Below are 69,944 nucleotides of genomic sequence, written 5' to 3'. Positions count from 1 at the left end.
TGATTGATTATTGGAAAAATTTATTCAAAATATTATCCTCCTTTTTCCAAAATGTCCGGTTGAATGTCAGTAGATACATGAAGATGGTTAAATTCCAGGATTCAAATAATTGATGAGCCACTGGAGAAATCATATGTATTTTTTGATAAGCATTCTTTCAAAATAAGAATTTGAAAGCATTCAAATTCATAGGAGCATTCATAGGAGCATACATTGTTTTCAATGAAAACGTATTCATAATTGTGCTAACTGATTTTATGACATTTCCACCCAAGAATCAATATTTATAATGGATTATGTTCACTTGAGCATGTACGTATGTAAAAATGTTCAACTCTGAGAATTGTCTGATCCGTACTTTTACAACAGTCATTTCGTGCTTACCCGTTGTTCACTTGTAAAATTGTGTTTTATTCTTTTCTCAAAATATAGTCCACGGTAAATGTATTATTCATAACTATTTCGAACTAGAACATATAAAACAGACTCTATGGCTCAAGTCTCATTAAAAAAAGAAACTGTTATGGAACGAAGTAGCTGTCACCTAGTTCCGAATTACAATGTAACAAGAAATTGTACTTTGAGAACGAATGTAATACGCATGTTCGCCATATTGACCATTCGTGGTATTCTGGCATGTAAAAATATATGTTGTTGTTGTTTTTTTAAATTTCGCGCATAGCTATACGAAGGCTATCAGCGCTAGCCGTTCCTAATTTAGCAGCGTAAGACTAGAAGGAAGGCAGTAAGTCATCACCACTCACCGCCAACTCTTCGGCTATTCTTTTACCAACGAATAGTGGGATTGACCGTAACATTATAACGTTCCCACGGCTGAAAGGGCGAGCATGTTTGCGTGGCGGGGATTTGAACCCACGATCTTCGAATTACGAGTCGAGCGCCTTAACCACCTGTCCATGCTGGGCCCTGGTGTGTATAACCATCAACTAAATATACTTAGCTGGCGTGTATAACTATCAACTAATATACTCACGTTTTTCCACACGACCGACATAGATAATTTTAAATTCTAATCGTGCTGCATTTGACGGAACTAGTTTCAAGTCCGTCTCTATTATAAATACCGTTTCTGAAAAATATACTAAGAATTTTAATTTCAAATATAAAACAACAGTGTAACTTTAAAATCCTTAAAATGAAGTTGAATTGTTCTATTTAATTAAATTGAACTTTCATGTTTATTTTAATGTTGTAAAATCATTCTACTTCTTTCCCTTGGTTTGTTCTTTCAAATTATCTGTTGAAAACAATTAAAATTCCAATCCTTACCACCTTTCAAGCTTGTATACTTGTATTTAATGTAACTTGCTCTAAGCCTACATTTATAAACGATGCTACGTGTTAACACAGAAATCAACTTACTTGTACATGGTAATTTAAAATGCGCGATAACTAATACAGATCCAAAAACATTACCAACAAAACCACATTGATAGATTCAATCCTCGTGCTAGAAGTAACTCTCTATCTTTTAGACAATGTATTTATAATATACTCTTTAATGTAGTAGAAAACTTGACGTCAAATCGTTTAAATTTCCAAGGCTTATATTATTGAAACTTTCGATTCTAGCTTCATCATTGAGATTCTGCAGCTCTCCCCTATCTATGAAAAACATCAAATATAGATTAACAGTTGTCATGTTAACTCTCTACCCAGTGTTTATTTAAGATTCTTGTATTTTATTTGTTTCAAGAAGTACAGTGAGTACCTCGGTTCTCGAATGACTCCATTCTCGAACAATTCGGTTTTCGGACATATTGTTTGAGGAAAAATGTCTTGGTTGTCGAACATAAACTCGGTTTCCGAACCAAGCTGTCGTAGCCCGAACCCCCGCAATAACCCGACTGATGACCCGAACGACCCTTCGACCATTTTCAGCCCACGCCAAGCTTGCCCAAAACATTTTACCCGCACCTGTCGCTCAGTCCACATCCCCGCTAAAATCTGCTGTGAACGTTCTCGTTTTTCTTTTGTTTTTCTAAATATTCTGATTAAATAAGCCTCCATGGAGTCAAAGAAAGATAATGAAAGCAGCAAACAGAAAAGTTGTTAGAGCCACAATAGAGATGAAAAAAGATATGAGAGTGATGTTCGCGTGTCTGTCCTTGCTACACAGTTTGATATGGCGAAGTCTATAGTCTGCACCATACTGAAAAATAAAGAGGTCATCAAAGGATCTGATGTTGCAAAAGGAGTGACAGTGCTTACGAAACAAAGATCACAAACAATGGAATAGGTAGAAAAACTGTTGTTAATTTGGGTAAACGAAAAATAGTTAGCTGGTGATAGCATTTCTGAGACCATCATTTGTGAGAAAGCAAAGCAGTTGCTGATCTCCTGAAAAACACCCCTGGAACGAGTGCTGATACAAGTGATGCCTTTAAGGCTAGTAGGGGATGGTTTGAAAAATTTAGGAAGAGAAGTGGCATACATAGTGTGGTGAGACATAGGGAGGGTGCCAGTTCTAACAAAGACGCTGCTGATAAATTTGTTAGGGAATTTAAGGACTATGTAGAAGCTGAGGGTTTTATTTCCCAACAAGTGCTCAACTGTGATAAGACAGGCCTCTTTTGGAAGAAAATGCCAAAGAGGACCTACATCACCAAGGAGGAGAAGTCACTGCTAGGACACCTGCCAATGAAGGACAGGCTAACTCTATTGTTATGTAGTAATGCAAGTAAGGACTTAAAACTTAAGCTTTTGCTTGTGTACCAATTGAGAACCCGAGGGTGTTTAAGAAAAATAATGTTCTGAAAAGTAAACTAAATGTCGTGTGGAGGGCTAATAATAAAGCATGGTAACCAGGCAATTTTTTATGAAGTGGGTCCATGAAGTGTTTGCTCCCAAGTATAACGAATTACCTCACGGAAAAACAGTTGTCACTTAAGGTTTTCTCTGTGATAGACAATGCACCTGCTTACCCACCAAGCTTGGAGGACGGGTTGGTGGAGGGGTACAGTTTCATTGCGGTGAAGCTCTTGCCCCCTAACACGACTCCTCTCATTCAGCCCATGGACCAGTAGGCCATATCGAACTTTAAGAAACAAAACCCCAAAGCACTGTTTCAAAGGTGCTTTGAAATGACCTCTGACACAGAGTTAACCCTCAGAGAGTTCTGGAAAAATCACTTTAATATCCTCCATTGCTTGAGGATCATAGACAAAGCCTGGAGGGAAGTGTCTTTGAGGACCATGAACTCAGCCTGGAAGAAATTGTGGCCAGACTCAGATAGAGACTTTGAAGGCTTTAAGGCTGAGCCTATTGTCGAGGATATTGTCTCACTAAGCAAGTGTATGGGCTTTAATGTGAGTAGTGATGATGTGGAGGAGTTGGTGGAAGACCACAATACTGAGCTCACCACGGAAGAACTCCAAGACCTTCAGAAGGAGCAGCAACAGAAGGCATCTGAGGAAGTGTCTTCAGATGAGAAGGAGGGAAGGAAGGATGTTCCTAGTTCACTAATCAAGGAAATGTGTGGAAAATGGGGAGAGTTACAAAGTTTTGTGGAAAATTTCACCTGACAAAGCTGTAGCAAACTGCAGCATAAACCTTTTCAATGACAATGCCATGTCTTACTTCAGAAATATTTTAAAATGCAGGCAGAAACAAACCTCATTAGACAAGTTTTAGTGAGAAATAGATCCAGTGAATCTCAAGCAGGTTGTAGCGGTGCAAAGAGACAGAAAAGAGAAAGAACCCCAGAAGGAGAGCTATCTGACGTTTTTTATGCAAGGTGACTCCCCTTCCAAACAATAATAATACCCTCCTACCTCCACGTTCCTCACCACCTTTCACTTACGCCATCAGCCTCCTCAGCACAAAGTGCAGTTAAATTTTCATTTATTGTTTTTTATTGTGTTTATAGTTTTTGTGGTTGACATGCAAGTATTATTATGCACGTATAAATAAGCAATATTTTTACTTTAAATGCTTCATAATGCGTAATATTTGGAGGTCTGTAACGGATTAATTTAATATACAGTATTTCTTATGGGGAAAATTTATTCGGTTTTCGAACAGCCTTCTGGAACGGATAAAGTTCGAGAATCGAGGTACCACTGTAATTGAATTTAAAGATGAAATGCTATTCATTACAAAATAATCACTGTATAATGACACACTATAAATAGTGAAACGTTCATAGTGAACACGTATTCGTCCGTTTATAAATCTGGCCTGTTATTAAGGGCAACTTTAAAAAATAAATGTTTAACATTTCTCTTTACAAACCTGGTTTCTTAGTAGAGACAACTCTGATAAATGTTTAACATTTCTCTTTACAAACCTGGCTTTTTAGTAGAGACAACTCTGATAAATGTTTAACATTTCTCTTTATAAACCTGGCTTCTTAGTAGAGACAACTCTGATAAATGTTTAACATTTCTCTTTACAAACCTGGCTTCTTAGTAGAGACAACTCTGATAAATGTTTAACATTTCTCTTTACAAACCTGGCTTCTTAGTAGAGACAACTCTGATAAATGTTTAACATTTCTCTTTATAAACCTGGCTTCTTAGTAGAGACAACTCTGATGAATGTTTAACATTTCTCTTTACAAACCTGGCTTCTTAGTAGAGACAACTCTGATAAATGTTTAACATTTCTTTATAAACCTGGCTTCTTAGTAGAGACAACTCTGATGATGTTTAACATATTCTCTTTATAAACCTGGCTTCTTAGTAGAGACAACTCTGATAAATGTTTAACATTTCTTTATAAATCTGGCTTCTTAGTAGAGACAACTCTGATGAATGTTTAACATTTCTCTTTATAAACCTGGCTTCTCAGTAGAGACAACTCTGATAAATGTTTAACATTTCTCTTTATAAACCTGGCTTCTTAGTAGAGACAACTCTGTTAAATGTTTAACATATTCCCTTTATAAACCTGGCTTCTTAGTAGAGACAACTCTAATGAATGTTTAACATATTCCCTTTACAAACCTGGCTTCTTAGTAAAGAAAACCCTGATAAATGTTTGACATTTCTCTTTATAAACCTGGCTTCTTAGTAGAGACAACTCTGATGAATGTTTAACATATTTTTTTTTATAAACCTGGCTTCTTAGTAGAGACAACTCTAATAAATGTTTAACATATTCCAGCTACTCCAAGAAAGTTTTAACGTATACTTTTTATTCTGGTAAAGTTTGTTTATGAATTTCGCGCAAAGCTACTCGAGGGCTATCTGCGCTAGCCGTCTCTAATTTTGCAGTGTAAGACTAGAGAGAAAACAGCTAGTCATCACTACCCAATGCCAACTCTCGGGATACTCTTTTACCAACGAATAGTGGGATTGACCGCACATATAACGCCCCCATGGCTGAAAGGGCGAGCATATTTTGTGCGACCGGGATTTGAACCCGCGATCCTGGGATTACGAGTCGAACGCCTTAACACACTTGGCCATGCCGGGCCTTATTCTGGTTAAGTGTTAGCATATTCTATCTACCATTGCAGTTGTTGTTAATGTAATTTTACCAATGGTAAAATTTTAGCTTTGGTAGGCACAACTACCATCAATGTGTCTGAGCAAACATTTTATCTTTTATTATATCCAACTAACAAACTGATGCGTTTTAATCAATATAACTTAAACTGGTATATTAAATTATCTCCTTTGTTTACTGGATTAGGCCTGGCATGGCCTAGCGCGTTAAGACGTGCGCTTCGTAATCTGAGGGTCGCGGGTTGGCGCCCGAGTCGCGCCAAACATGCTCGCCCTCTCAGCCGTGGGAGCGTTATAATGTGACGGTCAATCCCACTTTTCGTTGGTAAAAGAGTAGCCCAAGAGTTGGCGGTGGGTGGTGATGACTAGCTGCCTTTCCTCTAGTCTTACACTGCTAAATTAGGGACGGCTAGCACAGATAGCCCTCGAGTAGCTTTGTGCGAAATTCCAAAAAAAAAAAAAAACATTTACTGGATTATTGTTTAATTATAATCTATGTAGGTGGATCTTTTTTTTTTTTTAATCTCAAGTTAATGAGAAACATGTAACATGTTTTATGTGCCTCTCGACATTTTTGACAGAAGTCTTATACGCATCGTGTCCACCAGAAAGTAGACTGATTAGCTGAAATGCCTCTTCATGTATACCTTATTGTGTTCTGTACTCAGTTTTTCTCTGATAATGTTTATTCTGTATCCAATCTCAGCGAAATTTCATTAGATTTTTTAAATTAATCTATGATAAATAGACATGTATAGATTATTGCCAATTTTGTTTTGTTTAGATACAAACATTACATCTTATAGTGAAAATGTTTTTCATACAAGTAAGAAATGATATTAGGACATAGCTTTAAGTGTGGCAATTGTATGTTGTATTCTTACGAGGTAAACCTTGCTCATAGGAACAGACGAGAAGGCACAAACGTATTTTTCTTATTTTAAGGCTAAGCGAGACAACGTGATTTTACATTTTTCATTGCATGTAACGGTTCGAGGGACATTTAACATTCCAAGCTGCATCTAACGAAATGTGTAACATGATTTGACACTTTTTGCGTGTATCTACCGGAAGATGTAACATGATTTTATATATCCTATATGTATGTAACGTGATTTTACATTTTTAGCTTGTGTCTAACGAAATGTGTAACATTATTTTACAGTTTTCGTGTGTATCTAACGGATGATGTAACATGAGTTCATATTTTCAGCTTGTATCTAATGAAATGTATAACATGATTCTACAATTTCAGCTTGTATCTAACAGATGTAACATGATTTTACATTTTCAGCTTGTATCTAACAGATGTAACATGATTTTACATTTTCAGCTTGTATCTAACGGAAGACGTAACGTGATTTCACAGTTCCCACATGTATCAAACAGATGTGATAATACCTGCGTAGCTGCTCCATGTTCATTAGAAGATATATTCACAAACTCTCTCCTGATAAAATACAGATCAGTTTAACAAAATGTTCCACAAATGTTAAACAAGTCATAGCTTAAAGTTTACAGAACAGTTAAACTAAAATAAATAATTACGAATTATATCATCAGAATATTTGACACAATTAAAATAATTTAGTGAAAGTGGCTTTCTGTTTAGACAGATAGAAAAGAGATCAAAGCATAATGTTAGTTTGAGAATACAGATCTTCACTTATGAACATTTTGTATCAGGTTTTGTTATGAGAATTAATTAATGTAGCTTAAGTTCTGATGCACTAACACGAAAAGAGGTGGATTTCATTTTGATTATTCAATCACACAAGCTATAATTAAAATAAAATAAACCCCATATGGAATATAATGTTCTCCGCTGGTACGGCAGTAAGTCTACGGATTTGTAATGCTAAAATCAGCGGTTCGATTTCCTTCGGTAGACTACACCTTAATGTTATAAACATGTAACAACAAAATCCTACCAAATAATACAACCTTTTGTAAAGAATGCAGGAACAATATTTTATCATACAATACAACGTTTTATCAAAAATACGTCTACATTATTTTATTAAAAAATACATGTTGATTACTTGAACAACATGCACGACAATAATAAGTCCAAATAAACAAGTTTCGAGGTACAGTATTTTGCTTGTTCAAACCTATCTATAACTTATCACAGTAACATCAATATGTACAACATTTTCATGTTTCTTTGTTTGCTTTGAATTTCGCGCAAAGCTACACGAGGGTTATCTGTGCTAGCCGTCCCTAATTTAGCAATGAATAGCGGTGTTGGCCGAAACGTTTTTCGCCCCTTGCTGAAAGGGTGAGCAGGTTTGGTGTGAGGGAACTCAAACCTCCGACTCTCAGATTATGAGTCGAGAGCTCTAATCACTTGATCATACCAGGCCGGGAACTTTGTTAAGTTCATTAAAGCATATTCTTTAATTTTAGGGCCAAATGAGTTGTTTATCAATAAGAAAATGAAATAGTTACGTTACGATATAGAACTTCCACACGTGTAGATCATGAAAACTTAGGAAAAAAAAAGTTATTTTTCTCTCACAATCATGCTCTTTACTAGTCCCTTTTTTGGTTGTTATAAAGTACAAAATCATACAGTGAGCTATTTGTGCTCTGCCTACCTGCCGCAGGTGTCGTAACCCAAGATTTACTGATATAAACCTACAGACTTGTCAAAGCACCATCGGAAAGGCTTTTTAAACATAGATAACTGGTTGGCCAAGTCAGTGAATGGGCATTGTCTGCATATGGAGATTAGGTTCGTTACATTAAATTGATTTTAATAAGCAAATCAGCAAGTCAGTTGATAAACCAACCGACATAGAGCTGAGGTGGAATGTAATGTAATCTGTGAGTTTGATATTATGTAAGTAGTATGACATTCACTTTGTGAAATACATGTAACAGTTGATAAACCAACCGACATAGAGCTGAGGTGGAGTGTAATGTAATCTGTGAGTTTGATATTATGTAAGTAGTATGACATTCACTTTGTGAAATACATGTAACAGTTGATAAACCAACCGACATAGAGCTGAGGTGGAATGTAATGTAATCTGTGAGTTTGATATTATGTAAGTAGTACTTCATTCACTTTGTGAAATATATGCAACAGTTGATAAACCAACCGACGTAGAGCTGAGGTGGAATGTAATGTAATCTGTGAGTTTGCTATTATGTAAGTAGTACTTCATTCACTTTGTGAAATATATGTAACAGTTGATAAATCAACCGACATAGAGCTGAGGTGGAATGTAATGTAATCTGTGACAGAATGTAATCAGAACGGTACAGAATACCACGCATGGGCTAAATGTCTTCGTCAAGCCCCTAAGATTCAGACAAATTACAAAAAATCCAGGCAGTAGTACTTGTTACCAATATTGGACAATTCTTCGCCAAGCAGCAGGATTGACTATCACAGTTATAACTTGCCACACACACGGCAGCATATCATGACACTTGGTGTAAATGAGTGTTAAAAGTTGTGTTATTTGATCGTAATCCGAATATAATGATGCAAAGTTCGTTATAGTTATCACTTGAGAATTATAGTAGTGGATGTGGTTTAAGTTCCTTCCAAATATACTAACATAAGGCACAGATGCCCTAATAAGCTTTCCTGTTTGTATCCGAGATAATTAGTTTGAAAACTAGTTATAGGCTGTTACACGATAGGTTTGTAAAGTCTTTCATACGAAGTTAATCGAATTTTCAAGAAATCGGTCTGATGTACTTAAAAACGTATTTAATAGCTCCCCATTGATCAGTGACCAGCATGTGATTGATTTAGTCACTTTTGTTGCCTCGTGACAGTTATTTATGAATATCCACTTAGAGAAACGGTATTTGATAAAATATCAACGTTCCTGCTACATGAGCACTTTCTATTACACTTGTTTGAAAGATAGAAAAATCATGACTTTTAACTATTGTCTTGCATACTAATAACGGTTTCTGCATTTGTAAGTCAAAGCAAGCATATAAAACTTAACAGTCATCTTTGCATATGTAAATAAAATACACATTTCAAAAATATGTTTACGTTGTTACATCTCTGGAGAATGATTCTGCTCCAGGCACATCTTGAAAAATAGTAATAAGATACCATAACATAATATTAACACTTCTAAATACAAAGATCCAATTATTTAGATACGTGTAGTCAAATTAATCGGTACTTATGATCTAGTTGTTAGAATGAATACAAGAATGATTACAGAACATGAGATGCTATATATTTAATTATAGAAACCTTAGTTAACAACTGGTTATTTTTCAGGACCATATGAAAGTAAAACATCTAACTCATGAAAGAAAATGGAGAAGATTTGGATATGGACAATTTTAACGTTATTTCTACAGAGTGAAATAATAGAAGGTAAAAACAACTTATTATACTTAAGTTTCTATTAAATGTCTTACTGAAACTTTAGACGCTCTAGCAACCTTCTTGTATTATAACCTTATTCATTCTAAGAGTATACAGTGCTGGCCAAAATCTTGAGACCAATGAACATAAAGAAAAAAATATGGATTTTGCGTTGTTAGACTCAACCACTTATTTGAGTAGAGCATCGAAAGATGAAAATAAGAAAAGGGAAATAAAAATAATTTTTTTTATCATTTAATAGGGAAAATGTGAACACTATGAAATTAGCCTAAATACTAGTTGGTCAAAAGTTTAAGACCATACCAAAAACAAGTCCTAAACAGGGTAGAAAATGCCCGACAAGAGGTCTCAGTAATGAGTTGCACGGCCGTTACTGCGAATAACTGCAAACATTCGCTTTTGCATGGTCGACATAAGCGTTCACAGAAGGCTGGCTGGAACGTTATTCCAAGTGGTGAAGATGGCTTCACGAAGATCATGCACTGTTTGGAACTGACGTTCATTTGTATAACTTCCCTTGCCATCCGCCCCCAAACAATTTAAATGGGGTTCAGTTCGGGCGAACACGCTGGATGGTCCAAAAGAATCACGTTATTTGCCATGAAAAGTCCTTTGTCCTACGGGCATTGTGGATTGCAGCATTGTCCTACTGAAAAATCCAGTCATTTCCACACAAGCGAGCGTCTTCAATAAAGGATGCTCTCTCCAACATGCCAATGTAGCCAGCTGCTGTTTGACGCCCCTGTATAACCTGAAGCGCCATTGTTCCATGGAAGGAGAAAGCACCCCAGATCATGATGGAACCTCCTCCACTGTGTCGTGTAGAAAATATTTCCGATGGGATATCTTTAGCGTGCCAGTAACGTTGGAAGCCATTTGGTTCATCCTGGTTATTTTTTTTTTCTCATCAGAGAACAAAACATTGATTTACGTTTCTACGTTCCATGTTTGGTGCTTCTCAGCAAAGTTTAACCGAGCTGTTTCGTGGTGTGGAAGGAGGTGTGGCTTTTGAAGAGGTTTACGATTTTTAAAGCGTTTTTCTCGTAGATGCCATCTTATTGTTCTTGAGCTGCATTCTGCATCCGTAAGGGCCTTAATCTGGTTCGACTATCGGCTGGTGTCTTGCCGGACAACCCATCGAATCCTCCTGCTCAACGCCGGCAAAATTTTCTTGGGCCGACCACTTGAAATTCTCGTTCCGTATCCCTTAGGGTCTTTTAAGAAATTTGCAACAGCAGTTTTACATCGCCCAATTTCACCAGAGATGACACGTTGAGAGAGACCTTGCTTTTGCAGCTCGACAATTCTGCCAAGTTCAAACTCTTTCAACTTTTTAGCCTTTGCCATGTTTTTACTCAATGTAACACAGGAGATGTCAGTAGGAGATGTTGACAACGCAATGCTTGAACACAAATGACTAAATTTCGTTACGTGTTTACCGATTAACGCTTCGCTTCAGTATGGTCTTAAACTTTTGACCAGCTAATATTTGAGCTAATTTCATAGTGTTCACATGTTCTCTAGTAAATACTAAAAAGTTTTTTATTTTTATTCTCCCTTTTCTTATTTTCATCTTTCGAAGCAACACAAACAACACAAAATGCATATTTTTTCTTTATGTTCATTAGCCTTAAGATTTTGGCCAAATATATTAAACATTTATATGTTTAAATTTATATAGATCACAATCTTAACGATGGTAGTTATTAAGTTAACACCGATATAGGACTTGTGCAGGTTTGTTTCACGTTGTAAGTTTATTTACTTGTGTGTGTTGATAGTTATTGACTATGATTTATTTTTTGAAGTACCTTATATAATATTACAGCATTTATTATAGCAGAGCCATTTCTTACAGTTATAGAAATTCATTAAACTGCTGTACTTGTATAACTTCTGGTATAAATATATTTAAACTGGAATATTTACATAAAGTCTGGGTGTTAGTGGGTGTCATAAATCTCTATCTTGATCAATTTACACGACTTTTTTTGCTGGACATAATCTTCACTTATTTTATTACTTCTTTAAACTGTTATTGATAGGAAGAGTCTCCAAGCTCAGCGAACCGAACCGTATTTAAATGATTTTATAAATAGCTTCAGTATAAATTAGGCTTGCTTTGAGTTTTAATTACATTAGGGTTAACGACATGCACATAAATAACGTTTCAAGATTCTGAGTGTAATGTTGATTCTTGTAGTATAGCTCAAAAATATAAAGGGTTGTAATTACTGTTCACTTTTCCTATTTTATTTTCGCTTTTTTACGGAGCATTTCTCATTAATCACACTCTATGAGAAACTAAAATCACACTTAAAAAACAACAACATTGTTGTAATCTCTTATTTTTCTAGGAAATGCTCCAAATATTGAAGTGTCACACAACATGCGTGTGTTGAAGCTTCCCAGAGAGACAAAAGTGGGTAAGGCTTCCATAATTTAATGTGATAATATTTTATTTATCTTTACATTTTGCATATTTCATATAACAATGAACAATTGTTGACTGGTTGTAAAAACTACAAAGTATCTGTCGCTCCAAATTATTAGTCAACCCTTGAACGGCGGCCTTCATTAATTGATGCTGCTACCTACAACATTCCCATTGTTTAAGGGTTAATAATTGTTTGTTCTATCTCTCTTTCCTCTTCTGTTTTCAGTTTTTCTAGACTCTGATTACACAGGGCACGATGGTTTTATTGTCTGGAAATGTTTACACGTTCTACAGTAATTCTCGTACCCTGAAATCGAAAAATGATATTTATTTTCTCCATCACGTAGAGGTTATTCTCAAAATGTAGTACATCTACTTTTACACAAGTGAGTAATTTTCATTAAATCGGGTCACATTTTGTTGTGCTTAAAATGTGAACAATCACTGACTGTAGATTTCTTTAGATCAATCGCGACGTGAGAGTCTCACAGACCGTTCTAGAACCCAAACATAACCATAAAAAAGTGTTCATTGTGATAAACTAAATAATAATTTGATCTAGTTAAGAGGGTTTTTCTTTCCAATTTGTAAAGGAAATTCTTGAGTGATAGAAAAAAATATATTTTCGAAATCTATGTAGTTGAATTATGGAAAATCCGTTATTAAAAACGAAACATTTATGAAGTTTCAAAAAAAACTGCTTAATTTTTAAAAGATAACAACATCAACATTTGGTCACATCAATAAAAGTATAAGTACGTACCTCTCTAACTTCAGCACAAATAAGTAAAATTATTATAGTCTGATGTTTTGAAATTCTTATTACTTAAAATATCTTGTGTGTATTTCTGTCCCTTTTGTAATTATAATAACTTTATTATAATGCTACTGACATACGCGAAACAAGAAAATTAAAGATTATTTCTTTTGTCAAGAAGTATGAAAGGTATAATTATTAAAGAACATATCTGAGGTAGTAACTTTCAAAAAGCATTGAGCATGTCAAGACATACTCAGAGGAACATAGATAAAGTAAAACAAAGTGTGTGGAAGTGCAAATAGGATTTGCACACAAAGCCCCAAAATGTACTAGTTCGCCGTCTGGAAAAGGTAATGGGTATGGTAGTTAACCCTAATAACCTTTAAAGATGTTAAAAGTAGCATGATAGTAGAAATTTTTTGTAGCCAAAAATTACCCTTAACTTCTACTTTTGTCGAATTGTTTGTTTTAATTTTGTTTTAGTTTTTAAAATGATTAAAAGTAGCGGTTTCTTAATATACAAAAACAGAACAGAGAGATGGTGAGATTTCACAGTTTTAGGCCTAAGAACTATGAAAGGAGACCAAAGTATATAAATACACAGACACATACAAAAAAAAGTTCGTTCCTTTTGCCAAGAAAAGTATAATTTTTTATTTATCTTACTCAAGGTTTAGTAGTCTGATGTTAGGAAACTTGTTATTTGTTTTACTTAAGGTTTTATAGTCTAATGTTAGGAAATTTTTGTTATTTATCTTAAGGTTTAGTAGTCTGATGTTAGGAAATTCTTGTTATTTATCTTACTCAAGGTTTAGTAGTCTGACGTTACAAATTCTTATTTGTCTCTTTCAAGTTTTGTAGTCTGATGTGAAGAAATTCGTGTATTTGTCATAGGAAGTATTATATACCGTTTGAAAGGCCATGACTTTGACATTCCTGACGTGTTGACCTTTGGTGTTCGTGGGTCAGGAGCTGATGAACTTTTGGAGGTTAGATCCGCTAGCTTTACCGAAGCGAACGTCATTCTACGTAAAAGACCCACGGTAACTTGAAACTTCTTTTATTGAAGTTATAGCTTCTAGTTGCTTATAACAGAAATATGAAAATCCCAGTAGTTTAAAAGCTCAAAGTCTCCAACGCTACAGCGAGGCACTTAATATAAACTATACTTTGTTGCCCATATCATACTTGGTGCCAAATCAACATTATGAATGATATTACGTGTTCGTGTTGCTATTTCTCCGGCTTTTAGACTTACGAGAAAAACCGGTCAGTTACGAAAATTACCGAGTCAACGATCTTGCTCAAGCCCAGTGAATAGTTTTAATGTGGCTACAGTCCAATCATGTACACTAATCAGTAATGACGAGAAAACCCACTTCGAGAATATATATTAAAACGGAAGTTTGGGTTGAGAAAATTTTTTATGTAGAGGAGCGAACAACGTTTCGACCTTCTTCGGTCATCGTCAATCGTTGTTTGCTCCTCTACATAAAAATTTTCTCAACCCAAACCAGCCGTTTTTACATATATATTTCAATCATGTACACTGCCATGGCAACAATCTTGTAGCGATCTATAATTAACACGACGCTACGATCAGGGTTCAACAACAAAAACACAATTAATGAACAAGTGCCTGGCTAGGACGTTATATCAATATTAATAAACTGTTTATCATAAATGTTAATAAATCAATAATAATAATAAAATCAGGGAAAAATAACCAGAAAGAATAAATCTCATTAAAAAACGAAAAAACCCAACAACAAACAAACAAACAAACAGTAAAGATATTGTTCTAATAACTCCTTTAAATAATAACTATTTCCTAAGTCTCTCTCAGAAGCTTTTGAGGAATATTTATTTACAGAGTAGGTCTACAACAAACAAAATCTGTGTATTTTTTTACAACAAAGCTACATCGGGCTGTCTGCTGTGTCCACTGATCAGATTCGAACCCTTGAATATAGCTTTGTAAATCCGTAGACTTATAACTGTCTCACCTGGAGACAAGAAAATCTGTTCCGGACTTAGAACAAACTTTTGGGTTCAGTGGTGGATTTGTTGTGTGTGGGTAGGGGCTACTAACTTTTGTGAGCCCTACACCCCATCTAATTTTGCATAGAATAAAATTATCAATGCACCCCTATTAAGACCATGGGCTCCCTCTATCCCCTACCTGAATACGCCACCATTGGGGTCTCATTACATACTTAAAACACTGAAAACTTAGGTTTGATTACCCGTGGTGGACAGAGCGCAGGTAACTTATTGTATTGTTTTGCGCTTAGATAACAAACTTTCTGTACAGATTTGTTGTTCGATTAGATGAGATCTCTATGTAAGAAGAAGGATGTTACTAAAAGATCTAACTGAAACATTTTGTTCTTCATGATGACACTTTGGTGTGGGGAAAAGTTGTGGAATAAAAAAAGATTGAGCGTTCGAATTAAAGTAATGAAATACAAAATGGTGGTCAGTCTGGTAGTTACACTTATAGTAGTAATAAGGATTTCACAGTAATTTTTCATACAAAATGGCGGCCAGTCTGGTAGTTACACTTATAGTATTAATAAGGATTTCACAGTAATTTTTCATTCAATAATCAGCTAAGTATCATTTTTGTTCATCTTGGGCATGATGATGGGTGACAAAACATACGCTGCTTAATTTACCAATTAATAATAGTTTTCAAACGAGACCCAAAACTCTAATGAAGGATTAAGTGTAATGATATATAAAGGCACGGATAATGACGTCACGTAAACTATGCTCAGTGTAAGTTGGTCTTGAGAACCAGCCAGTCATAACCTAGAGCTGTTGATGTCAGGTTCAGTTTGACCCAAAAAAGGTGGGTACAATATATAAATAACTTAGATGTGATAATAGTTATAAGAAATGTGAAATTAGAGATAGAAAGTAATTAACGTGGTGTTAAATAGAGAAATTGATAATATGACACAATATTGATTTTGTATACAGGATCCTAGACGTAATCATAATTAATGTATATTTGAGTAAAATTGTTACCAGTGCTACAGGAGTACCTACCAGTTTTGATTTCATTTCTTTCATTCGTACGATCTATCTCTTCTTTGGCCTTTTTTCACACTTAAGGTGGTTTTAACTAGATATCGTGACTTTAGGTCAATACACACTGGCAAAGTACAGCAAGTAAGCCGTTCTCAGATACATTTTACAAGTAAGAAAATAATACTCGAATGTAACCCACATTAATTGTAGAATCGCAAACCTATTAATCGGAAGAGACCTATACCTTATACATAACCAACCAGATTCTTTCAAATATAAGAGAACTAACTATACCTTATACATAACCAACCAGATTATTTCAAATATAAGAGAACTAACTATACCTTATACAGAACCAACCAGATTCTTTCAAATATAAGAGAACTAACTATACCTTATACAGAACCAACCAGATTCTTTCAAATATAAGAGAACTAACTATACCTTATACAGAACCAACCAGATTCTTTCAAATATAAGAGAACTAACTATACCTTATACAGAACCAACCAGATTATTTCAAATATAAGAGAACTAGCTATACCTTATACAGAACCAACCAGATTCTTTCAAATATATGGTGGTAGTTTTCCCTCTCTAAAATAATGTTCATAACTTTTTATAGGAACACCATAGAATTTAGTTTAATAGTTTCTTGTCATAAAGCGGTACTCACATATGATTATTTATGTTAATTACTTAAATTAATATAACTGACGCTAAACACTTTTAATTAGGATAATTTCATAATATTTAGTACATTTTTGTTGACAAGTTTACAATGAATAATCAATAATAGTCGTTCGCTGATATTATTCTCTTGGTAACTTGAGCTAGAAAATGTTAATTTAGCTTGCTTGGCCGAAACAGTATTGAAATATTTTGTCAGCTGTAGTAAAAGTGTTAGATCGATAGCTTGCGTGTTTTGGTGTAGGTGTGCACAAAGATTTACGTATACCAAATAGGCTGACAATTGTAGGTTATAAAGTGTACGAAATTTGAATAACAATCTACAAAAGTTAAATATGTTTTATATCAAATAAAGTTCCTGTAATTTTGGTGCGAAAAAGAAAAAAATATGAAAAACTCAATCAAACTTCGAGATGTTGTATCTGAAGCATTTCTTTATGGTTTGTCTTGAAATTTAGTATGTGACGTAATAGTACAGCAGAACACACTAACTGAAGATATGTGTCAGTTTGGGTTACCACAGTCCGAGATAAAGAAAGTAGAAAATCGCTAAACTGTCTTTTCTGTTAATACAACACGATGTGTTGTAGCCATACGACACACATATAAGAAAGTACGTTCTTATTAACTGATGTAGATGAGATATGTTGAACGTACTGCCATGATACGGCGTTGATCGCAAAATTACTACCATTTATTCAGGCGACCTCTTCAATGAATGGACATCAGTTCTTGCACTTTGTGTGAGATATTTCAGCGTCAATAGACTATATATGTAAGGACGGCCAAGCTATTCAATAGGCATATTACAAATATACACACAAAACATTCAACAATAACATATAATTTTATTTTAAAAGATAATTACCGCTTATATTCACTTGTTGCTCTATAAACAATACATGATATCATTGATAAGATACCAGACCATCCAATTATTAATCTTTCTTATTTTAGTTTCTCTAACTTTATCATTAATGTCAGTTTAAACCTAAATCCACTCTATTTGTTTCTAGGTAGTGCACTTTGTTATAGCCGTAACAGCTAATAATAATTTTTTGAAAAAAGTGATAATACTTCTAGTATAAACGAAGTTATAATTACCCCTTGAGGTTAGCTTTACAGAAATATAGTGTTTCTTTAAAAAGTTTAACAACAGGGTGAAACAGTAATTACTAACCAATAATAGGTGAACTCTATATTACTCTAACTTTCAGAGTACTTTTGTTCTCTCTTCAATCTGTGTCCTTAGGAAGCCAACATCTAAGTTACGTATGTAGTGAACGAGAAGATACACGTAATATTAAATTTTACTACACGCATTCGTAGAATATAATAACTACCAATCAGAAGAAAAAACGTTAAAACATTTAATAAATGTAAAATGATGCAAGGATGGTAATGTGAAATGGAATATAAACAAGAATATATGGATGATACAGTAATGCGTAATTCATATCTACATGACTTTCAGTATTAAAATTTAACATTATTCTGTAAAACGCATACTTAACTTATATTACTGCAGTTTGAAGATATATATTTCTGACTGTTGCCATCCAGTTTGTTTAACATACATAATGTTTTTTTTACCTGTGTTTAATAATAGCTGAGGGTTAACGCGTGCATATTCACAATTAAAAGGCTGGAAAGTGTTTTAAAACATCTGCAGTGGAGTTAGGCACTTATCCACCTATATCGATTTCCATTTTGTATTTTACAGGAAATGGAGTACAGGTTTACAGTTTATGTTACGGATGGCATTGAGGTAAGATTTGGTATGGTTTAGTTTGAATTTCGCGCAAAGCTACATGAGGGTTATTTGCACTACCCGTCCCTAATTTAGTGGTGTAAGGCTAGAGGGAAGGCAGCTAGTCATCACCAACCACCAACAACTCTTGGGTTACTCTTTTACCAACGAATAGTGGGATTGACTGTCACATTATAACGCCCCCACGACTGAAAGGGCGAGCATGTTTGGTGTGACGGGGTTTCGAACCCGCTGAGGTAAGATAATAGTTTGTTATATTTATACCATACAATAATTATTACGATATCTTCATCTGTTTAGATGAGTAAGATTATCTCAGAATACGTAATGTAATATTCATTTAGAACAGTAAGATTATCACAAAATAATTAATACGATATCCCTTTAGAACATTAAAATTATCTCACAGTAAAGTACGATATCCATTTAGAACAGTAAAATTATCTCACAATAATTGACACGAATCCCTTTAGAACATTAAAATTATCTCACAATAATTGACACGAATCTGTTTAGAAGAGTGGGAGGTGATGGCTAGCTGCCTTCCAGTTTGTGTTTTACTGCTAAATTAGGGACGAATAACGTAGATAGCCCTCATGTAGCTTTGCGTGAAATTAAAATAAACACGTTAATTAGTACGATATTAATTTATTAAACTTATCTCACAAGAAATAAGATATCGTGCATTATTGTATGTGATTAGAAGAATTCATTTAAGAGTTACAATACCAATTTTGGAGTAAAATTAAACTACAACAATATGATTTTACCTATTGTGGAAAGAATAGCTGTCCCCTAATGAATGATTATTAACTCTTCACTCTTCAATATTAAAATTTGGGATTCGATTTTCCGCCGTAGAATTATTCAAATAGGCTATTTGTAGTAAAAATCAACAACTTTATACTAGTAGTTTCCTTGCTTATACTGACTGATTGTTTCTCTTAAACTTGGTGAAATTTTATACGTAATTCTAAAATGTACAATATAAGTCATTTGGATAAATACAATATATTGTAATATTCAAATTCTAAATAAACGAAAAAAAGGTTTTGTTACGAAATTTGTGGAAACAGACGAAAATATTATTTTGTATTGGAATGATGAATGTATAAATACTACTTTTATTTATCTGTTGCCTAGACAACCGAGGATGAGTCCACCATCTTCATCACTGATGCTACCGAAGTGTTGTCGCCCTTTTTGGAATACGACCCTGTTATTAACCTATCTGAGGTACGTTTCTATATTCAAATTAAATAATCTGACACAGCATGGTGGTTAAATTTATGGAATCATGTCTCGTCATTTAACATGTTTCATTTTTCTGGAATGTGACTATATTACTAATATGTCTCAGGCACATTATTCTGTACAGGGTTCGATTCCCTTCGGTGGGCTCAGCAGATAGCTCGATGTGGTTTTACTGTAAGAAAACACACACATACAAACACTTATTCTATACAAGAGAATTATTGGACACAGTGTTTCAATATTTTTAAAATGGATCTGGTACATCTCGAATGAAGTTTTAAGATTTTGTACAATTTCTGATAAGATATTTTGATTTATTCTATATGTAGAATATTAATAATTTTTGCAAGTTATTATTAACACAAGTGAATTACTTAATATTGCTAAAACATTTAGTTTTTACCTTTGTGTTTCTTTCTTACATATATTTATTTTATGAATGTTTCTAATATTAGGTAATGTTTTACTTTGTAAAGAATATCTTTCAGAAAGGCTACAGTTGGTTATGTGATGTTTTGTTTTATACAGAATAATGTCTGTAATGCCATAGTTGTTACGTGATGTTTTTTAACAAAGAAAATTACCCAGAAAGCTACATTTGATTACGTGATGTTTTGTTTTATACCGAATAATGTCCATACTGACATAGCTGTTACGTGATGTTTTTTAACAAAGAAAATTACCCAGAGGGCTACAGTTGGTTACGTGATGTTTTGTTTTATACAGAATAATGTTCGTAATGCCATCTTTGTTACGTGATGTGTTTTGACAATAAATTACCCTGAAAGTTACAGTTTGTTACGTGATGTTTTCTTTTATAGAATTCCATAGAATATCACTCTTGGTAAATTAATGTTTGGTTTTATTAAGAATACTGTCCAGAATACCACTGTTGGTTACGTGGTAGCCAGAGACAAAGACAAAAGTAATCTTCCAGTGCAGTTTGAGATTCACGTAAGTTCTTTTCTCTTACCTATCATATTTTGAAATTTAACAGATTTTTGTGATAAAAAAATAAAGATGAACAAATAATTACATCCTCTCAACATTGCTATCGGTGTAAGATTTTTAGGATATGTCCATCGACTGATTTTACAACTGTTACAAAGTTATACAATTGTTACAACGTTATACAACTGTTACAACGTTATGCAATTATTACAACGTTATTGTGAAATCTTTCATAAAATCATAAATGCTGGAAATATTATTTCAACGGTGAGACATCCAGGATTTGGCAGATCATAACATCCAGGATTTGGCAGATCACGACATCCAGGATTTGGCATACCATGACATCCAGGATTTGGCAGACCACGACATCCAGGATTTGGCATACCACGACATCCAGGATTTGGCAGACCACGACATCCAGGATTTGGCATACCATGACATCCAGGATTTGGCAGACCACGACATCCAGGATTTGGCAGACCATGATATATACCGTCATTCCAGAACTCTGTATCAAGGTTTTGACTCCCATAGTACACAGTAATAAACTTAGAAGATATACGTCTGTTGTTGTGTTGTTGACTTACCCTTTCGACCTCTTGGCCAAGATCAAGCATAGTTTGTTGTTTGTGTTCAGAGTAGATACGAAGGCCTTGACCTTGGTGTCAGTGGGATTATTCTAACCACCTCGATCAATGGTGATCAACTCTACCGCTTTCATTGCATCTCGTTTACAATAATGCTGGCCCGATCGTACTCTAGGTTCTAGAGTACACTTGAGTCTACGAAAGTGCCATCTAGCCGATTCAAAAGCTTGTTCTCCAATCTTCAGACTCCCTTTCACTTCTTTAAATGTAATATGAGAGTAATATGGTTTATAGAATCCTTAATACTGTCATGCAGAATGCAAACAGTCGATTGTTCTTGTCACTGAAACTTTATGCCTTCCATCGAGCTTCTTCATTTGAAAAGTTTGATGTCGCTGTGGATTCGATGAATAACCATCGCTATATTTTGAGTACAACAAAAACGCCTTAAATGCTGTGTTTTTACATTTGAGTTTTTGTATGATTTGCATCACTTCTTCAATGTCATGAAATCAGAAGTGTTGCTAGGTATTTCGTCTTCATTCTCCAATGGAATGACGTAATCAATCATTTTTTTTATTCGTGCCTTTAATATTCTCTTTGGCTGTTTCCTACCTGTTTTTTGTACCGTTTTGACCTTTGGGTCTAAACCTTTGCATTCACATTGACATTTCCCACAAGTACCTTACCTATGCACTTTGTGTTAACGTTCCTTTATCAGTACAAGATCAGTACACTTACTCACTGATTGTCGATATCTGTTTTGTGGCCAGTCTTGGATTCGGACTTCACAAAGAGTGCAGCAGTCGCCTACTTTTTTCTTTTGTCCAGTTTGGATTTAGTAAAAGTTTTAGCCAGTAAACAAACATTCCTGGCTGATTTGAAAAATTAGGTCTTGCAAACTCCTGGGTGCATGTCCAGTGGAGGAACAGTTTAATTTAACTTTATAATACAATACTAATATAATGACATTAGTAAAACTAAAGCAAAAATGTAACTATTAAAACACGAATAAAAATTTGGTTTCTAATGCAAATATTTGTGTTTGAAACAAGAGTTTGAATTCAGTTTATAAACACACTAGGTGTGCTCATATTTGTTTAAATTGAAGCTTGGTATTTATTCCATAAATTTTCTAGGGTTCGGAGAAGTTCTCCATTAGATATGTGTTTGGTCCACGTGGAACAAGTAAAGCCGAAATAAAAGTCATTCATACTGTGGATTATGAGCGTCGGAATATGTACCATCTACAGATACTAGCATTGGTGAGTTTATTAACGTGTACAGTATACAGATAATAGAACTGATGAGTACAGTAATGTGTATAGTATACAGATACTAGCATTGGTGAGTTCAGTAAAGTGTACAATATACAGATACTAGCATTGGTAAGTTCAGCAACGTGTACAGTTTACAGATACCAGCATTGGTGAGTTCAGTATCATGTACAATCTACAGACACTAACATTTTTGAGTTCAGTAACGTGTACAGTATACAGATATTAGAACTGATTATTTCAGTATCATGTACAGTATACAGATATTAGAACTGATGTGTTCAGTAACATGTACAGTCTACAGATAGTAGAACTGGTGTGTTCAGTAACGTGTACAGTATACAGATACTAGAAGTGATGTGTTCAGTAACGTGTACAGTCTGCAGATACTAGAACTGGTGTGTTCAGTAACGTGTACAGTCTACAGACACTAGAACTGGTGTGTTCAGTAACGTGTACAGTGTACAGATACTAGAACTGATGTGTTCAGTAACGTGTACAGTATACAGATACTAGAACTGGTGTGTTCAGTAACGTGTACAGTATACAGATATTAGAACTGGTGCGTTCAGTAACGTGTACAGTCTACAGATACTAGAACTGGTGTGTTCAGTAACGTGTACAGTATACAGATACTAGAACTGATGTGTTCAGTAACGTGTACAGTATACAGATACTAGAACTGGTGTGTTCAGTAACGTGTACAGTATACAGATATTAGAACTGGTGTGTTCAGTAACGTGTACAGTCTACAGATACTAGAACTGGTGTGTTCAGTAACGTGTACAGCATACAGATATTAGAACTGATTATTTCAGTATCATGTACAGTATACAGATATTAGAACTGATGTGTTCAGTAACGTGTACAGTATACAGATACTAGAACTGATGTGTTAAGTAACGTGTACAGTATACAGATACTAGAACTGGTGTGTTCAGTAACGTGTACAGTATACAGATATTAGAACTGGTGTGTTCAGTAACGTGTACAGTATACAGATACTAGAACTGGGGTGTTCAGTAACGTGTACAGTATACAGATATTAGAACTGGTGTGTTCAGTAACGTGTACAGTCTGCAGATACTAGAACTGGTGCGTTCAGTAACGTGTACAGTCTACAGATACTAGAACTGGTGTGTTCAGTAACGTGTACAGTATACAGATACTAGAACTGATGTGTTCAGTAACGTGTACAGTATACAGATATTAGAACTGGTGTGTTCAGTAACGTGTACAGTCTACAGATACTAGAACTGGTGTGTTCAGTAACGTGTACAGCATACAGATATTAGAACTGATTATTTCAGTATCATGTACAGTATACAGATATTAGAACTGATGTGTTCAGTAACGTGTACAGTATACAGATACTAGAACTGATGTGTTAAGTAACGTGTACAGTATACAGACACTAGAATTGGTGTGTTCAGTATCATGTACAGTATACAGATATTAGAATTGATGTGTTCAGTAACGTGTACAGTATACAGATACTAGAACTGGTGAGTTCAGTAACGTGTACAGTATACAGATACTAGTATTTGTTAGTTCAGCAACGTGTACAGTATACAGATACCAACATTGGTGAGTTCAGTGAAGTGTACAATATACAGATACTAGCATTGGTAAGTTCAGTAAAGTGTACAGTGTACAGATACCAGCATTGGTGAGTTCAGTAACGTGTACAGTCTACAGATACTAGTACTTATGAGTTCAGCAACGTGTACAGTATACAGATACCAGCATTGGTCAGTTCAGTATCGTGTACCATCTACAGACACTAACATTTTTGAGTTCAGTAACATGTACAGTATACAGATAGTAGAACTGATGTGTTCAGTAACGTGTACAGTATACAGATACTGGAACTGGTGTGTTCAGTAACGTGTACAGTCTACAGATACTAGTACTTGTGAGTTCAGCAATGTGTACAGTATACAGATACCAGCATTGGTGAGTTCAGTAAAGTGTACAATATACATTGGTAAGTTCAGTATCATGTACCATCTAGAGACACTAACATTTTTGAGTTCAGTAACGTGTACAGTATACAGATATTAGCATTGGTAAGTTCAGTATCATGTACCATCTACAGATACTAGCATTGGTGAGTTCAGTATCATGTACCATCTACAGATACTAGCATTGGAGTGTTCAGTATCATGTACCATCTACAGATACTAGCATTGGTGAGTTCAGTAACGTGTACCATCTACAGATACTAGTACTGGTGTCTTCACTAACGTGTACAGTATACAGATATTAGAACTGATTATTTCAGTATCATGTACAGTCTACAGATACTAGAACTGGTGTGTTCCGTAACGTGTACAGTATACAGATACTAGAAGTGATGTGTTCAGTAACGTGTACAGTCTACAGATTCTAGAATTTATGTGTTCAGTAACGTGTACAGTATAGAGATACTAGAACTGATGTGTTCAGTAACGTGTACAGTATACAGATACTAGAACTGATGTGTTCAGTAACGTGTACAGTATGCAGATACTAGAACTGATGTGTTAAGTAACGTGTACAGTATACAGATACTAGAACTGGGGTGTTCAGTAACGTGTACAGTATACAGATATTAGAACTGGTGTGTTCAGTAACGTGTACAGTCTACAGATACTAGAACTGGTGAGTTCAGTAACGCGTACAGTATACAGATACTAGAACTGATGTGTTAAGCAACGTGTACAGATTACAGATACCAGCATTGGTGAGTTCAGTATCATGTACCATCTACAGACACTAACATTTTTGAGTTCAGTAACGTGTACAGTATACAGATATTAGAACTGATTATTTCAGTATCATGTACAGTATACAGATATTAGAACTGATGTGTTCAGTAACATGTACAGTCTACAGATAGTAGAACTGGTGTGTTCAGTAACATGTACAGTATACAGATATTAGAACTGGTGTGATCAGTAACGTGTACAGTATACAGATACTAGAACTGGGGTGTTCAGTAACGTGTACAGTATACAGATATTAGAACTGGTGTGTTCAGTAACGTGTACAGTCTGCAGATACTAGAACTGGTGCGTTCAGTAACGTGTACAGTCTACAGATACTAGAACTGGTGTGTTCAGTAACGTGTACAGTATACAGATACTAGAACTGATGTGTTCAGTAACGTGTACAGTATACAGATACTAGAACTGGTGTGTTCAGTAACGTGTACAGTACACAGATATTAGAACTGGTGTGTTCAGTAACGTGTACAGTCTACAGATACTAGAACTGGTGTGTTCAGTAATGTACAGCATACAGATATTAGAACTGATTATTTCAGTATCATGTACAGTATACAGATATTAGAACTGATGTGTTCAGTAACGTGTACAGTATACAGATACTAGAACTGGTGTGTTCAGTAACGTGTACAGTATACAGATACTAGTATTTGTTAGTTCAGCAACGTGTACAGTATACAGATACCAACATTGGTGAGTTCAGTAAAGTGTACAATATACAGATACTAGCATTGGTAAGTTCAGTAAAGTGTACAGTGTACAGATACCAGCATTGGTGAGTTCAGTAACGTGTACAGTCTACAGATACTAGTACTTATGAGTTCAGCAACGTGTACAGTATACAGATACCAGCATTGGTCAGTTCAGTATCATGTAACATCTACAGACACTAACATTTTTGAGTTCAGTAACATGTACAGTATACAGATAGTAGAACTGATGTGTTCAGTAACGTGTACAGTATACAGATACTAGAACTGGTGTGTTCAATAACGTGTACAGTCTACAGATACTAGTACTTGTGAGTTCAGCAACGTGTACAGTATACAGATACCAGCATTGGTGAGTTCAGTAAAGTGTACAATATACATTGGTAAGTTCAGTATCATGTACCATCTAGAGACACTGACATTTTTGAGTTCAGTAACGTGTACAGTATACAGATATTAGCATTGGTAAGTTCAGTATCATGTACCATCTACAGATACTAGCATTGGTGAGTTCAGTATCATGTACCATCTACAGATACTAGCATTGGAGTGTTCAGTATCATGTACCATCTACAGATACTAGCATTGGTGAGTTCAGTAACGTGTACCATCTACAGATACTACCATTGGTGAGTTCAGTAAAGTGTACAATATACAGATACTAGCATTGGTGAGTTCAGTAAAGTGTACAGTCTACAGATACCAGCATTGGTGAGTTCAGTAACGTGTACAGTTTACAGATACCAGCATTGGTGAGTTCAGTAACGTGTACAGTCTACAGATACTAGTACTGGTGTCTTCACTAACGTGTACAGTATACAGATATTAGAACTGATTATTTCAGTATCATGTACAGTCTACAGATACTAGAACTGGTGTGTTCCGTAACGTGTACAGTATACAGATACTAGAAGTGATGTGTTCAGTAACGTGTACAGTCTACAGATTCTAGAATTGATGTGTTCAGTAACGTGTACAGTATACAGATACTAGAACTGATGTGTTCAGTAACGTGTACAGTATACAGATACTAGAACTGATGTGTTCAGTAACGTGTACAGTATGCAGATACTAGAACTGATGTGTTAAGTAACGTGTACAGTATACAGATACTAGAACTGGTGCGTTCAGTAACGTGGCAGTCTACAGATTCTAGAATTGATGTGTTCAGTAACATGTACAGTATACAGATACTAGAACTGGTGTGTTCAGTAACGTGTACAGTATACAGATACTAGAACTGGTGTGTTCAGTAACGTGTACAGTATACAGATATTAGAACTGGTGTGTTCAATAACGTGTACAGTCTACAGATACTAGAACTGGTGTGTTCAGTAACGTGTACAGTATACAGATACTAGAACTGATAATTTCAGTATCATGTACAGAATACAGATATTAGAACTGATGTGTTCACTAACGTGTACAGTCTGCAGATACTAGAACTGGTGTTTTCAGTAACGTGTACAGTCTACAGATAGTAGAACTGATGTGTTCAGTAACGTGTACAGTCTACAGATAGTAGAACTGATGTGTTCAGTGACGTGTACAGTCTACAGATACTAGAACTGATGTGTTCAGTAACGTGTACAGTATACACATACTAGAACTGGTGTGTTCAGTAACGTGTACAGTATACAGATATTAGAACTGGTGTGTTCAGTAACGTGTACAGTCTACAGACACTAGAATTGGTGTGTTCAGTATCATGTACAGTATACAGATATTAGAATTGATGTGTTCAGTAACGTGTACAGTATACAGATACTAGAATTGGTGTGTTCAGTAACGTGTACAGTATACAGATACTAGTATTTGTTAGTTCAGCAACGTTTATAGTATACAGATACCAGCATTGGTGAGTTCAGTGAAGTGTACAATATACAGATACTAGCATTGGTGAGTTCAGTAACGTGTACAGTCTACAGATACTAGTACTTGTGAGTTCAGCAACGTGTACAGTATACAGATACCAGCATTGGTCAGTTCAGTATCATGTACCATCTACAGACATTAACATTTTTGAGTTCAGTAACGTGTACAGTATAGAGATAGTAGAACTGATGTGTTCAGTAACGTGTACAGTATACAGATACTAGAACTGGTGTGTTCAGTAACGTGTACAGTATACAGATATTAGAACTGGTGTGTTCAATAACGTGTACAGTCTACAGATACTAGAACTGGTGTGTTCATTGACGTGTACAGTATACAGATATTAGAACTGCTGTGTTCAGTAACGTGTACAGTCTACAGACACTAGAATTGGTGTGTTCAGTATCATGTACAGTATACAGATATTAGAATTGATGTGTTCAGTAACGTTTACAGTATACAGATACTAAAATGGTGTGTTCAGTAACGTGTACAGTATACAGATACTAGTATTTGTTAGTTCAGCAACGTGTACAGTATACAGATACCAGCATTGGTGAGTTCAGTAAAGTGTACAATATACAGATACTAGCATTAGTAAGTTCAGTAAAGTGTACAGTCTACAGATACCAGCATTGGTGAGCTCAGTAACGTGTACAGTCTACAGATACTAGTACTTGTGAGTTCAGCAACGTGTACAGTATACAGATACTAGCATTGGTGAGTTCAGTATCATGTACCATCTACAGGTACTAGCATTGGTGAGATCAGTATCATGTACCATCTACAGACACTAGCATTTTTGAGTTCAGTAACCTGTACCATCTACAGATACTACCATTGGTGAGTTCAGTAAAGTGTACAATATACAGATACTAGCATTGGTGAGTTCAGTATAGTGTACAGTCTACAGATACTAGTACTGGTGAGTTCAGCAACGTGTACAGTATACAGAAACCAGCATTGGTGAGTTCAGTAATGTGTATAGTCTACAGATACTAGTACTGGTGTGTTCAGTAACGTGTAGAGTATACAGATATTAGAACTGATGTGTTCAGTAACGTGTAAAGTATACAGATACTAGAACTGGTGTGTTCAGTAACGTGTACAGTCTACAGATACTAGAACTGGTGTGTTCAGTAACGTGTACAGTATACAGATATTAGAACTGATTATATCAGTATCATGTATAGTATACAGATATTAGAACTAATGTGTTCAGTAACGTGTACACTATACAGATATTAGAACTGCTGTGTTCAGTAACGTGTACAGTCTACAGACACTAGAATTGGTGTGTTCAGTATCATGTACAGTATACAGATATTAGAATTGATGTGTTCAGTAACGTTTACAGTATACAGATACTAAAATGGTGTGTTCAGTAACGTGTACAGTCTACAGATACTAGTACTTGTGAGTTCAGCAACGTGTACAGTATACAGATACTAGCATTGGTGAGTTCAGTATCATGTACCATCTACAGGTACTAGCATTGGTGAGATCAGTATCATGTACCATCTACAGACACTAGCATTTTTGAGTTCAGTAACCTGTACCATCTACAGATACTACCATTGGTGAGTTCAGTAAAGTGTACAATATACAGATACTAGCATTGGTGAGTTCAGTATAGTGTACAGTCTACAGATACTAGTACTGGTGAGTTCAGCAACGTGTACAGTATACAGAAACCAGCATTGGTGAGTTCAGTAATGTGTATAGTCTACAGATACTAGTACTGGTGTGTTCAGTAACGTGTAGAGTATACAGATAGTAGAACTGATGTGTTCAGTAACGTGTAAAGTATACAGATACTAGAACTGGTGTGTTCAGTAACGTGTACAGTCTACAGATACTAGAACTGGTGTGTTCAGTAACGTGTACAGTATACAGATATTAGAACTGATTATATCAGTATCATGTATAGTATACAGATATTAGAACTAATGTGTTCAGTAACGTGTACACTATACAGATACTAGAACTGGTTTGTTCAGTAACGTGTACAGTCGACAGATACTAGAACTGGTGTGTTCAGTAACGTGTGCAGTATACAGATAATAGAACTGATTATTTCACTATCATGTACAGTATACAGATATTAGAACTGATGTGTTCAGTAATGTGTAAAGTATACAGATACTAGAACTGGTGTGTTCAGTTACATGTACAGTCTACAGATACTATCACTAGTGCGTTTAGTAATGTTTACCGTCTGTAAATACTAGGACTTGTGAATGTAGTAATATTTACCGTCTGTAGATACCAGAACTGATGTGTTCAGTATCATGTACCATCTACAGATACTAGCATTGGTGAGTTCAGTATCATGTACCATCTACAGACACTAACATTTTTGAGTTCAGTATCATGTACCATCTACAGATACTAGCATTCTTGAGTTCAGTAAAGTGTGCAGTCTGCAGATACCAGCATTGATGAGTTCAGTAACGTGTACAGTTTACAGATACCAGCATTGGTGAGTTCAGTAACGTGTACAGTCTACAGATACTAGTACTGGTGTGTTCACTAACGTGTACAGTATACAGATATTAGAACTGATTATTTGAGTATCATGTATAGTATACAGATATTAGAAATGATGTGTTCAGTAACATGTACAGTTTACTGATACTAGAACTGGTGTGTTTAGTAACGTGTACAGTATACAGATATTAGAACTGATGTGTTCAGTAACGTGTACAGTATACAGATACTAGAACTGGTGTGTTCAGTAACGTGTACAGTATACAGATATTAGAACTCATGTGTTCAGTAACGTGTACAGTATACAGATATTATAACTGGTGTGTTCAGTAACGTGTACAGTCTACAGATACTAGAACTGGTGTGTTCAGTAACGTGTACAGTATACAGATACTAAAACTGGTGTGTACAGTAACGTGTACAGTATAGAGATATTAGGACTGATTATTTCAGTATCATGTATAGTGTACAGATATTAGAACTGATGTGTTGAGTAAAGTGTACACTATACAGATACTAGGACTGGTTTGTTCAGTAACGTGTACAGTCTACAGATACAAGAACTGATGTGTTCAGTAACGTGTACATTATACAGACACTTAAACTGGTGTGTTCAGTACCATGTACAGTCTATAGATATTAGAACTGATGTGTTCAGTAACGTGTACAGTATACAGATACTAGAACTGGTGTGTTCAGTAACGTGTACAGTATACAGATACTAGAGCTGGTGTGTTCAGTATCATGTACAGTATACAGATACTACAATTGATGAGTTTAGTAACGTGTACAGTCTACAGACACTAGAATTAATGAGTTTAGTAACGTGTACAGTTTACAGACACTAGAACTAATGAATTTAGTAACGGTTACAGTTTACAGACACTAGAACTAATGAGTTTAGTAACGTGTACAGTTTGCAGACACTAGAACTGATGAGTTTAGTAACGTGTACAGTTTACAGACACTAGAACTAATGAGTTTAGTAACGTGTACAGTTTACAGACACTAGAACTAATGAGTTTAGTAACGTGTACAGTTTGCAGACACTAGAACTGATGAGTTTAGTAACGTGTACAGTTTGCAGACTAGAACTGATGAGTTTAGTAATTTTTGCCGTCTGAAGATACTATGAGTAATGAGTATAGTAACGTGTGTACAGTCTACAGATACTATAACTAGTGCGTTTAGTAATGCTAACCGTCTGTAGATACTAGGACTGGTGAATTTAGTAATGTTTACCGTCTGTAGATACCAGAACTGATGTGTTCAGTAACTTGTACAGTATACAGATTCTAGCATTGGTAAGTTCAGTATCATGTACCATTTACAGACACTAGCATTTTTGAGTTCGGTAACGTGTAGAGTATACAGATACTAGCATTGGTGAGTTCAGTATCATGTACCATCTACAGATACTAGCATTGGTTAGTTCAGTATCATGTACCATCTACAGGTACTAGCATTGGTGAATTCAGTATCATGTACCATCTACAGACACTAGCATTTTTGAGTTCAGTAACGTGTACCATCTACATATACTACCATTGGTGAGTTTAGTAAAGTGTACAATATACAGATACTAGCATTGGTGAGTTCAGCAACGTGTACATTATACAGATACCAGCATTGGTGAGTTCAGTAACGTGTACAGTCTACAGATACTTGTACTGGTGTGTTCACTAACGTGTACATTATACAGATATTAGAACTGATTATTTCAGTATCATTTACAGCATACAGATATTAGAACTGATGTGTTCAGTAACGTGTAAAGTATACAGATACTAAAACTGGTGTGTTCAGTAACGTGTAAAGTATACAGATACTAAAACTGGTGTGTTCAGTAACATTTACAGTCTACAGATACTAGAACTGGTGTGTTCAGGAACGTGTTCAGTATACAGACACTAGAACTTATGTGTTCAGTATCGTGTACAGTCTGCAGATACTAGGACTGGTGTGTTTAGTAACGTGTACATTATACAGATATTAGAACTGGTGTGTTTAGTAACGTGTACAGTCTACAGACACTAGCATTTTTGAGTTCAGTGTCATGCACCATCTACAGATACTAGCATTTTTGAGTTCAGTAACGTGTACAGTGTACAGATACTAGAACTGGTGTGTTCAGTATCATGTACAGTATACAGATACTAGAACTGATGAGTTTAGTAACGTGTACAGTCTACAGACACTAGAACTGGTGTGTACAGTAACGTGTATAGTTTACAGACACTAGAACAGATGAGTGTAGTAACGTGTACAGTTTACAGACACTAGAACTAATGAGTTTAGTAACGATTACAGTTTACAGACACTAGAACTGATGAATTTAGTAATTTTTGCCATCTGAAGATACTATGAGTAATGAGTACAGTAAGTGTATACAGTCTACTGATACTATAAATAGTGCGTTTAGTAATGCTAACCGTCTGTAGATACTAGGACTGGTGAATTTAGTAACGTCTACCGTCTGTAGATACCAGAACTGATATGTTCAGTAACATGTACAGTATACAGATTCTAGCATTGGTGAGTTCAGTATCATGTACCATCTATAGATACTAGCATTGGTGAGTTCAGTATCATGTACCATTTACAGACACTAGCATTTTTGAGTTCAGTAACGTGTACAGTATACAGATACTAGCATTGGTGAGTTCAGTATCATGCACCATCTACAGATACTCGCATTTTTGAGTTCAGTATCATGTACCATCTACAGGTACTAGCATTGGTGAGTTCAGAATCATGTACCATCTACAGATACTAGCATTGGTGAGTTCAGTATCATGTACCATCTACAGACATTAGCATTTTTGAGTTCAGTAAAGTGTACAATATACAGATACTACCATTGGTGAGTTCAGTAACGTGTACAGTTTACAGATACCAGCATTGGTGAGTTCAGTAACGTGTACAGTCTACAGATATTAGTACTGGTGTGTTCACTAACGTGTACATTATACAGATATTAGAACTGATTATTTCAGTAACGTGTACAGTCTACAGATATTAGTACTGGTGTGTTCACTAACGTGTACATTATACAGATATTAGAACTGATTATTTCAGTAACGTGTAAAGTATACAGATACTAAAACTGGTGTGTTCAGTAACATTTACAGTCTACAGATACTAGAACTGGTGTGTTCAGTAACGTGTTCAGTGTACAGATACTAGAACTGATGTGTTCAGTATCGTGTACAGTCTGCAGATACTAGAACTGGTGTTTTCAGTAACGTGTACAGTTTACAGATACTATAACTGATGTGTTCAGTAACGTGTACAGTATACAGATACTAGAACTGGTGTGTTCAGTAACGTGTACAGTATACATATACTAGAACTGGTGTGTTCAGTAACGTGTATAGTATACAGATACTAGAACTGGTGTGTTCAGTAACGTGTACAGTATACAGATATTAGAACTGGTGGTTTAGTAACGTAGTAACGTGTACAGTCTACAGACACTAGCATTTTTGAGTTCAGTATCATATACCATCTACAGACACTAGCATTTTTGAGTTCAGTAACGTGTACAGTATACAGATACTAGAACTGATGAGTTTAGTAACGTGTACAGTCTACAGACACTAGAACTGGTGTGTACAGTAACGTGTATAGTTTACAGACACTAGAACTGATGAGTTTAGTAACGTGTACAGTTTACAGACACTAGAACTGATGAGTTTAGTAACGTAGTTTTCAGACATTAGAACTAATGAGTTTAGTAACGTAGTTTACAGACACTAGAACTAATGAGTTTAGTAACGTGTACAGTTTACAGACACTAGAACTGATGAGTTTAGTAACGTAGTTTGCAGACACTAGAACTAATGAGTTTAGTAACGTAGTTTACAGACACTAGAACTGATGAGTTTAGTAACGTAGTTTACAGACACTAGAACTAATGAGTTTAGTAACGTAGTTTACAGACACTAGAACTAATGAGTTTAGTAACGTGTACAGTTTACAGACACTAGAATTAATGAGTTTTGTAACGGGTACAGTTTACAGACACTAGAACTCATGAGTTTAGTAACGTGTACAGTTTGTAGACACTAGAACTGATTAGTTTAGTAATTTTTGCCGTCTGAAGATACTATGAGTAATGAGTTTAGTAACGTGTATACAAGCTACAGATACTAGAAATAGTGCGTTTAGTAATGTTTACCGTCTGTAGATACTAGGACTGGTGAGTTTAGTATTGTTTACCGTTTGTAGATACTAGGACTGGTGAGTTTAGTAATGTTTATCGTCGGTAGATACTGGGACCGGTGAGTTTAGTTTACGTTAAATGAATAAATTCGAAGCTTATATGGATGCCATTTCTTACAAACAATGATTTCATGGACTTATTATATTTAATTTACTGGGACCATCTAAGATTATTTGATATAAAACTTACATACAGACATTTCTTTTAGGAATATTTTACTGTCGTAGCATATTAAAACATCAAACCTGCTTTCCCAACATACACTTTTCTCTATCAATGTCAAACCCACACATACTCATGTTAATAGTTTTGTTAGTTGTTGAACACTGGGTTGCTCACATAACAGTAACATGGGCATTCTCATCACCCCAAAGTTAATAAATTAAGCATCTTTCTACAGCTTGCCTTAAGAAATCTGTTACCTTTTACTAATACGTTCATTAATATAATTTCCGGGAATTCAGATCATCATATATAAACTTGTTTAGAGTAAAAAGATTAACCCTCACCTTACAGTTAAGTTCAAGGTTGAGCTATGATGTACCACTGAACACGCTCTTCAGCTCTAGCTTCCGGGCGTGTAAATTAATCCCGTATAATAGCATCAACATAAGTGATTGGTGCTGTTACCTTGTTTTGTGTAATAGCAGCAACATAAGTGATTGGTGTTGTTACCTTGTTTCGTGTAATAGCAGCAACATCAGCGATTGGTGCTGTTACCTTGTTTTGTGTAATAGCAGCAATCTAAGCGGTTGGTGCTGTTGCCTTGTTTCATGTAATAGCAGCAACATGAGTGATTGGTGCTGTTACCTTGTTTCGTGTAATAGCAGCAACATAAGCGGTTGGTGCTGTTACCTTGTTTTGTGTAATAGCAGTAACACAAGCGATTGGTGCTATTACCTTGTTTTGTGTAATAGCAGCAATATAAGCAGTTGGTGCTGTTACCTTGTTTCGTCTTAATCCAAGGGTCGCGGGTTCGAATCCCTGTCGCCCCAACATGCTCGCCCTTTCAGCTGTAGGGGCATTATAATCTGACGGTCATTTGAACTATTAACCATTTACTATGCCATCTGCTTTTCGGGACGAGTTCTGGCTGTTTTCTCCGGTGCTACCTTTGCCTCGCTCATGAATATGAACATTAATTATTACCAACTTCACTCATTCACCCAAAAAAGAGTCAAAATAAAAGAAAAACAAAATAACCCCAGCTAAATTCAATAACCTTCCACGAAAGGGGACGATGAGGAACCACAACGTTCCTGAACACCCCAGTTGGAGACAGAAATCTTCTGATTTCTCTCTCTCTAAACTAAACCCCTGCCACGTTAGTTTGTGCTTTACCTTGTTTCGTGTAATAGCAGCAACATAAGCGGTTGGTGCTGTTACCTTGTTTTGTGTAATAGCAGCAACGTAAGCGATTGGTGCTGTTACCTTGTTTTGTGTAATAGCAGCAACGTAAGCAGCAGGTACTGTTATCTTATTGCCTTTTTCTTGTTAGCAGACATAAACTGTAGATAGCTATTTCTGATCTTCGAGGTCTCTTACATAACACCATTAACATGAATTATAAAAATGGATTGTATAGAACGTAAGCACAATGAATTATATTAATGGTCTATAAATACTGATAGTGGTTATAAATAAGTTTACACGTGAAGTACAAAAAGGGAGTGACTTGCCGGATTTACCTCTGTAAAGTAAGCATTCAAAAAGTTGGAAACTATCAAAGACTTCCGCTTTATCTTTCAGAATGCTTGGACGAACGAGACGGTTGATACAAGAAACATAGCGGAGGTAGACATTGTAGTGACAGTAGAGGATGTCCAAGACACTCCCCCCATCTTCATGGATCTTCCGTCAGTAGTTAGGGTATCAGAAAGCCTCAAGCCGGTGGGTTATTACTACAACCAGTTTTATTGCAAACACCCTGTTGAACTTTGAGTAAAGTCAACTAATCATTACGTTATTTGTTTCTCCACATAGAGATAAATATCTTGAAACCTCGTTGTTTTATTCTGTGTAGAGAGAAGAAAGTTATGAAATTATTGTTTGTTCAGAGCTACGTCAGTTTACATTTGTGGCTTGAAAAAACTAAAGAAACTTATATAAGAAACCTTAAATTCATATAATTTTATCTGTGCATTAAAACTGCAGTAATTACCATAATATTCAATAGTCCAGTAACCTATCCAAACTAATACAATACTTGACAATACACTAACCTATGGAATGAGTTGTTGTGAATGCAGTGAATTTCAGATACTTTAAAGGAAAGCTCGACAGTGTATCAATGATAAGGGCTGGCTTTTTTTTCTCATTCAAGTTATTTATTTAATAGTTTTAGTTTGGCTAATAGGATGGAATAGTCGAGATAAACCAATAGGTCCCCTGTTGTTCCTAATCATTATGTTAATATATGTAATACGGCCCATGCACTAACATAACCTAACCTTTATAATCGTGAAAAGGACACCGTCCTAGTCTAACCAATATAATCTTCAACTGTACATTAACCTAACCTAATCACAATAATATCTTGTACAGTGCACTATGCTAATCCAATCTATATAATCTTGGACTGTACACTAACCTCACTTAATCACTATAATATATTGTGTAATGCACTCTCCTGGTCTAACCAATGTAATCTTGGACTGTACACTAACCTCACTTAATCACTATAGTATATTGTGTAATGCACTATGCTAATCCAATCTATATAATCTTGGACTGTACACTAACCTCACTTAATCACTATAATATATTGTGTAATGCACTCTCCTGGTCTAACCAATATAATCTTGGACTGTACACTAACCTCACTTAATCACTATAGTATATTGTGTAATCCACTCTTCTAGTCTAACCAATATAATCTTGAACTGTACACTAACGTAATTTTATCACTATAATATATTTTGCAGTGCACTCTCCTTGTTTAACCAATATAATCACGGACTGTACATTTACCTAACCTAATCACTGTAACATCTTGTACAGTGCACTCTCCAGTTCTAACCAATATAATATTGGACTGTACACTAACTTAACCTAATCACTATAACATCTTGTACAGTGCACTATCCTGGTCTAACCAACATAATTTTGGACCGCACACTAACCTGATGTAATCTATAATATCTTATACAGTGCATTATCCTAGTCTAACTAATATAATATTGGACTGTACACTAACCTAACCTAATCACTATAATATCTTGTATAGTGCACTATCCTAGTCTATCCAACATAATCTTGGACCGCACACTAACCTGACGTAATCTATAATATCTTATACAGTGCATTATCCTAGTCTAACCAATGTAACCTTGAACTGTACACTAAACTAACCTAATCGCTGTAATGTCTTGTACAGTGCACTCTCATAGTCTAACCAATGTAATCTTGAACTGTACACTAATCTAACCTAATCGCTGTAATGTCTTGTACAGTGCACTCTCATAGTCTAGCCAATGTAATCTTGAACTGTACACTAATCTAACCTAATCGCTGTAATGTCTTGTACAGTGCACTCTCACAGTCTAACCAATGTAATCTTGAGCTGTACACTAAACTAATCTAATCACACTAATATACAATGCTGGCTAAAATCTTAAGGCCAATAAACATAAAGAAAAAATATGCATTTTGTTTTGTTAGACTCAACCACTTGTTTGAGTAGAGCATTGAAAGATGAAAATAAGAAAAGAGAAAATAAAAATAAAAAACTTGTTAGTATCTACTAGAGAACATGTGAACACTATGAAATTAGAGACATAAGAGACATTGAAAGATGAAAATAAGAAAAGAGAAAATAAAAATAAAAAACTTGCTAGTATCTACTAGAGAACATGTGAACACTATGAAATTAGCCTAAATACTAGCTGGTCAAAAGTTTAAGACCATACTGAAGCGAAGCGTTAATCGGTAAACACGTAACGAAATTTAGTCATTTGTGTTCAAGCATTAGCGTTGTCAACATCTCCCACTGACATCTCCTGTGTTACATTTGGTAAAAACATGGCAAAGGCTAAAAAGTTAACAGAGTTTAAACGTGGCAGAATTGTCGAGCTGTAAAAGCAAGGTCTCTCTCAACGTACTATCGCTGGTGAAATTGAGCGTAGTAAAACTGCTGTTACAAATTTCTTAAAAGACCTTGATAAATACAGAACGAGAATTTCAAGTGGTCGGCCCAAGAAAATTTTGCCGGCGTTGAGCAGGAGGATTTGATGGGTTGTCCGGCAAGACACCAGCCGATAGTCGAACCAGATTAAGGCCCTTACGGATGCAGAATGCAGCTCAAGAACAATAAGATGGCATCTACGAGAAAAAGGCTTTAAAAACCGTAATCGTCTTCAAAAGCCACGCCTCCTTCCACACCACGAAACAGCTCGGTTAAACTTTGCTGAGAAGCACCAAACATGGGACGTAGAAACGTGAATCAATGTTTTGTTCTCTGATGAGAAAAAATTTAACCAGGATGGTCCAAATGGCTTCCAACATTACTGGCACGCTAAGGATATCCCACCAGAGACATTTTCTACACGACACAGTGGAGAAAGTTCCATCATGATCTGGGGTGCTTTCTCCTTCCATGGAACAATGGAGCTTCAGGTAATACAGGAGCGTCAAACAGCAGCTGGCTACATTGGCATGTGGAGGGAGCATCCTTATTGACTGAAGGTCCTCACTTGTGTGGAAATGACTGGATCTTTCAGCAGGACAATGCTGCAATCCACGATGCCCGTAGGACAAAGGACTTTTTTCATGGCGAATAACGTGATTCTTTTGGACCATCCAGCGTGTTCGCCCGAACTGAACCCCACTGAAAATGTTTGGGGGTGGATGGCAAAGGAAATTATACAAGTGGATGTCAATTCCAAACAGTGCATGATCTTCGTGAAACCATCTTAACCACTTGGAATAACATTCCAGCCAACCTTCTGTGAACGTTTATGTCGACCATGTCAAAGCGAATGTTTGTAGTTATTCATAATGATGGCCGTGCAACTCACTACTGAGACCTCTTGTTGGGCATTTCCTACCATGTTTAGGACTTCTTTTTGGTATGGTTTTTAACTTTTGACCAGCTAGCATTTAGGCTAATTTCATGGTGTTCACATTTTCCCTATTAAATGTTAAGAAGTTTTTTTTTTCATTTTCCCTTTTCTTATTTTCATCTTTCGAAGTTCTACTCAAATAAATGGTTGAGTCTAACAATGCAAAATGCATATTTTTTTCTTTATGTTCATTGGCCTTAAGATTTTAGCCAGCAGTGTATATTGTATTGCACTCTCCAAGTTTAACCAATATAATCTTGCACTGTACACTATTCTAATCTTGTCTCTTATAATATCTTGTGCAGTATATTGTCCAAGTGTAACCAATATCATTTTGAACCTTAAACGAACCTAACGTAATCACTGTTATATCTTGTACAGTGCTTTCTCAAAGTCTAACCTATATAATCTTGGACTGGTCACTAATCTAACTTATTCGTTATAATATGTTGTGTGGTGCTCTCTCTAAGTCTAACCAATATTAACTTGTACACTAACCTAACCTAATCACTATATTACCTTATACAGTACACCATTCTAGTCTAACCAATATAATCTTTGAGTGAACACTGACCTATCCTAATCTTTATAATATTTTGTAATGTGCACTATCCTAGTTTAACGAATATATTCTTAGCCTGTGATACACACAGAGAGACTTGGACAGTCATCAAATTACAGTTTTTATTTGACAGGGTAACAACGTCATAAGAGTTCATGCCGAAGATGGAGATTTTGGGGACCAGCGTAACATCTCCTATAGTTTGGTAACAGGTGAAGGATGTTAATTTAATAATGTTACTTTTTAATATTCAAAGGACGAGCTTTTCAGTTTTTACTTTTACTACAATCTCTGATGAAAGAAATTAAATATATAAACTAATACTCTCATTATCAACTATAATAGTAGTTGCAAGATCCTTTCATTTTCACACCACAAAATGACAGTCGTATTTTACACATTCAACCTCTGCAGAACTGAACACAACAACTGTCTCATCTTCACAGTAAACCTATACGGAACTCAACCCAACAACTGTGTCATCTTCACAGTAAACCTATACAGAACTGAACACAACACAACAACTGTCTCATCTTCACAGTAAACCTATACGGAACTCAACACAACCCAACAACTGTCTTATCTTCACAGTAAGCCTATACATAATTGAACATAACACAACAACTGTCTCATCTTTACAGTAAACCTATACGGAACTCAACACAACCCAACAACTGTCTTATCTTCACAGTAAGCCTATACATAATTGAACATAACACAACAACTGTGTCATCTTCACAGTAAACCTATACATAATTGAACATAACACAACAACTGTGTCATCTTCACAGTAAACCTATACAGAACTGAACACACTCCAACAACTGTCTCATCTTCACAGTGAACCTATACATAATGGAACACACTCCAACAACTGTGTCATCTTCACAGTAAACCTATACAGAACTGAACACAACACAACAACTGTGTTATCTTCACAGTAAACCTATACAGAATTGAACACAACACAACAACTGTCTCATCTTCACAGTAAACCTATACATAATGGAACACACTCCAACAACTGTGTCATCTTCACAGTAAACCTATACAGAACTGAACACAACACAACAACTGTGTTATCTTCACAGTAAACCTATACATAATTGAACATAACACAACAGCTGTCTCATCTTCACAGTAAACCTATACATAATTGAACACACTCCAACAACTGTCTCATCTTCACAGTAAACCTATACATAATTGAACACACTCCAACAACTGTCTCATCTTCACAGTAAACCTATACAGAACTGAACACAACACAACAACTGTCTCATTTTCACAGTAAACCTATACATAATTGAACATAACACAACAACTTTTTCATATTAACATTACAAAGGTTCAAGTGTATTAACTGGATGATATTTGAGTACTTTAAATTACTGTATTTTGTAACCATGGCTATCAATATTTAAAATAACCACTAATAGAAGTAACAGTTTAAAACATTAGCATAACTGTTAATATGTCACCTAACCATTTCTAGTAGTTGCAGCTTAAATGATAACTAGAGCTATAGATACCTCATGTAACCATTGCTAGAGATTAGAATTTAACTCATAACCATGACTATTATTACCTTAAACAACCACTGCTGGTAATTATGAGTTGAATCATTACTATTAATTAAAAAATGAAATTCACAAATACTAAACAGAGCTGGAACAATATGTAATGCTACATAAACACCTAGATTTAATAATATTATCTGAATCATAAGTGATAATAGGTTCTTACCAGGAATTTTCACAAGCAAACATGCATATTTTATCATAACTCTTCATACGAAATCACGAATGTTTTTTCTCGTCAAAAAACCATGAGGAACTGCTCGTTCCACAACAACAAAAACCATCAACTAAGTCTTACACATGTTTTGAAGAAACTGTGTCCCAAATGAAGCTCTTAATTTGTAAGATACATCTGGTGCTATTAACTGCATTACTCTCTATTTATAGTGATTTTTCGTTATATCTGAACAAAGACCAATGTATCTATCATACATTCACCCAACACATTGTTCAGAGTGCTGTTTTCTCACATCTGAACAAATACCAGTGTATTCATCATACACATTGTTTATAGTGTTGTTCACCAATAATACATCTCTAACGCTGCTTTATAGAGTGGGTCAATGATACATCTCCCCTTACACTTAATTTAAACAGTGAATCAATAATAAGTCTACTCTAACGCTGTTTTGTAAAGTGGATCAATGATACATCTCCCCTTACACTTAGTTTAAACAGTGAATCAATCATAAGTTTACTCTAACGCTGTTTTATAGAGTGGATCAATGATACATCTCCCCTTACACTTAGTTTAAACAGTGAATCAATAATAAGTCTACTCTAACGCTGTTTTATAAAGTGGATCAATGATACATCTCCCCTTACACTTAGTTTAAACAGTGAATCAATAATAAGTCTACTCTAACGCTGTTTTATAGAGTGGGTCAATGGTACATCTCCCCTTACACTTAGTTTAAACAGTGAATCAATAATAAGTCTACTCTAACGCTGTTTTATAGAGTGGGTCAATGATACATCTCCTCTTACACTTAGTTTAAACAGTGAATCAATAATAAGTCTACTTTAATGCTGTTTTATAAAGTGGATCAATGATACATCTCCCCTTACACTTAGTTTAAACAGTGAATCAATAATAAGTCTACTCTAACGCTGTTTTATAGAGTGGATCAATGATACATCTCCCCTTACACTTAGTTTAAACAGTGAATCAATAATAAGTCTACTCTAACGCTGTTTTATAGAGTGGGTCAATGATACATCTCCCCTTACACTTAGTTTAAACAGTGAATCAATAATAAGTCTACTCTAACGCTGTTTTATAGAGTGGGTCAATGATACATCTCCTCTTACACTTAGTTTAAACAGTGAATCAATAATAAGTCTACTTTAACGCTGTTTTATAAAGTGGATCAATGATACATCTCCCCTTACACTTAGTTTAAACAGTGAATCAATAATAAGTCTACTCTAACGCTGTTTTATAGAGTGGATCAATGATACATCTCCCCTTACACTTAGTTTAAACAGTGAATCAATAATAAGTCTACTCTAACGCTGTTTTATAGAGTGGGTCAATGATACATCTCCTCTTACACTTAGTTTAAACAGTGAATCAATAATAAGTCTACTCTAACGCTGTTTTGTAAAGTGGATCAATGATACATCTCTCCTTACACTTAGTTTAAACAGTGAATCAATAATAAGTCTACGCTAACGCTGTTTTATAGAGTGGGTCAATGATACATCTCCTCTTACACTTAGTTTAAACAGTGAATCAATAATAAGTCTACTCTAACGCTGTTTTATAAAGTGGATCAATGATACATCTCTCCTTACACTTAGTTTAAACAGTGAATCAATAATAAGTCTACTCTAACGCTGTTTTATAGAGTGGATCAATGATACATCTCTCCTTACACTTAGTTTAAACAGTGAATCAATAATAAGTCTACTCTAACGCTGTTTTGTAAAGTGGATCAATGATACATCTCCCCTTACACTTAGTTTAAGCAGTGAATCAATAAAAGTCTACTCTAACGCTGTTTTATAGAGTGGGTCAATGATACATCTCCCCTTACACTTAGTTTAAACAATGAATCAATAATAAGTCTACTCTAACGCTGTTTTATAGAGTGGATCAATGATACATCTCCCCTTACACTTAGTTTAAACAGTGAATCAATAATAAGTCTACTCTAACGCTGTTTTATAGAGTGGATCAATGATACATCTCTCCTTACACTTAGTTTAAACAGTGAATCAATAATAAGTCTACTCTAACGCTGTTTTGTGAAGTGGATCAATGATACATCTCCCCTTACACTTAGTTTAAGCAGTGAATCAATAAAAGTCTACTCTAACGCTGTTTTATAAAGTGGGTCAATGATACATCTCCCCTTACACTTAGTTTAAACAGTGAATCAATAATAAGTCTACTCTAACGCTGTTTTATAAAGTGGGTCAATGATACATCTCCCCTTACACTTAGTTTAAGCAGTGAATCAATAATAAGTCTACTCTAACGCTGTTTTATAAAGTGGGTCAATGATACATCTCCCCTTACACTTAGTTTAAACAGTGAATCAATAATAAGTCTACTCTAACGCTGTTTTATAGAGTGGGTCAATGATACATCTCCCCTTACACTTAGTTTAAACAGTGAATCAATAATAAGTCTACTCTAACGCTGTTTTATAAAGTGGGTCAATGATACATCTCCCCTTACACTTAGTTTAAACAGTGAATCAATAATAAGTCTACTCTAACGCTGTTTTATAAAGTGGGTCAATGATACATCTCCCCTTACACTTAGTTTAAACAGTGAATCAATAATAAGTCTACTCTAACGTTGTTTATAAAGTGGATGAATGATACATTTACCATCGCACGTTGTTTTAAACAGTGAATATTTACCTAACAGTGTCTTACATAGTGATCCAATCATACTTGAAGAAATGATTAGAAACATGTTAATAATGAACTTAATTGAAAATATTATTTTTTGTGACGAACATAATTAAATGCTTTTTGTTTTTATGGTGAAGATATGCCCTGGGTGTCGTTTTTTACTATCAACTCTACAAGTGGAGAGATTATATTAGCTCAACCAATCAAGGAGTTAAGACGGCAGTACAAAGCTGCCGCTCCACTACTACTTGGTGTGAGGGTTAGTTTATTTTTTGTTACATGATGCGTGTGATAAAATTAAGGAATATAAGTTTAAGATACTCTAGTTGAAGAGTCATGTAATTTAAGTTGGTACAAAATAAGTTATATGTTGTTTGTAACTGTCGTAAAATCGACATATAAATAAAATATAACAGTGAGAACATTGTTCACAGAGTACATGAAATGGAAGAATAATTGCCGCTAGTGATAAGAATTTATTTATTTATTTAGGCTAGAGAAATAGCTTCATCAGGAGCTCCACCAATGGACACAACTGCTGAGGTGGCGCTGGTGTTAGTGAACACTGAAAACCATCCTCCTAAGTTCGCTAGTACTCGATATGTAGGAACGATAGAAGAAGGAAGTCCAGCGCTTACCGCAGTTCGATGGGAGGGCGCCACTATCTGTCGTGTCACAGATGATGATCAGGTGAGACAGCCTCAATTTCAGAAAGTTTGGATACGCTCTTCTTTAATATAGACTTTAAAAGTGTGTACCAATTTTAAAATGTAATTAAATGTTTTTTAAGAAACATAAAACTTCTTATCCAAGTTCTGAATAAAATTATCCATAAAAATGTAATAATAGAAAATCATCTAGTTTCTATTCCGAACATGGGACTTGGAAATATATTTCAAGTAAATATACGGTTTTATGAGAAGAAGAAAACCTATTTCGAGGAAACACTATTTTCAGATTATCCAGTGGGGAAAACGATTTTAAAATTGTTTTTAAAAAGAAAGATCCTTTTCGGTTTACGTAAAATATTATTATTATTAAATTCACATATGATTTACGAATAAATAAACTAAGTGATAGAAATTAATCTGTTCGTGTATTTTAGTTATTGTTTGGATAATAAAAATTTTATCAAAAATAATGCGTCTTGCTTGAATTTGAATTATATTTGGAAGACTGGCAGTTGTCATCTGTAGCACACACGTTATTCACGTGTCTGTAATTAACTTGTAACATTTGTAGCACACATTTATCTACCTGTAGTGAATTTGTAACATTTGTAGCACACATTTTATGCATGTTTTTACAATTAACTTGTAACATTTGTAATACACATCTTATCTTGGTGTTTATAATGAACTTGTAACATTTGTAATATACATCTTATCCAGGTGTTTATAATGAACTTGTAACATTTGTAGCACATATCTTATCCAGATGTTTATAATTAACTTGTAACATTTTTAGTACACTTCTTATTCACATGTTTATAATGAATTTGTAACACCTGTAGTAGTACATATCTTGGTGTTTATAATGAATTTGTAACACCTGTAGTAGTACATATCTTGGTGTTTATAATGAATTTGTAACACCTGCAGCACACATCTTATATGCGTCTGTAATGAAGTTATAGGAATTGTACTACAGCTCTTGCTCTTATAATTTTGTAAAGTAAATATTTGTTATAAGTTACAAACAAAGAAAATTGGTAAAGGTAATATACTTCATTTCAGGGTAAAAACGGAACTTTTCGACTATATTTGGAAGGTGATGGAGGAACGTTCGATGTGCAGCCATCTTCAGGGATGAATCAAGTAGATTTCGCCATTTTGGTGAAAAATCCTGCCGCTCTTGACTATGAAAGCAATGATAGGAAATATCTGGATTTTCACGTATGTTTGTTTTGAATCAAGTGGTATGTGAAAAAAATAAATTTTAAGACATCGGTTTCTTTTTATCGAGGCCAATAACCAACAAGAGAAAGAAATGGTTTGTAAGTAAGACTTGGCTTCTGTTTTCCTTAAACATGAACTTGCTTGGTTAGAATATATTATTTTCTCTGACTATGTCTGCGTAGACAAGCCAACGTTTATATTGTGACATTCTTGGAACATCACTTTATAAAAAACAAAGTTTTTTGGCACAAAACAAACCCAGTTTTATAATGTGGGACTTTTATGTACATTATATCTAAAACTATGAACCAGACAATATTACCTGTAGTACTACAAAAGTACCTTTACTATACAACTTCTCACGTTTTAGTGTTGTTATGACAACTGTAGGTAGTGGCTCGTGAAACTCAAGCTGTCAGTCCTTTGTCATCAACAACAGAGGTCAGAGTGAACGTCCTGGACGTTAACGACAACATCCCTCAGTTTAAAAAACTTCGTTATGAAGCCTCAATTTCCGAAAACGCTGAACCTGGCACATTTATTACAAAGATTGAGGTAAGTTAGTACATTATTAATCACAACTATTGAGTTAAGTTAGTTATTTATTAGCCAAAAATATTGAGATAAGTTAGTACTTTATCAACAAAAAATATTAAGGAAAGTTAGAACGTTATTAATCACAAGTACTGAGATGAATTAGTATGTTATTAATGACAAATATTGATGTCAGTTAGTACGTTATTAATCACAAGTATTTATATCAGTTAGTACGTTATTAATCACAAGTATTTATATCAAGTAGTACGTTATTAATCACAAGTACTGAGATGAATTAGTATGTTATTAATGACAAATATTGATGTCAGTTAGTAGGTTATTAATCACAAGTATTTATATCAGGTAGTACGTTATTAATCACAAGTACTGAGATGAATTAGGATGTTATTAATGACAAATATTGATGTCAGTTAGTAGGTTATTAATCACAAGTATTTATATCAGGTAGTACGTTATTAATCACAAGTACTGAGATGAATTAGTATGTTATTAATGACAAATATTGATGTCAGTTAGTACGTTATTAATCACAAGTATTTATATCAGTTAGTACGTTATTAATCACAAGTATTTATATCAATTAGTACGTTATTAATCACAAGTATTTATATCAGTTAGTACGTTATTAATCACAAGTACTTAGATGAATTAGTACGTTATTAATGACAAATATTGATATCAGTTAGTACGTTATTAATCACAAGTATTTATATCAGTTAGTACGTTATTAATCACAAGTACTTAGATGAATTAGTACGTTATTAATGACAAATATTGATGTCAGCATGTTATTAATCACAAGTATTTATATCAGTTAGTACGTTATTAATCACAAGCATTTATATCAGTTAGTACGTTATTAATGACAAATATTGATGCCTGTCAGTACGTTATTAATCACAAGTATTCATTTAAGTTGGAACATTATTGATGACAATTATTGATTTAAGTCAGTACTTTACTAGCGACAAATATTCATGTAAGTTAGTTCGTTGTTAAAAACAAGTAATGAGTTAACTTAGTACATTATTATCTACAAATATTGAGGTAAGTTAGCACATTATTCATTACAAATATTGAGATGAATTAGTACGTTATTAATCACTAATATTGATTTAAGTTAGTACGTTATTAATAACAGTTATTGATTTTATGTCAGTACATTATTAATCACAAATATTGATGTAAGTTAGAACGTTATTAAAAACAATTATTGATTTGAGTTAGTACTTTATTAGCCACAAATACTGGTGTGAGGTAGTACATTATTAATCACAAATATTGATGTAAGTTAGAACGTTATTAAAAACAATTATTGATTTGAGTTAGTACTTTATTAGCCACAAATACTGGTGTGAGGTAGTACGTTATTATTCACAAATATTGATGTAAGTTAGTACGTTATTATTGACTAATACTGATTTAAGTTAGTACGTTATTATTGACTAATATTGATTTAAGTTAGTACGTTATTAATGACAAATATTGAAGTAAACTAGTACGTTATTAATAACAATTATTGAGTTAAGTTAGTACGTTATTAATCACACATACTGATGTAATTTAGCACGTTGTTAAAAACAAGTAATGAGTTAACTTAGTACTTTATTATCTACAAATATTGAGGTAAGTGAGCACATTATTAATCACAAGTATTGATGTAAGTTATTTTGTTAGTAATGACAAATATTGATGTAAGCTAGTACGTTATTAATCACAATTATTGATGTAAGTTATTTTGTTAGTAATGACAAATATTTAAGTAAATTAGTATGTTATTAATCACAATTATTGATGTACATTAGTTTGTTGTTAATAACAATTATTGATTTAAGTTAGTACGTTATTAATCACAAGTATTGATGTAAGTTATTTTGTTAGTAGTGACAAATATTTAAGTAAATTAGTACGTTATTAATAACAATTATTGATGTACATTAGTTTGTTATTAATAACAATTATTGATTTAAGTTAGTACATTATTAATCACAATTACTGATGCAAGTTACTACTTTATTAGACACAAATATTGATATGAGTTTGTACGTTATAAATTACAAATATTGGTGTAAGGTATTACTTTATTAGCCAATAATATTTAGGTACTTTAGTATGCTATTAATCGCTAATATTTAAGTAAGTTAGCACGTTATTACTTATGTAAATTGAGGTAAGTTAATAGATTATTAGCGTCAAATATTGAGGTTAGTTAGTATGTTATTAGTGACATATATTGAGGTAAGTTAGTGCGTTATTACCATAAATATTGAGGTTAGTTAGTACTTTCTTAGCCATAAATATTTAACTAAGTTAGTTTGTTACTGTCCACAAAGATTAATGTAAATTATGTAAATTAATACGTTAGTAGCCACAAATATTGAGGTTAATTATCCTTTATTAGCCACAAATATTGAAGTAAGTTAATATGTTATTGCTACACAAATAGCCCCCCGCTAGTACAGCGGTATGTCTCCGGATTTACAACGCTAAAATGAGGGGTTCGATTCCCCTCGGTGGGCTGAGCAGATAGCCCGCTGTGGCTTTGCTATAAGAAAAACACACAAAACACACGCTACAAAAAATATATGTGAATTAGATCGTTATACGTTTCAAATATTGATGTAAATTAGTACGTCATCATACAAATATTGATGTAAGTTAGTGCGTTATTATCCACAAATATTGATTTAAATTAATACTAAATTAGCCAAAAATATTGATGTAAGTTTGTAGTTCATTAGCCATAAAGATTGAGGTAAATTAAAACGTTATTAGCCACAAATATTGAGATAGCTTAGCAATGACTATAATTTTGTAATTCACTCATACCACATGTAGTACACATATAATTGAATAAGTAGTGTCTTAAATATACCCATCTATTGAGTATGCCTATACTCAGGGTATAGAATGTTTACCAGCAATTATTGTAATAAACAGTATGCTAAATATACCCATCTATAGAGTATGTCTATACTCAGGGTATAGAATGTTTACCAGCAATTATTGTAATAAACAGTATGCTAAATATACCCATCTATAGAGTATGCCTATACTCAGGGTATAGAATGTTTACCAGCAATTATTGTAATAAACAGTATGCTAAATATACCCATCTATAGAGTATGTCTATACACAGAGTAAAGAACTTTCACAAGCAATTTCTATAATAATTATTTTGTTCATTCAAACCATACATAGTACATAAATTCTCAGTAAATATTATCTTTGTATAGAAAGTCAAATTGTTTTATGTTAAAGCTATTTCTACTTATATATGAGAAATTCTTGCTAATTAATCATTTGGTTTTTGATAGGTATATTGTTTTATGGTATAGTTATTTCAGGTTGTTGGACTGAAGGTGTTTTATTGTAGAGTTATTTCAGGTTGTTGGACTGAAGGTGTTTTATAGTATAGTTATTTCAGGTTGTTGGACTGAAGGTGTTTTATTGTAGAGTTATTTCAGGTTGTTGGACTGAAGGTGTTTTATTGTAGAGTTATTTCAGGTTGTTGGACTGAAGGTGTTTTATAGTATAGTTATTTCAGGTTGTTGGATTGAAGGTGTTTTATGGTATAGTTATTTGAGCTTGTTGGACTGAAGGTGTTTTATGGTATAGTTATTTCAGGTTGTTGGACTGAAGGTGTTTTATTGTATAGTTATTTCAGGTTGTTGGACTGAAGGTGTTTTATTGTAGAGTTATTTCAGGTTGTTGGACTGAAGGTGTTTTATGGTATAGTTATTTCAGGTTGTTGGACTGAAGGTGTTTTATTGTATAGTTATTTCAGGTTGTTGGACTGAAGGTGTTTTATTGTATAGTTATTTCAGGTTGTTGGATTGAAGGTGTTTTATGGTATAGTTATTTGAGCTTGTTGGACTGAAGGTGTTTTATGGTATAGTTATTTCAGGTTGTTGGACTGAAGGTGTTTTATTGTATAGTTATTTCAGGTTGTTGGACTGAAGGTGTTTTATTGTAGAGTTATTTCAGGTTGTTGGACTGAAGGTGTTTTATGGTATAGTTATTTCAGGTTGTTGGACTGAAGGTGTTTTATTGTATAGTTATTTCAGGTTGTTGGACTGAAGGTGTTTTATTGTATAGTTATTTCAGGTTGTTGGACTGAAGGTGTTTTATTGTAGAGTTATTTCAGGTTGTTGGACTGAAGGTGTTTTATGGTAGAGTTATTTCAGGTTGTTGGACTGAAGGTGTTTTATAGTATAGTTGTTGAGCTGAAAGGTTTCTAATTCTTATTTTCTTCAGGCTACTGATAAAGATACTGGAGATTTTGGAAAAGTTCGGTACACGTCAATCAATGGACCTATTGCCCAAAAGTAAGTCAAAGTTAGAGAGACTAAAAGATTCTTAATACATATGGCTAAAATATTGTTTTAAATCACAGAATGGTGTGAAATATCAGAGGTGACATTGGAACAAATTAACGTTTTCTAGCGCTATGCAAGTATTTGTACAAATTTTCGAATATTTTGAGTGAGAATGGAGGTGTGCTATCATGTTTACATGTAGATTCAAACTTTCAGTTTTTTTCAATGATTGAGCCCCCCCCAAAACTCTTTTTTTTTTTCTCAAATTAAAATACCTGTTTTTGTCTTTATGCATACATGTGTGTGTGTGATTTGATTCTGCAAAATCATGAGGTCTTTAAGTTTGCAATGAGAAATTAGGGATTTATGGTCATGAGCTCTGAAATAACAGGTTTATATATTGGTCAGAAGTTTAACGAGACATTAAAACTATTATTTCGTTATGTAATGGGTGTGTGTGTGTGTTTTTTCTTATAGCAAAGCCACATGGGATTGTCTGCTAAGTCTACCGAGAAGTATCAATTCCTTGATTTTAGGTCTTATAGATTATGTTTAAAATTTTCTGGCCAATATTTTGACGTATGAATCACTCAAAATTTTCTTCTTTTTATCAGATAATTGGTTCAGTAGTTTGGTTTCTAAATCCAAATTTAAAATAGAAGGGCTCATGTTACTTTGATAAGGTTTTACACTTTATGGATATTTAAGTGAAAAGTTGGACAGTTCTATTGTTTTTCATTCCTAAGCTCATAAGCATAATACCCTATGCTGTCAGTTTAAATGTCATGACCCCAACCTGTCACCCTAAAGTCCATGATCACAAACCCTTAACCTATCATCCCAATTTTCGTGGATTAATTTGCAAGAAGTAGAAGAAAACTTGGATAAAAAGAGATGAAAAATGTTTCTAGAATGTCAACTTGGTATTAAAACAGCAACAATAAGGTTAAGATAAATAACAGATGTAAAGATGTGGGTAGAATGTCAACTTGGTATTAAAACAACAACAATAAGGTTAAGATAAATAACAGATGTAAAGATGTATGTAGAATGTCAACCTGGTATTAAAACAACAACAACAAGGTTAAAATAAATAACAGATGTAAAGATGTATGTAGAATGTCAACCTGGTATTAAAACAACAATAAGATTAAGCTAAATAACAGATGTAAAGATGTATGTAGAATGTCAACTTGGTATTAAAACAACAATAATAAAGTTAAGATAAATAACAGATGTAAAGAAGATGTGTTTAGAATATCAAGTTGCAATTAATAAAACCACAATGAGAGTAATATAAATAATAGATGTAAAAATGTGTCTAGAATTTCAACTCTGTTTTTTAGCTTAATCTTATTGTTGTTTTAATACCAAGATGACATTCTAAACACATTTTTACATTTGTTGTTTAGATTAATCTTATAGTTGTTGTTTTAATACCAAGTTGAAATTGTAAACACATCTTTATATTTTTTTAGCTTAATATTATTGTTGATTTATTAATTTTAAGTTAACATTGAAGAAACATTTTTACATCTGTTATTTATCTTATTCTTATTCTAGTTGATATTCTAGAAACATCTTTACATATGTTATTCATCTCAACCTTGTTATTGTTTGAATAACAAGTTAACATTCTAAACGCATCTTTACATTTGCTATTTATATTAACTTTATTGTTGTTTTACTATTTCCAGGTTGATATTTTAAACACATGTTTACATTTGTTATTTATATTAACTTTATTGCTGTTTTACTATTTCCTGGTTGATATTCTAGAGACATCTTTACATTTGTTATTTATATTAACTTTATTGTTGTTTTACTATTTCCAGGTTGATATTCTAGAGACATCTTTACATTTGTTATTTATATTAACTTTATTGTTGTTTTACTATTTGCAGGTTGATATTTTAGACACATCTTTACATTTGTTATTTATATTAACTTTATTGTTGTTTTACTAGTTCCAGGTTGATATTCTAGACACATCTTTACATTTGTTATTTATATTAACTTTATTGTTGTTTTACTATTTCACGTTGATATTCTAGAGACATCTTTACATTTGTTATTTATATTAACTTTATTGTTGTTTTACTATTTCACGTTGATATTCTAGAGACATCTTTACATTTGTTATTTATATTAACTTTATTGTTGTTTTACTATTTCCAGGTTGATATTCTAGACACATCTTTACATTTGTTATTTATATTAACTTTATTGTTGTTTTACTATTTCCAGGTTGATATTCTAGACACATCTTTACATTTGTTATTTATATTAACTTTATTGTTGTTTTACTATTTCACGTTGATATTCTAGAGACATCTTTACATTTGTTATTTATATTAACTTTATTGTTGTTTTACTATTTCCAGGTTGATATTTTAAACACATGTTTACATTTGTTATTTATATTAACTTTATTGCTGTTTTACTATTTCCTGGTTGATATTCTAGAGACATCTTTACATTTGTTATTTATATTAACTTTATTGTTGTTTTACTATTTCCAGGTTGATATTCTAGAGACATCTTTACATTTGTTATTTATATTAACTTTATTGTTGTTTTACTATTTGCAGGTTGATATTTTAGACACATCTTTACATTTGTTATTTATATTAACTTTATTGTTGTTTTACTAGTTCCAGGTTGATATTCTAGACACATCTTTACATTTGTTATTTATATTAACTTTATTGTTGTTTTACTATTTCACGTTGATATTCTAGAGACATCTTTACATTTGTTATTTATATTAACTTTATTGTTGTTTTACTATTTCAATGTTGATATTCTAGAGACATCTTTACATTTGTTATTTATATTAACTTTATTGTTGTTTTACTATTTCCAGGTTGATATTCTAGACACATCTTTACATTTGTTATTTATATTAACTTTATTGTTGTTTTACTATTTCCAGGTTGATATTCTAGACACATCTTTACATTTGTTATTTATATTAACTTTATTGTTGTTTTACTATTTCACGTTGATATTCTAGAGACATCTTTACATTTGTTATTTATATTAACTTTATTGTTGTTTTACTATTTCCAGGTTGATATTCTAGACACATCTTTACATTTGTTATTTATATTAACTTTATTGTTGTTTTACTATTTCCAGGTTGATGTTCTAGACACATCTTTACATTTGTTATTTATATTAACTTTATTGTTGTTTTACTATTTCCAGGTTGATATTCTAGACACATCTTTACATTTGTTATTTATATTAATTTTATTGTTGTTTTACTATTTCCATGTTGATTTTCTAGACACATCTTTACATTTGTTATTTATATTAACTTTATTGTTGTTTTACCATTTCCAGGTTGATATTCTAGACACATCTTTACACTTGTTATTTATATTAACTTTATTGTTGTTTTACCATTTCCAGGTTGATATTCTAGACACATCTTTACATTTGTTATTTATATTAACTTTATTGTTGTTTTACTATTTCCAGGTTGATATTCTAGACACATCTTTACATTTGTTATTTATATTAACTTTATTGTTGTTTTACTATTTCCAGGTTGATTTTCTAGACACATCTTAACATTTGTTATTTATATTAACTTTATTGCTGTTTTACTATTTCCTGGTTGATATTCTAGAGACATCTTTACATTTGTTATTTATATTAACTTTATTGTTGTTTTACTATTTCCAGGTTGATATTCTAGAGACATCTTTACATTTGTTATTTATATTAACTTTATTGTTGTTTTACTATTTGCAGGTTGATATTTTAGACACATCTTTACATTTGTTATTTATATTAACTTTATTGTTGTTTTACTAGTTCCAGGTTGATATTCTAGAGACATCTTTACATTTGTTATTTATATTAACTTTATTGTTGTTTTACTATTTCACGTTGATATTCTAGAGACATCTTTACATTTGTTATTTATATTAACTTTATTGTTGTTTTACTATTTCCAGGTTGATATTCTAGACACATCTTTACATTTGTTATTTATATTAACTTTATTGTTGTTTTACTATTTCCAGGTTGATATTCTAGACACATCTTTACATTTGTTATTTATATTAACTTTATTGTTGTTTTACTATTTCACGTTGATATTCTAGAGACATCTTTACATTTGTTATTTATATTAACTTTATTGTTGTTTTACTATTTCCAGGTTGATATTTTAAACACATGTTTACATTTGTTATTTATATTAACTTTATTGCTGTTTTACTATTTCCTGGTTGATATTCTAGAGACATCTTTACATTTGTTATTTATATTAACTTTATTGTTGTTTTACTATTTCCAGGTTGATATTCTAGAGACATCTTTACATTTGTTATTTATATTAACTTTATTGTTGTTTTACTATTTGCAGGTTGATATTTTAGACACATCTTTACATTTGTTATTTATATTAACTTTATTGTTGTTTTACTAGTTCCAGGTTGATATTCTAGACACATCTTTACATTTGTTATTTATATTAACTTTATTGTTGTTTTACTATTTCACGTTGATATTCTAGAGACATCTTTACATTTGTTATTTATATTAACTTTATTGTTGTTTTACTATTTCACGTTGATATTCTAGAGACATCTTTACATTTGTTATTTATATTAACTTTATTGTTGTTTTACTATTTCCAGGTTGATATTCTAGACACATCTTTACATTTGTTATTTATATTAACTTTATTGTTGTTTTACTATTTCCAGGTTGATATTCTAGACACATCTTTACATTTGTTATTTATATTAACTTTATTGTTGTTTTACTATTTCACGTTGATATTCTAGAGACATCTTTACATTTGTTATTTATATTAACTTTATTGTTGTTTTACTATTTCCAGGTTGATATTCTAGACACATCTTTACATTTGTTATTTATATTAACTTTATTGTTGTTTTACTATTTCCAGGTTGATGTTCTAGACACATCTTTACATTTGTTATTTATATTAACTTTATTGTTGTTTTACTATTTTCAGGTTGATATTCTAGACACATCTTTACATTTGTTATTTATATTAATTTTATTGTTGTTTTACTATTTCCAGGTTGATTTTCTAGACACATCTTTACATTTGTTATTTATATTAACTTTATTGTTGTTTTACCATTTCCAGGTTGATATTCTAGACACATCTTTACACTTGTTATTTATATTAACTTTATTGTTGTTTTACCATTTCCAGGTTGATATTCTAGACACATCTTTACATTTGTTATTTATATTAACTTTATTGTTGTTTTACTATTTCCAGGTTGATATTCTAGACACATCTTTACATTTGTTATTTATATTAACTTTATTGTTGTTTTACTATTTCCAGGTTGATTTTCTAGACACATCTTAACATTTGTTATTTATATTAACTTTATTGTTGTTTTACTATTTCCAGGTTGATGTTCTAGACACATCTTTACATTTGTTATTTATATTAACTTTTTTGTTGTTTTACTATTTGCAGGTTGATGTTCTAGACACATCTTTACATTTGTTATTTATATTAACTTTTTTGTTGTTTTACTATTTCCAGGTTGATGTTCTAGACACATCTTAACATTTGTTATTTAGCTGAACCTGATTGTTGATGCTTTGACACCTAGTTGACATTCTAGACACATTTTTGTATTTGTTATTTAACTTAATCATATTGTTGTTGTTTTAATACCTGGTTGATATTCTAGACAAATTTTTATATTTGTTATTTAGCTTAATCTTAAATTCAGAGACTGGAGTTATCACTCTACAGACTCTTGAAGAAATGGATAGAGAACGAATTCCAGAGTATACCCTAATTGTGGAAGCTCGGGACAACCTCGGCAGAGGCAATAAGAATGTTGTAGAACTATTGATTCGTTTGATGGATGCCAATGACAATATGCCAATTTTTCTGCAGCCTCGTTATGATGCTGTGTTAAACACTGACATGAGGTCTTTAATCAGAGATTAATAGTAAAGGTACAGCTATCTCTTTATTAACAATGTGAAGGTATAAATTTTTCCTTAATAACTATGCTACTATTTGTATCTTCTCACTAACATCTCCTGTAACAATCCTTCACTTGGTATCAAGGTCTTCTATAGAGAAGGTAAATTGTAAGGTACAACTGCATTAATGTAATTATTAAAGATATGGAAGTGTTCAGTTAAGAAATTCTATTTATATACTAACTTATCGATTTAAATTTAAATATTATTTTCATTGTACATATAATAATTGCTTTTATGTCTTATTTTGAAATTTATGTAAGTATTTTTATATTCTTTACAAAATGATTTAAAATATTTACATAAGGTTTTTTGATAAAACTATTAAAAATCAATTGCTACTAATATATTCAAATTAGGTATTAAGAATTGTTTATTGGTGCAAATGTTACACTACCTAAGAAGATGTAAAAATATAATACTTTGATAAGGGAGTTTATATATTTAAAGTGAGAAGAAATTTCTTTCATCAAAAATGTTAATTTTACTAGAGTTATTAGTCATCTTAATATCTAAGTAATAAACTTTATTGTTTGATTTGGAACTATTTTTAATTTGTAAAACTGTTGGGTTTTGTTACCAATATAATTATTAATTTTAAATAAATCTGGTTTATAAAAATTATTTGTGAACTTAATTTGAGTAAGATGATGGCTTGAACACCCACATCTGCTCCTCTGTTATGCTTCTTTTTTATTTTCAAGTATGAGAGAATTTAAGGCTAAACCAGATATTGGAGTACCACCAGTGTAATTTGGGTTTTATTGCTGGCAGTACTTGAGAAACCAGGACATATACCATAATGACCCACCTTATGGTTTATACCTAACATTGGATGCTCACATAAAGAAATTCGTAAATAATTATAATAAAAATCAAAACTGAATAATGCAATGAACAAAAGAAATATAAATTAGGAGAACGAGATGTGGGAGCTCAAACTCACAAAGTCCCACATCTTTATCAACATTTCTTTTGTCTTCTTTACTTTGAAGAACAGAAGTAATAGTAATAATAAGGTAAGTGAGTAAGATAATGCCAACTTTATAAGGTATGTTTATCTTACCTTCCCACAACTGTCTACAGGCAGTGAAGTAATGATAATAAGGTACTATCACTTGGGGATAAGTAAGTAAGATAATGCCAACTTTATAAGGTACGTTTATCTTACCTTCCCACAACTGTCTACAGGCAGTGAAGTAATGATAATAAGGTACTATCACTTGGGGATAAGTAAGTAAGATAATGCCAACTTTATAAGGTACGTTTATCTTACCTTCCCACAACTGTCTACAGGCAGTGAAGTAATGATAATAAGGTACTATCACTTGGGGATAAGTAAGTAAGATAATGCCAACTTTATAAGGTACGTTTATCTTACCTTCCCACAACTGTCTACAGGCAGTGAAGTAATGATAATAAGGTACTATCACTTGGGGATAAGTAAGTAAGATAATGCCAACTTTATAAGGTACGTTTATCTTACCTTCCCACAACTGTCTACGGGCAGTGAAGAGTGAAATTGATGTGGAACATTGTAGGTTTGAGCAATAATATATCGCTCTCCTAATTACTGTTTCAGTTAATTATTTTATTATTATTATTTATTTTATGAATTTCTTCTTGTGAGACTGGTGAATAGACGTTAAGGCTGATAGACACTGTGTCATGATCACAGTATGGGTTCTATTTCTCGCTTTCACCTCTAAAACATAGGGTGCATTTTATAAAGCTTGTTTGAATTTGGAATTTCGCACAAAGCTACTCGAGGGCTATCTGTGCTAGCCGTCCCTAATTTAGCAGTGTAAGACTAGAGGGAAGGCAGCTAGTCATCACCACCCACCGCCAACTCTTGGGCTACTCTTTTACCAACGAAAAGTGGGATTGACTGTCACATTATAACGCCCCCACGGCTGGGAGGGCGAGCATGTTTGGCGCGACTCGGGCGTGAACCCGCGACCCTCAGATTATGAAGTGCACGCCTTAACGCGCTAGGCCATGTTTATAAAGCACAGTATACTCTATTCCTTGGGGGTCCTTTTAATTTGTGCAGTTTTTTTATTTTTTATTTTGGCTTGTTTCTGTCTACTAGAAAATATCCATATATATATATATACTTATTTAATTACATATGTTTTATTTTGTCATTTTGTCTTGATGTAACCCTTTAATGTTCGTTTATAAATGTGGTTAATAAAAACTACAGTTAGCAATTTGTTTTGGTTGAATTTGGTGTGAAATTATGCATTTTGATTGAAACGATTGAGAATTAATTCATCATAATGGCTTAATTATTATAATTTTTATCTTTTATTTTTGTTTTTCAGAAAAAAATAAGTTTTTATTTTTTGTTTCACTAGGCTTTTGATGCAGACGAGATGGGCCCCAATAGTAATGTGACTTATGAAATAATAAGTGGTAATTACCAAGACAAGTTTCAAATAAATCCCATCTCAGGAGAGATAACTTTGAAGGAACCCTTAGCTGATGTAACAAATCAGGAAAGCCACAATTTGCCTCCCATAACCCTAAACGTGAGAGCTCATGATCAGGGCATTCCAGTGCAGTCGTCAAGTGTGGAAGTACAGGTACATAACCAGGTAAGTAATATTTCATTAATGTTTTACACATAGTTATCAAATAAAAAGACACTTAGTCATGTTTCTTCTTCTGTAGTACAAGCTTACTCCATATACACATTGTTATCACACCATCAACAGTAGTGTTTATCACACAGTCATATCCTTATCAGTGTTACTTCTTTCATTTTCATGATGTTCTAAAAACACGTAGGTCCAAGAAGTTTTGAGAAAAGGAAATAGAAACCACGTAACTCGAGTGCTTTCAAAAGGTGGATTTTTCTTCTTTGAATGCACTCGAGTTATAAGGTAATGTTTATTCTGTATTTAAAACTTTATCAGTAGTGTTTGTTCCATATTTCTGCTGTTAAAACCTGTGTTTATTTTGTAATTATGCTATTACATGTAATGTTTCTTCCGTATTCATGTTGTTAATGAGAGAAACTATGAGTTTCTTTCATAATATCATTGATAACACTGGCATTTATTTCATATCAATTAATATCTTTCAAATTGTACCTACAAATATTTTTTCAGTATTGATAACAGTAATACTAGTGTTTTTTATTTGCTGCTACTCTTAACAGTTATCTTCAGGTATTTGTATTTTATCTAGGAATATCTTAACCGTACAATAATGTTTATCATTCCACTACCTGTAGAGGAGATATGCCAACCAAAAAATACGAAATTGAGAGGTGACGATGTGATTGTTGTACTAAGTAAAGAAATCAGTTGTGTATCTAAGGTATTGTTTGAATGTTGTAAGTGACATTTTTTATTGTTGTACCAAGTAAAGAAACCAGTTGTGTATCTAAGGTATTATTTGAATGTTGTAAGTGACATTTTTTATTGTTGTACTAAGTAAAGAAACCAGTTGTGTATCTAAGGTATTATTTGAATGTTGTAAGTGACATTTTTTATTTTTGTACTAAGTAAAGAAACCAGTTGTATATCTAAGGTATTATTTGAATGTTGTAAGTGACATTTTTTATTGTTGTACTAAGTAAAGAAACAAGTTGTGTATCTAAGGTATTGTTTGAATGTTGTTTGTATGTGATATTTGTGATTGTTGTAGTAACTAAATAAATCAGCATCAATGAACACTATTAAACCAATACTAATTATTGCCTTGAATGCATTCACACATTATATTACACTGTTAAGCACTATATTTATAATAGGTTAAATATATACAATGCTGCCTACAATCAGGGAGCTTGACTCACAACCTGAGGGTTATGGTTTCGATCTTTGTTCTAATAAACATGCTTGAAAGTGTGGGGGACATTATAATGTGACGATCATTCCCGCTCTTCATTGATAAAAGAATAGCCCAAGAGTTGGTGGTAGATGATGATAACTAGCTCCTTACCTCTAGTTTTTTATTGTTAAACTAGAGACAATCAGCACAGATAGCCCCTCAGGTAGGTAGCTGTGTGCTAAATTCAACATAAATCAAACTGTCCTTACCAAGACACGTAATCAATAATGGATACATTTTCAAAGGGAGGAGGAAACATTGTTACTTGTTTTGTGTGTTTTAAGTACACAGTCGCTCATTAGCTGCCTGCACTAACAGTGTATTAATTTGATGTTTGTTACAAAAGTTATTTTAAATTAAACTTTTCTTGACTGTAAAAATGTTTTTGCAAGGATGATCTTTGAACACAAATAGATATAATACTGTAGCAAAGGTAAAGAGTGTTAATTAATTATTCAAATAACATTATGAAAACAAAATATAAATATTAATCATATTTAATTAATTTTTTAGACATTTATTTTCTGATCCACTTTAGGTCTTTCAATACTCTCACTGGAGCAAGAGTCAGTATTTACTCTGTTCGTCCTTACAATGGCAGCCAGTCGAGGTAATTAGGCTTTTTGTTGTGTTGCTCTTGAATTCATAAAAGTATTAAACTAATAATGTGTTTGTGTTGATGAAAACTTAATTACCATGACAGCAAAGTCAGTTAATTCAGTCTTGCTGTTTATAGCATTGCTCATGAAGTCATGAAAGTATTTAGCCAATAATATATTTCTGTTGGTTTAGCTTTATTTTAAATGACAGCCAATTCTGGTGATTTGGACAGATTGTTTGTGGTGAAGCTAACAAAGTCATGTAAGTGCTAAACTAATAGTGTGTTTCTGTTGACCTTGATTTTATTACTAGTTAGGTCATATAATGACTATATATATTAATCACAAATTTTTTACCTAAAGATATATTGCAAGATGGTAACAGAACTAGAAAAAAAATAGTTGAAAGGTCAGGGAAAATATAAAAACTGTAGAGAAATATGAAGAAAACTTCAACAAACTCAGAAAACAAAGGCTCAAACACTGACCTGTTAGTGGAAATGGATTCCATTAATAACAGTCATTTCCATTCTCCCCTCCAAAATTTTTTCAATCCAATTACTAGTCTTTTTTCCAACCTCAATTAATGTGATTTTTAGCTAATCTTTTGTTTGCATTCTATCAAAAGCTCTACCAAAATCTATGTACACTAAATTTATACCCTATCAGTCATCTAAACAACAAATAATAAAAGTTTATAGATTAATGAATGAAAGTTATTCCTACTTACAAACACACAACATTTTGTTCACTAAACAACCTCCAATATTTATATCTTATCTTCTGTTTCACTTTGAGCTCATCCATTTTTTTCTTGACATTAGAAATAAAACTGTTTATGTATTTCTTCATTATGTTTAAATCTGTTGGTCCTAAATTTTTTCCATTGTTTTAGGTATTCTATCAAGTTTATTATTACTAGTTTCAGGCTTTCTAGTCAGTTATTTTACACATTTTTTAAAAGAAATACATGAGTCATATTGTTATGAGTAGGTGTCAGTCATGGGTCATATTGTTGTGAATAGACATTAGTCACAAGTCATTGTTATAAGTAGAAATGAGTCACTAGTCATATTTTTACGTCCTTATATCAGTCTTAGTAATGTTGACACATTATTGTTTCATTAATTCGATTGAATTACAATTACTGAACTGAAAATAATTATTTCCTAGCTCTGTGGCTTATGCGTGGGTAGCTTACCCTCTCAACTCTATCATTGATGTCTTCAGCATGGAGGATGCCATCAGGTATGGAAGTATTCAGTATAGTTTTATGTATGAGGCATTAAACGAAAGTAAAGGTTAATATATATATACTACAGTCACTAGTTTTCTTCTATATCCTAGAATACAAGACTAACTTTGTATAACAGAAATACTTGACTAGCTTTGTATAATAGAATTACCAGACTAAGTTAGTATAATAGAAATACCAGACTAACTTTGTATAATAGAAACACCAGACTAACTTTGTATAATAGAAACACCAGACTAACTTTGTATAATAGAAACACCAGACTAACTTTGTATAATAGAAACATCAGACTAACTTTGTATAATAGAAACACCAGACTAACTTTGTATAATATAAACACCAGACTAACTTTGTATAATAGAAATACCAGACTAACTTTGTATAATAGAAACACCAGACTAACTTTGTATAATATAAACACCAGACTAACTTTGTATAACAGAAACACCAGACTAACTTTGTATAACAGAAACACCAGACTAACTTTGTATAATAGAAACACCAGACTAACTTTGTATAATAGAAACACCAGACTAACTTTGTATAATAGAAACACCAGACTAACTTTGTGTAATAGAAACACCAGATTAACTTTGTGTAATAGAAACACCAGATTAACTTTGTGTAATAGAAACACCAGACTAACTTTGTGTAATAGAAACACCAGACTAACTTTGTGTAATAGAAACACCAGACTAACTTTGTATAATAGAAACACCAGATTAACTTTGTATAATAGAAACACCAGACTAGCTTATTATACTAGAAATACTAGACTAACGTAGTATAGTAGAAACACTAGACTCAGTATAACAGAAACACCTGGTTACCTTATTGTATTAAAATCAAAACTCTAGGCTAGTTCAGTAAGTTAGAAACAATAGGCTAGCTCACTGTACTAGAAACACTGTGCTAGTTTGTTATACTGTAAATCCTAGATTAACTCAATATACTAGAAACACCAAACTAACTCACTATGCTGTAAACACCAGATCAGAACAGTATGCTAGAAATACCAGACTAGTTTATTATATTACAAACACCAGACTATCTAAGTGTGCTAGCAATAAGCTATTTGAATATTGAAGAAACAACTAGAAATGCTACACTAATTCTATATGCTAGTATCACTAGGTTAGCTCATTGCCAGGCTAGGTTGGTGCACTAGAAACACTAAACTAGCTCAGTACCAGGCTAGATCAGTGCACTAGAAGCACTAGGTTTGCTCAGAGTCAGTTTAGGTTGAGGTACCAGAAACGTTCATCTAGAATTCTAGATCATTGTCAGTGTGTCATTGTCCTGGAAATGCTAAGCTGGGTCAGCGTTAGGCAAGAGTTTGGCAAACTAAAAACACCAGGCTACCTCAGGGTTATGTTAGCTCATTATACTAGCAAAAGCAGAGAGTTCAATTTAAGGATTGGTCATTGTGCTAGATTTTAACAAATCTGAAAAGAAACTTTTGAAAACAAGTAATTTTAAGATATTAAATTTTTTTCACCTTAGAAATGAAAAAAAATGTTCCTCTTATGTGCTTTAAAAATGTACCTTATGCACCTTAAAAATGAGATTTGAACTTTCATAAATTTCCTAAGATTGTACTGTTTCTCTCAAGAAGAAAGTGAAAACTTTGTCAATGAAAGAAACAGTAAAAAAAGTGGATGATGTTAGTGATGGAAATCATAGAATACAGTCTCGTTATTGGAGACAAATGGACTCTTGGATCATTGCTTTTATGTTGTTGTTTCATATTAAGCATATAGCTGCACAAAGGGCTGTATGTGATATGACCACCACAGTCTTCCACACTGTTCAATACTTGGGAAAAGTAAGACAAAGGCATATCCTTTATATCACTCCATCAACACTTGACATTCAGTAAACAAAGAAATTTTCTCTACTCCTCTGAAGTAGACAAAGGCTTGTCCTCTACACTTTTCAACATTTGGCAGGGAGTAGACGAAAACATTACCTATATACTGTTCACCCTTGAGCTGCATTAAAATAAAAGCATCTTCCTCAAACTGTTCAGCACTTGACATGAAGTAAAGATAGACATTTCCTCCACGCTGTACAGCAGTTGACATGCAATAAACAAAGGAATTATCTCTGTCTACACTATTTAACACTTGATGTAGAGTAGACAAAGACAACACCATTACACTTTTCAACACTTGAGTTAGAGTAGACAAAGACATCTCTTCCACACTGTTTCAGTCATTGGAAAGGAGTACACAAAGGAATTTCTTTGACAGAGAAACTGAATCAAAACATTGTTGAGTAATTATGGTTACTGTATGTTAAATGCAAATAGAAATTTACTTCTGCTAAGGTACTGTTTCAGAAGAAAAGTCACTGTTGAAGATTCTAGTATTAACAAACTTCAGGCTTCAAACGACAAACATATGTATTACTTATTTCCTTTACAGCACAATCTATGGTCGGCAGTATATTCTACAAGACAAAAGTGAGGTAAGAATTCATGTACCTTTACAATAAGACCATAAAAATAAAACTTCACAATGAAAGTTCAGTTTTAATAGTAGCAGTTTGTTCCTGATGAAAGCCTACTTTTAATAATAACAGTTTGTTCCTGATGAAAGCCTATCTTTAATAATAGCAGTTTGTTTCTGATAAAAGCCTACTTTTAATAATAGCAGTTTGTTCCTGATGAAAACCTACTTTTAATAACAGCAGTTTGTTCCTGATGAAAGCCTACTTTTAATAACAGCAGTTTGTCTCTGATGAAAGCCTACTTTTAATAACAGCAGTTTGTCTCTGATGAAAGCCTACTTTTAATAATGGCAATTTGGTCCCTGATGAATAACAGATATGCAGAGCTTAAAATATACTATGTCTGTTTAGTTCATAAACATCAAATACAAACTATACAATTCCTAAACATTAAACATTGTACTAGAACAGAGAATGTGAACACAAGTTGAATGATTCTAACGTGACAGTTTTGCCTTTTTCACATTACTTATAGCAACTAATGAATACATTTAAATACAGTTGGTCTATTTTTTTATTCTGATTGGTGACCTGATGAAAGTCCATCTTTAATAAATCGATCGGGTTATTTGATTTTTTTCAGATCTAACTTTTTTATGTTTATCTTTTGGTGCTGTTGAATATCATAAATAATTAAACACACATCATTCTCAATTTATCTATCATATAATTTGCTTTTATACGATACTGTGTTTGGATTATTTATCTTTTAACGTGATTGTACACTGGTTTCTTAAGAAAGAAAGGTTAAAAGAAGAGCCACCGTTATTGGCTATTATTCTGTTGTTTTTTTTAATAGTGAAGTTACTAAATTAGTATTTATCTGCTGTGAACAAGATGCTGGACTTTTTTCCCAAACTTAAGAGATTGTATAGCACACCAGGTGTATCTGATGTAATCTATTTACAAATTGTCAGTTCTCTTTAAAACTGTCAAACTTTTATGAAAATAAACAGATAAGTTATGAAAGGGCCAGACAAAAGCTAGTAACGTTTTTTGGTTTGATATACTTGTTTTTTTGGTTTGATATACTTGTCTTGATTTTTGGTGTTTTAGATCAGGAAGTCAGACAGGAAGATTATGAAGCTTGATATACTTGTCTTGTTTTTTGGTGCTTGATTTTAGATCAGGGAAGTCAGACAGGAAGATTATGAAGCTTGATATACTTGTCTTGTTTTTGGTGTTTGTAGATCAGGGAAGTCAGACAGGAAGATTATGAAGCTTGATATACTTGTCTTGTTTTTTTGGTACAGGAAGATCAGATACACTTGTCTTGTTTTGGAAGTCAGACAGGAAGATTATGAAGCTTGATATACTTGTCTTGTTTTTTTTGGTGTTTTAAATCAGGGAAGTCAGACAGGAAGATTATTAAGCTTGATATACTTGTCTTGTTTTTTGGTGTTTGTAAATCAGGGAAGTCAGACAGGAAGATTATGAAGCTTGATATACTTGTCTTGTTTTTGGTGGTTTTAGATCAGAGAAGTCAGACAGGAAGATTATGAAGCTTGATATACTTGTCTTGTTTTTGGTGGTTTTAGATCAGGGAAGTCAGACAGGAAGATTATGACATCGTTTTCTGGTTTCTAATTACAATTGTCATAATTCTACTGTTACTGCTCCTCTTGTTGTTGATGTACTGTTGCTGCTGCTACAGAGGAAAAGTGTGGTAAGACAACATCCTCACCTTTTTAAAATAATTTTATTTCTCTGCATTTAATAATACTTTTTTAAATTTTAGTATCTTTAAGAAATCATCATTTTTATATTTTTAACCAATAGAAATAATTATATTTGGATTAATTTACAGCCTATTAACTTTTGCAATTTTTATTTAAATGTTTAAGTCAAAATGAACGTGTTATACTAAAAACTGTACCATTCATTACTCCATTAGTACTTTTTATTAAGAAACATTTAAAAGTTTTCAACATGACATTTCAGGAGAAAAGAATACATGAAAGCAAGCAGTAAAGTTGGACCTGTTGAGCACATTGTTACCATACAAGAGAAGGGGTCAGCAGAGAATAAGGATGGACAAAGGTAACCGTTTTTTAGTCAAATTTGAAGTTTATTAAAATAAATCCTCCATATTTGGATACTACAATGGGGAAATGTAAGAGCAAACAATGTCTACATGTATACTGTAGACAATATAATGCTTCAGTAACATGCTAAAATCAGCTTTAAACAGAATATGTCATACAAAATGTCTATGTCACTGTCAACAATTGTGACCAAAATATATCGTAAAAACGCTTGTTTGTCACTGTTAACAATGATGAAAAAGGATATTTATTTTATACAATGAGAATGAAGGTGTATAATTAGTTGTGCATATCTAATACATTATTAGCACAATTTTCCTCTTAATGTTTTGCTAACACTGATTTCAGTCTATAGTTTAGAACTTTGTATAATATAAAGCTGCATCATTATCATTAAAGGCTCAGCACAGTCAGGTGGTTAAGGCATTCAATTCATAATCCGAGGGTTGCAAGTCTGAATCCCTGTCACACCAAACATTATTATATCTACAAACATGTATAAAATTATTATATTTAATACACTTTGTAACCAGGAAAGTGAACAACTATCTACAAACATAAAAAAAATATTATATTTAATAAACCTAATGCATATGAAGATAAAATATTTTTGTGTTGGCTCTTATAAAAAACTTCATTTTTTCACATGTTGTGTCAGAAAAGAGCCATGGCATGAAGATGAAGCTCGTGTGTGGAAATACAGCCAGATCTCACCCAATCACAGACGAGGCGGTATGGACAACCATAGGGATTACAGGCATGAACGAGTAGAGAGGGTATATCATGAAAGAAGATTAGTATCACCAGATGACCGGATCAGATATACAGAGTTGCCAAGAGACATAACTGGTGGCCAACAAGTAGGAAATTACTATGTTGTTCACAGAAACATAAAGAATGGTCAGTGGAAAGATGGAGATAGGTACAGGGCTTATCAATTTGATGACAGCAATAAACCAAGAAGAACAGAAATTCTTTATATTAAAAGTCCTATTCATGACCCTGAAGTTCATACTTTAAGGTACAGAGGTGAAGCTGATGAAGAAGAGGTTTTTCGTAGTGTTAGTCAGCAAGAGAGCATCAGAGACAGACAAGAACAAAGAGATTCTCGATCATATGATGCATTACATCAGCCCAGAAAGATTGTATACAGGGATGAGTCAGATCCTAGAGATCAACAGCTTAAGTTTTCTAGATATCACAGAACCAACAGTGATGTCTACATACCCAACGTGGATGGAGATATGTTTAGTCGACCAGTACAATACGGCAGAACTCAAGCAGCTGAGAATGGTAACTTTACTATGCCAGAAGAAAAGGTAGAAGTCAAATAATACATGGTGAAGACTCTTGCTGGAGAGACAAATTTGAGGTTGAGCAGCGCTTTGTTAAAAGATTTGAAGAAAATGAAAAACCTCAATGTAACTCTGGCATTCAAAACACTTTTCATGTAACAGAACAACGGGAAAACATTCACCAACAGTTGGAGCCACAAGACAGAATTACCCTGGTTTATGGTGAATATAAACAGCAACCACCTGACGTCAATCGTTCCTATCAAAGAATCAACAGTTATCAGATGACATCAAATGATGCCATGCATTGTAATGAGCCATCAACTAACCCTAACATGACTCGAAGAGAGATAATTAGAGAATATAGATATTCTAATAATAAAGTGGACCAATGCTCACAGAACAACCAGAGTTCTGCAGAAAATCAGGAAGACAAAACTAGAACAAGCCAAGATAATGAGACAGTATATGTTGAAAATTATTCTGGTCAACAGAAACTTGAAGATGTTATTCAAGGAAATATGCAAGACACCTCAGTTAATCCTATTCTTATGCAAAAGGAAATAATTACAGAATACAGATATTCTAATAACGAAATGGACCAATGCCCAAAGAATAACAAGAATTCTGCAAAAGATGAGATGAACAAAACAAAAATTGTTAGAATGGATAATGAAAACCACTCCAAACATCAGACAGATGAAAGTATTAACCAAAAGAGTGAACCAAATCCTGTAAGCTCTAGTAATTTATCAAATCAACCTATTACCAGTAGAGAAATACAGAACTCATTTATGAACACTATTCAGCCTCAGGACTCCACTAGTGAGATGCACGTTGTTAAAGAAAACCATGTTACACATCAAGG

At 33.3% G+C, this 69,944-nt stretch overlaps 2 protein-coding genes across 2 annotated transcripts; both read left to right on the top strand.

Annotated features, from left to right (window-relative positions):
- Window positions 1-9,732: 9,732 nt before the first annotated feature.
- Window positions 9,733-60,774, top strand: LOC143235785 (cadherin-86C-like; the record flags this gene model as incomplete). Its single annotated transcript, XM_076473986.1, is given in 18 exon segments — window positions 9,733-9,831; window positions 12,201-12,269; window positions 13,935-14,083; window positions 18,490-18,534; window positions 19,681-19,773; window positions 20,662-20,745; window positions 22,472-22,597; window positions 36,427-36,567; window positions 40,433-40,511; window positions 44,885-45,006; window positions 45,240-45,437; window positions 46,484-46,642; window positions 47,036-47,200; window positions 51,461-51,531; window positions 57,250-57,470; window positions 57,473-57,498; window positions 59,889-60,128; window positions 60,724-60,774. Coding segments are annotated over 18 exon segments (2,100 nt in total), but the record flags the coding sequence as incomplete, so codon positions are not given.
- Window positions 60,775-60,776: 2 nt separating this feature from the next.
- Window positions 60,777-69,115, top strand: LOC143235784 (uncharacterized). Its single transcript, XM_076473985.1, has 7 exons — window positions 60,777-60,805; window positions 61,910-61,981; window positions 63,144-63,218; window positions 65,652-65,694; window positions 67,275-67,402; window positions 67,678-67,776; window positions 68,440-69,115. The coding sequence occupies exons 1-7, from the start codon at window positions 60,777-60,779 to the stop codon at window positions 69,113-69,115; spliced, it is 1,122 nt and encodes a 373-aa protein (XP_076330100.1).
- The last annotated feature ends 829 nt before the right edge of the window (window positions 69,116-69,944 follow it).

Source organism: Tachypleus tridentatus, chromosome 12 (genome assembly GCF_004210375.1).
Source record: "Tachypleus tridentatus isolate NWPU-2018 chromosome 12, ASM421037v1, whole genome shotgun sequence".
Lineage (NCBI taxonomy): Eukaryota > Metazoa > Arthropoda > Merostomata > Xiphosura > Limulidae > Tachypleus > Tachypleus tridentatus.
The sequence above is the reverse complement of the archived record's forward strand: the minus strand, read 5'-3'. Positions and strand labels throughout refer to the sequence as shown.

Excerpts from the sequence above, each read along its gene's own strand:
- LOC143235784 (XM_076473985.1), top strand. The coding sequence starts at position 60,777 with ATGCCAACCAAAAAATACGAAATTGAGAG. Across the intron at positions 61,982-63,143 it reads TACAATGGCAGCCAGTCGAG|CTCTGTGGCTTATGCGTGGG; the intron begins GTAATTAGGCTT and ends ATTATTTCCTAG. Across the intron at positions 65,695-67,274 it reads TTCTACAAGACAAAAGTGAG|ATCAGGGAAGTCAGACAGGA; the intron begins GTAAGAATTCAT and ends TGGTGGTTTTAG.